Source organism: Lolium perenne, chromosome 5, assembly GCF_019359855.2.
Source record: "Lolium perenne isolate Kyuss_39 chromosome 5, Kyuss_2.0, whole genome shotgun sequence".
Classification (NCBI taxonomy): domain Eukaryota; kingdom Viridiplantae; phylum Streptophyta; class Magnoliopsida; order Poales; family Poaceae; genus Lolium; species Lolium perenne.
In genome coordinates this window covers 209,939,129-210,011,217 of record NC_067248.2, presented here as the reverse complement: position 1 = coordinate 210,011,217, position 72,089 = coordinate 209,939,129, and the positions used below count along the sequence as shown (strand labels likewise).

At 42.9% G+C, this 72,089-nt stretch overlaps 3 protein-coding genes and 2 pseudogenes across 3 annotated transcripts; 4 read left to right on the top strand and 1 right to left on the bottom strand.

Moving 5' to 3' along the window:
* Positions 1–14,647: 14,647 nt before the first annotated feature.
* LOC127304064 (CBL-interacting protein kinase 10-like) lies at positions 14,648–15,708 on the top strand (annotated as a pseudogene).
* A 15,001-nt stretch (positions 15,709–30,709) lies between these two features.
* LOC127304063 (CBL-interacting protein kinase 10-like) lies at positions 30,710–32,009 on the top strand (annotated as a pseudogene).
* Positions 32,010–34,489: 2,480 nt separating this feature from the next.
* On the top strand, positions 34,490–36,811 carry LOC127301811 (uncharacterized). The gene is made up of 4 exons (XM_051332088.2): positions 34,490–34,626; positions 34,707–35,078; positions 35,172–35,937; positions 36,416–36,811. The coding sequence occupies exons 1-4, from the start codon at positions 34,495–34,497 to the stop codon at positions 36,427–36,429; spliced, it is 1,284 nt and encodes a 427-aa protein (XP_051188048.1). The 5' UTR covers positions 34,490–34,494; the 3' UTR covers positions 36,430–36,811.
* A 1,125-nt stretch (positions 36,812–37,936) lies between these two features.
* LOC127301810 (uncharacterized) lies at positions 37,937–42,081 on the top strand. Its single transcript, XM_051332087.2, has 5 exons — positions 37,937–38,425; positions 39,796–39,905; positions 39,987–40,358; positions 40,452–41,205; positions 41,679–42,081. Exons 1-5 carry the CDS (start codon positions 38,194–38,196, stop codon positions 41,690–41,692), a joined length of 1,482 nt encoding a protein of 493 aa, XP_051188047.1. The 5' UTR covers positions 37,937–38,193; the 3' UTR covers positions 41,693–42,081.
* A 343-nt stretch (positions 42,082–42,424) lies between these two features.
* LOC127301809 (RHOMBOID-like protein 10, chloroplastic) lies at positions 42,425–46,677 on the bottom strand. Its single transcript, XM_051332086.2, has 9 exons — positions 46,415–46,677; positions 45,936–46,192; positions 45,779–45,833; positions 45,614–45,694; positions 45,428–45,524; positions 45,239–45,306; positions 43,239–43,337; positions 43,111–43,152; positions 42,425–43,029 (listed from the first exon to the last, which is right to left on the bottom strand). Exons 1-9 carry the CDS (start codon positions 46,607–46,609, stop codon positions 42,886–42,888), a joined length of 1,038 nt encoding a protein of 345 aa, XP_051188046.1. The 5' UTR covers positions 46,610–46,677; the 3' UTR covers positions 42,425–42,885.
* Between the last annotated feature and the right edge of the window lie 25,412 nt (positions 46,678–72,089).

Below are 72,089 nucleotides of genomic sequence, written 5' to 3'. Positions count from 1 at the left end.
TATTTCCTTACTAGGATTTCTGAAACCAAAAACAGCAGAAAACAACAACTGGCTCTTCGGCATCTCGTTAATAGGTTAGTGCCGGAAAATGCATAAATATTTCCGTTCAACACGCGTCCGTTGGGAACCCCAAGAGGAAGGTGTGATGCGTACAACAGTGAGTTTCCCTCAGTAAGAAACCAAGGTTTATCGAACCAGTAGGAGCCAAGAAGCACGTTGAAGGTTGATGGCGGCAGAGTGTAGTGCGGCGCAACACCAGGGATTCCGGCGCCAACGTGGAACCTGCACAACACAACCAAATTACTTTGCCCCAACGTGACAGTGAGGTTATCAATCTCACCAGCTTGCTGTAACAAAGGATTAGATGTATAGTGTGGATGATGATTGTTTGCAGAGAACAGTAGAACAAGTATTGCAGTAGATTATATTCGATGTAAAAGAATGGACCGGGGTCCACAATTCACTAGTGGTGTCTCTCCCATAAGATAAATAGCATGTTGGGTGAAAAAATTACAGTTGGGCAATTGACAAATAAAGAGAGCATAACAATGCACATACATGTTATGATGAGTAGTGTGAGATTTAATTGGGCATTACAACAAAGTACATAGACCGCTATCCAGCATGCATCTATGCCTAAAAAGTCCACCTTCAGGTTATCATCTGAACCCCCTGATACGTCTCCGACGTATCGATAATTTCTTATGTTCCATGCTTGTTTTATGACAATACCTACATGTTTTATACATACTTTATGATGATTTTATGCATTTTCCGGAACTAACCTATTGACGAGATGCCAAAGGGCCAGTTGCTGTTTTCTGCTGTTTTTGGTTTCAGAAATCCTAGTAAGGAAATATTCTCGGAATTGGATGAAATCAACGCCCAGCATCTTAGAATTCCACGAAGCTTCCAGAGCACCCGAGAGCCACCAGAGGAGACCCCTGTGGGCCCCACACATGTAGGCGGCGCGACCCAGGCCCTGGCCGCGCCGCCCTAGTGTGTCATTGCCCCGTCAGCCTTCCGACTCCGCCTCTTCGCCTATTTAAAGGTCCCTGACCTAAATCTTCGATACGGAAAAGCCACGGTACGAGAAACCTTCCAGAGACACCGCCATCGCGAAGCCAAGATCTGGGGGACCGCCGAGACGGGGAAGTGCCCCCGGAAGGCTTCTCCATCGACACCGCTGCCATCTCCGCCGCCATCAACCTTCAACGTGCTTCTTGGCTCCTACTGGTTCGATAAACCTTGGTTTCTTACTGAGGGAAAACTTGTTGCTATACACATCATACCTTCCTCTTGGGGTTCCCAACGGACGAGTGCTTTACCGTCACAAGGAAGCTACTACGCCACATCAATTGTACGCTAGCAGCATATTTTCTGGTGCCGTTGCCGGGGAGGAAAGGTAAAAGGCACTCACACTCCGGATCTCGGCTACTAAGCTATTTTCCAGCGCCGTTGTAAGTGCTCGAAGCTATTTCCTTTAGATCCTGCAATTGCATCTTTTTGTTTCTTGTTTACACTAGTTAGGCATAATGGACAACAATGAGCTTCTTATTCTATTTCCTGATTTAAGACATGGATGTTTTGATGCGGAAATTAAAAAACCCATGGAACATATTAGTATGAACGCTTTGAACACCATTGTTGCTAATGATATGGAAAATTCTAAGCTTGGGGAAGCTGGTTTTGATGAGCATGATCTTTTTAGTCCCCCAAGCATTGAGGAGAAAATTTTCTTTGATGATACTTTGCCTCCTATTTATGATGATTATAATGATAGTAGTATTTTGGTGCCACCTACTATGGAGGATAAATTTGGTTATGATTACAATATGCCTCCTATATTTGATAGCTACTTTGTTGAATTTGCTCCCACTACAATTAATAAGAATGACTATGCTTATGTTGGAGTAGTAATAATTTTATGCATGAGACTCATGATAAGAATGTTTTAAGTGATAGTTATATTGTTGAGTTTGTTCATGATGTTACTAAAAGTTATTATGAGAGAGGAAAATATGGTTGTAGAAATTTTCATGTTACTAAAACACCTCTCTATATGCTGAAAATCTTGAAGCTGGACTTGTTTTATCTTTCTATGCTTGTTGCATTATGCTTCATGAATTTGTTTATTTACAAGATCCCTTTTCATAGGAAGTGGGTTAGACTTAAATGTGTTTTTAATTTGCCTCTTGATGCTCTCTTTTGCTTCAAATACTATTTCTTGCGAGTGCATCATTAAAACTGCTGAGCCCATCTTAATGGCTATAAAGAAAGAACTTCTTGGGAGATAACCAATGTTTTTATTTTACTACAGTACTTTTGTTTTATATTTATGTCTTGGAAGTTGTTACTACTGTAGCAACCTCTCCTTATCTTAGTTTTATTGCATTGTTGTGCCAAGTAAAGTCTTTGATAGTAGAGTTGATACTAGATTTGGATTGCTGCGCAGTAACATATTTCTTGCTGTAACGAATTTGGGTTGAATTCTCTGTAGGTAACTCAGAAAATTATGCCAATTTACGTGAGTGATCCTCAGATATGTACGCAACTTTCATTAGTTTTGAGTTTTCTCATTTGAGCAAGTCTGGTGCCTCTAAAAAATACGTCTTTACGGACTATTCTGTTTTGACAGATTCTGCCTTTTATTTCACATTGCATGTTTTGCTATGTTAGATGGATTTCTTTGTTCCATTAACTTTCAGTAGCTTTGTGCAATGTCCAGAAGTGTTAAGAATGATTGTGTCACCTCTGAACATGTGAATTTTTGATTATGCACTAACCCTCTAATGAGTTTGTTTCGAGTTTGGTGTGGAGGAAGTTTTCAAGGGTCAAGAGAGGAGGATGATACAATATGATCAAGGAGAGTGAAAGCTCTAAGCTTGGGGATGCCCCGGTGGTTCATCCCTGCATATTTCAAGAAGACTCAAGCATCTAAGCTTGGGGATGCCCAAGGCATCCCCTTCTTCATCGACAACATTATCAGGTTCCTCTAGTGAAACTATATTTTTATTCCATCACATCTTATGTGCTTTACTTGGAGCGTCTGTTTGTTTTTGTTTTTGTTTTTGTTTTGTTTGAATAAAGTTGGATCCTAGCATTTATTGTGTGGGAGAGAGACACGCTCCGCTGTTGCATATGGACACATATGTCCTTAGCTTTACTCATAATATTCATGGCGAAGGTTGAACTGCTTCGTTAAATTGTTACACGGTTGGAAACGGAAAATGCTATATGTGGTAATTAGTATAATATCTTGAATAATGTGATACTTGGCAATTGTTGTGCTCATGTTTAAGCTCTTGCATCATATACTTTGCACCTATTAATGAAGAAATACATAGAGTTTACTAAAATTTGGTTTGCATAATTGGTCTCTCTAAGGTCTAGATATTTTCTAGTAAGGGTCGAACAACAAGGAAGACGGTATAGAGTCTTATAATGTTTACAATATGTCTTTTATGTGAGTTTTACTGTACCGGTTCATACTTGTGTTTGCTTCAAACAACCTTGCTAGCCTAAACCTTGTATCGAGAGGGAATACTTCTCATGCATCCAAAATCCTTGAGCCAAACACTATGCCACTTGTGTCCACCATACCTACCTACCACATGGTATTTCTCCGCCATTCCAAAGTAAATTGCTTGAGTGCTACCTTTAAAATTTCTATTCTTTATCTTTGCAATATATAGCTCATGGGACAAATAGCTTAAAAACTATTGTGGTATTGAATATGTACTTATGCATCTTATCTCTTATAAGTTGCTTGTTGAGCGATAACCATGTTCCTGGGGACGCCATCAACTATTTCTTTGTTGAATATCATGTGAGTTGCTATGCATGTTCGTCTTGTCTGAAGTAAGAGTGATTTATCATGATCAAATGGTTTGAGTATGCATATTGTTAGAGAAGAACATTGGGCCGCTAACTAAAGCCATGATCCATGGTGGAAGTTTCAGTTTGGACAACAAACCTCAATCTCTTATGAGAATATTATCTGTTGTTGAATGCTTATGCATTAAAGAGGAGTCCATTATCTGTTGTCTATGTTGTCCCGGTATGGATGTCTAAGTTGAGAATAATCAAAAGCGAGAAATCCAATGCGAGCTTTCTCCTTAGACCTTTGTACAGGCGGCATAGAGGTACCCCAATTTGACACTTGGTTGAAACATATGCTATACTATGATAATCCATGTAAATCCAAGCTAATTAGGACAAGGTGCGGGCACTATTGGTATACTATGCATGAGGCTTGCAACTTGTAGGATATAATTTACATAACTCATATGCTTTATTACTACCGTTGACAAAATTGTTTCTTGTTTTCAAAATAAAAGCTCTAGCACAAATATAGCAATCCATGCTTCCCTCTGTGAAGGGCCTTTCTTTTACTTTAATGTTGAGTCAGTTTACCTATTTCCTTCCATCTTAGAAGCAAACACTTGTGTTAACTGTGCATTGATTCTTACATACTTGCTTATTGCACTTATTATTTTACTTTATGTTGACAATATCCATGAGATATACATGTTGAAGTTGAAAGCAACCGCTGAACTTAATCTTCCTTTGTGTTGCTTCAATGCCTTTACTATGAAACTATTGCTTTATAAGTTAACTCTTATGCAAGACTTATTGATGCTTGTCTTGAAAGTACTATTCATGAAAAGTCTTTGCTATATGATTCATTTGTTTACTCATTACATTTACCATTGTTTCAAATCACTGCATTCATTACATGTGCTTGCAATAGTATGATTAAGATTATGTTGGTAGCATGTCACTTCAGAAATTATCTTTGTTATCGTTTACCTACTCGGGACGAGTAGGAACTAAGCTTGGGGATGCTGATACGTCTCCGACGTATCGATAATTTCTTATGTTCCATGCTTGTTTTATGACAATACCTACATGTTTTATACATACTTTATGATGATTTTATGTGTTTTCCGGAACTAACCTATTGACGAGATGCCAAAGGGCCAGTTGCTATTTTCTGCTGTTTTTGGTTTCAGAAATCCTAGTAAGGAAATATTCTCGGAATTGGACGAAATCAACGCCCAGCATCTTAGAATTCCACGAAGCTTCCAGAGCACCCGAGAGCCACCAGAGGAGACCCCTGTGGGCCCCACACATGTAGGCGGCGCGGCCCAGGCCCTGGCCGCGCCGCCCTAGTGTGTCGTTGCCCCGTCAGCCTTCCGACTCCGCCTCTTCGCCTATTTAAAGGTCCCTGACCTAAATCTTCGATACGGAAAAGCCACGGTACGAGAAACCTTCCAGAGCCGCCGCCATCGCGAAGCCAAGATCTGGGGGACAGGAGTCTCTGTTCCGGCACGCCGCCGGGATGGGGAAGTGCCCCCGGAAGGCTTCTCCATCGACACCGCTGCCATCTCCGCCGCCATCAACCTTCAACGTGCTTCTTGGCTCCTACTGGTTCGATAAACCTTGGTTTCTTACTGAGGGAAAACTTGCTGCTGTACACATCATACCTTCCTCTTGGGGTTCCCAACGGACGAGTGCTTTACCGTCATAAGGAAGCTACTACGCCACATCAACTGTACGCTAGCACCCCCTCCAGTATTAAGTTGCAAACAACAGACAATTGCATTAAGTATGGTGCGTAATGTAATCAACAAATACATCCTTAGATATAGCATTGATGTTTTATCCCTAGTGGCAACAGCACATCCACAACCTTAGAGGTTGCTGTCACTCCCCCAGATTTAATGGAGGCATGAACCCACTATCGAGCATAATTACTCCCTCTTGGAGTTACAAGTAACGACTTGGCCAGAGCCTCTACTAGCAACGGAGAGCATGCTAGATCATAAACAACACATAGATGATAGATTGATAATCAACATAGCATAGTATTCCATATTCATCGGATCCCAACAAACGCAACATGTAGCATTACAGATAGATGATCTTGATCATGTTGGGCAGCTCACAAGATCCAACAATGATAGCACAATTAGGAGAAGACGACCATCTAGCTACTGCTATGGACCCATAGTCCAGGGGTGAACTACTCACACATCAATCCGGAGGCGACCATGGCGGTGAAGAGTCCTCCGGGAGATGATTCCCCTCTCCGGCAGGGTGCCGGAGGCGATCTCCTGAATCCCCCGAGATGGGATTGGCGGCGGCGGCGTCTCTGGAAGGTTTTCCGTATCGTGGCTCTCGGTACTGGAACTATTATCGACGAAGGCTTCTTATAGGCGAAGAGGTAGGTTTAGGGGCGACGCGAGGGGCCCACACAACAGGCCGGCGCGGCCAGGGCCTGGGCCGTGCCGCCCTGGTGTGTCGCCGCCTCGTCACCCCACTTCGTTTCCCTTTCGGACTTCTGGAAGCTTCGTGGAAAAATAAGATCCTGGGCGTTGATTTCGTCCAATTCCGAGAATATTTCCTTACTAGGATTTCTGAAACCAAAAATAGCAGAAAACAACAACTGGCTCTTCGGCATCTCGTTAATAGGTTTGTGCCGGAAAATGCATAATAATGACATATAATGTGTATAAAACATGTGAGTATCATCATAAAAGTAGCATGGAACATAAGAAATTATAGATACGTTTGAGACGTATCAGGCCCTTTTTTCCACGGAGTGTTCCAGAAGACCGAAGAGGAGTCGAGGAAGGGCAGCAGGGGGCCCTCCCCATAGGGCGATGTGGGGGGCCCCACTGCCGCGCCGACATGTGGGGAGGGAGCCCCCTGGATCCCCGACGCTGCCCCTTCGCCTATTTATTCCTTCGTCCCAGAAAACCCTAGTACCGGGAGCCAAAATACCAGAACAGTTCCAGAGACGCCGCCGCCATCAACCCTAACTCGGGGGGTTCAGAAGATCTCCTCCGGCACCCTGCCGGAGAGGGGAATCATCACCGGAGGGCTCTACATCACCATGTCCGCCTCCGGATTGATGCTTGAGTAGTTCATCCTTGGACTATGGGTCCATAGCAGTAGCTAGATGGTTGTCTTCTCCTTTTGTGCCATCATGTTTAGATATTGTGAGCTGCCTATCATGATCAAGATTATCTTATTGTAATGCTACATGTTGTGTTTGTTGGGATCCGAAGAATATGGAATACTATGTCAAGTTGATTATAGATCTATCTTATATGTGTTGTTTGTGATCTTGCATGCTCTCTGTTGCTAGTAGAGGCTTTGGCCAAGTTGATACTTGTGACTCCAAGAGGGAGTATTTATGCTAGATAGTGGGTTCATGTCTCCATTGAATCTGGGGGAGTGACAGCGACCCCTAAGGTTGTGGATGTGCTGTTGTCACTAGGGATAAAACATCAATGGTTTGTCTAAGGATATTTGTATTGTTTACATTACGCACAGTACTTAATGCAATTGTCTGTTGCTTGCAACTTAATACTGGAATGGGTGTGGATGCTAACCCGAAGGTGGACTTTTTAGGCATAGATGCATACTGGATGGCGGTCTATGTTCTTTGTCGTAATGCCCTAAGTAAATCTCACAGTAGTCATCATGATATGTATGCGCATTGTTATGCCCTCTCTATTTGTCAATTGCCCAACTGTAATTTGTTTACCCAACATGTTATTTATCTTATTGGAGAGACACCATTAGTGAACTGTGGACCCCGGTCCATTCTTTTACATCTGAAATACAACCTACTGCAATCATTGTTCTCTTTAGTTTTCTGCAAGCAAACATCATTTTCCACACCATACGTTTAATCCTCTGTTTTCAGCAAGCCGGTGAGATTGACAACCTCACTGTTAAGTTGGGGCAAAGTAGTTTGATTGTGTTGTGCAGATTCCACGTTGGCACCGGAATCCCTGGTGTTGCGCCGCACTACACTCCTTCACCAACAACCTTCACGTGATCTTCATCTCCTACTGGTTCGATAACCTTGGTTTCTTACTGAGGGAAAACTCGCTGATGTACTCATCATACCTTCCTCTTGGGGTTACCAACGGACGTGTGCTTTACCGTCACAAGCACCTACTTTTCTGGCGCCGTTGCCGGGGAGATCAAGACACGCTGCAAGGGGAGTCTCTCACACCCAATCTCTTTACTTTGTTTATTGTCTTGCTTTATTTTGATTTCTGTCTTGTTTGCTTTCTTTATATCAAGAACACAAAAAAATTAGTTACTTGTTTTACTTTATTTAATTCGGTTTTGCTTTATTTATTTTTATTATTGCTAAAATGGGTACTCCTGATAGCACAAATAATAATGATTTCTTATGCACTCCTATTGCTCCACCTGCTTCTACAGCAGAATTTTATGAAATTAAACCTGCTTTATAAAATCTTGTTATGAGAGAGCAATTTTCTGGTGTTAGTACTGATGATGCTGCTGCCCATCTTAATAATTTTGTTGAACTTTGTGAAATGCAAAAGTATAAGGATATAGATGGGGATATTATAAAACTCAAATTGTTTCCTTTCTCCTTGAGAGGAAGAGCTAAAGATTGGTTGCTATCTTTTCCTAAAAATAGTATTAATTCATGGACTAAATGTAAAGATGCTTTCATTGGAAAATATTATCATCCTGCTAAAATTATATCTTTGAGAAGTAGCATTATGAACTTTAAGCAATTGGATAATGAACATGTTGCCCAAGCATGGGAGAGAATAAAATCTTTGGTAAAGAATTGCCCTACCCATGGACTAACTACTTGGATGATCATCCAAACCTTTTATGCAGGATTAAATTTTTCTTCAAGGAACCTATTGGATTCAGCTGTTGGAGGTACTTTTATGTCCATCACTTTGGGTGCTGCAACAAAGCTTCTTGATGATATTATGATCAACTACTCTGAATGGCACACTGAAAGGACTCCTCAAGGTAAGAAGGTAAATTCTGTTGAAGAAACCTCTTCCTTGAGTGATAAGATTGATGTTATTATGTCTATGCTTGTTAATGGTAAATCTCATGTTGATCCTAATAATGTTCCTTTAGCTTCATTGGTTGCTCAAGAAGAGCATGTTGATGTGAACTTCATTAAAAATAATAATTTCAACAACAATGCTTATAGGAATAATTTTGGTAACAACGACTATAGGCCATATCCTTCTAATAGTGGTAGTGGTTATGGTAATTCTTATGGAAGATCTGTTTTACCTAGTGAGGAAAAGATGCTCGAAATTGAAAGAGCTACTAAGAGCTATATGCAATCACAATATGAGAAAAATCAATTGTTTACTAAAACTATGAATGAACAATCTGCCTTGTTGAAAAATATAGGGAATCAACTTGAGAATTTAAATATGGAAATTTCTGGTTTGCAAACTAAGCTTTCAAATGCTGAAAACCGAATTTCATACATGTCTGAGTCACAAGCTTCTTTAATTAATAAAATGGCTGCTAAACCTGAGGATAATGATAACAAAATTCTTGCTACAACAAATGCTATCCAAGTTCGAATTAATGACAATATTAGAATAATGGCTGAATTGCATGCTAGGTGGGAAAGAGAAGAAAAACTTGCTAAAGAGAATAATATAGCTAGAGTTTGGACTATTACCACCACTAGTAATGTTGATGCTTCACATGTTGCTAAACCTCCTACTATCAATGGTAAAATAATTGGTGTTAGCAATGTTTCTACTTCTACTACAAAGCGTGCAAAATTGCCTGAAACTGCTGAAACTGTTTGTGATAAAAGTGCTGAATTTTTTCAAAGTGTTGGGGACAATGGTCCCATTGCTTTAGATCATAATGGTTTTGATTTTGATAATTTTCATATTTCTGAAGTTATTAAGTTCTTGCAAAAACTTGCTAGAAGTCCTAATGCTAGTGCTATAAACTTGGCCTTTACAAAACATATTACAAATGCTCTCATTAGAGCTAGGGAAGAGGAATTAAAACTTGAAGCTTCTATCCCTAGGAAGTTGGAAGATGGTTGGGAGCCCATCATTAAAATGAAGGTCGATGATTTTGATTGTAATGCTTTATGTGATCTTGGTGCAAGTATTTCTGTTATGCCTAAGAAACTCTATGATATGCTTGACTTGCCACCTTTGGAACGTTGTTATTTGGATGTTAATCTTGCTGATAATTCTATAAAGAAACATTTGGGGAGAATTGACAATGTTCACATTACGGTTAACAATAACCTTGTCCCCATTGATTTTGTTGTTTTGGATATTGAATGCAATGCATCTTGTCCTATTGTTTTGGGGAGACCCTTTCTTCGATCCGTTGGTGCTATTATTGATATGAAAGAAGGAAATATTAAATATCAATTCCCTCTTAAGAAAGATATGGAACACTTCCCTAGAAAGAGAATGAAGATGTCTTTTGATTCTATTATTAGAGCAAATTATGATGTTGATGCTTCTTCTCTTGATGTTACTTGATTTTCACTTTCTGCGCCTAGCTGAAAGGCGTTAAAGAAAAGCACTTATGGGAGACAACCCATTATTTTATTTCTGCAATTTTTGTTTTATAATTGAGTCAAGGTGCTTGTTACTACTGTAGCAATACCTCTATATCTTTATTTTCTTTCATTGTTGTGCCAAGTAAAGTCTTTGATAGAAAGTTGTTACTAGATTTGGATTTCTGCGCAGAAACAGATTTTTAGCTGTCACAAATTTGAGTTTTTCTCTCTGCAGAAGAATCTAAAAATTCTGAAAAAATTCATGAGTAATCCTCAGATATGTACAAAACTTTCATTCTACTGGAGCTTTTCCATCTGAGCAAGTTAAGTGCCTCGAAAAAATTCGTCTTTACGGACTGTTCTGTTTTTGACAGATTCTGCCTTTTATTTCGCATTGCCTACTTTACTGTGGTTGAGTGGATTTCTTTGCTCCATTAAATTCTAGTAGCCTTGGGTAATGTCCAGAAGTGTTGGGAATGATTGTGTCCTTGCTTAACATGTGAATTTTTGATTATGCACTAACCCTCCAATGAGATTGCTTTGAGTTTGGTGTGAAGGAAGTTTTCAAGGATCAAGAGAGGAGGATGATATAATATGATCAAGAAGAGTGAAAAGTCTAAGCTTGGGGATGCCCCCGTGGTTCATCCCTGCATATTTCAAGAAGAGTCAAGCGTCTAAGCTTGGGGATGCCCAAGGCATCCCCTTCTTCATCAACAACTTATCAGGTCACCTCTAGTGAAACTATATTTTAATTCAGTCACATCTTATATGCTTTACTTGGAGCGTCCGTGTGCTTTTATTATCGTTTGTTATTTTAGTTTTCTTAATAAACCGGATCCTAACATGCTTGTGTGGGAGAGAGACACGCTCCACTTTTTCATTTGAACACTTGTGTTCTTCGTTTTACTTTTAATGTTTATGGCGAAAGCTGAAAGCCGCAACCCATATTGTTATTTGGTTGGAAACAGAAAATGCTGCATGTGGTAGTTGGTATATTGTCTTGAATAATTTGATACTTGGCAATTGTTTTGAGCTCTCAAGTAGATCATGTTTAAGCTCTTGCATAATGTAGTTTAAACCTATTAGTGGAGAACTACCGTAGAGCTTGTTGAAATTTGGTTTGCCTGATTGGTCTCTCTAAGGTCTAGATATTTTCTGGTTAAAGTGTTTGAGCAACAAGGAAGACAGTGTAGAGTCTTATAATGCTTGCAATATGTTCTTATGTAAGTTTTGCTGTACCGGTTTATACTTGTGTTTGCTTCAAACAACCTTGCTAGCCAAAGCCTTGTACTGAGAGGGAATGCTTCTCGTGCATCCAAAACCTTGAGCCAAAACCTATGTCATTTGTGTCCACCATAACTACCTACTATGTGGTATTTTTTCTGCAATTCCAAGTAAATACTTCATGTGCTACCTTTAAACAATTCAAAACTTTATTACTCCTTATTTGTGTCAATGTTTTATAGCTCATGAGGAAGTATGTGGTGTTTTATCTTTCAATCTTGTTGGGCAGACTTTCACCAATGGACTAGTGGCATATACATCTGCTTATCCTATAATTTTGCAAAAAGAGCTGGCAACGGGGTGCCCAGCCCCAATTAATTAACTTTCATTAATAATTCTCTTCACATGTTTTGCCCTGATTTATCAGTAAGAAACTTAATTTTGCAATAGACACTCCTCCATGGTATGTGAAATGTTGGAAGGCACCCGAGGATTCGGTTAGCCATGGCTTGTGAAAGCAAAAGGTTGGGAGGAGTGTCATCTATAAATAAAACAAAATACATGTGTAAACAAGAGAGAAGAGGGATGATCTACCTTGCTGGTAGAGATAACGTCCTTCATGGGAGCCGCTCTTTGAAAGTCTGTTTGACAAGGGGGTTAGAGTGCCCACTACCATTCGTTGACAACAACAAACACCTCTCAAAACTTTATTTTTATGCTCTCTTTATGATTTCAAAACTTAAAAAGCTCTAGCACATGATTTAATCCCTGCTTCCCTGTGCGAAGGGCCTTTCTTTTACTTTATGTTGAGTCAGTTTACCTACTTCTTTCTATCTTAGAAGCAAACACTTGTGTCAACTGTGTGCATTGATTCTTACATGCTTGCTTATTACACTTATTATATTACTTTGTGTTGACAATTATCCATGAGATATGCATGTTGAAGTTGAAAGCAATTGCTGGAACTTAAATCTTCCTTTGTGTTGCTTCAAAACCTTTCATTAAGAATCTATTGCTTTATGAGTTAACTCTTATGCAAGACTTTTTGATGCTTGTCTTGAAAGTACTATTCATGAAAAGTTTTTGCTATATGATTCAGTTGTTTAGTCATTATCTTTTTGTTAGCAAACTATAGACCATTGCTTTGAGTCACTTCATTCATCTCATATTATTTACAATAGTATTGATCAAGATTATGTTGGTAGCATGTCACTTCAGAAATTATTCTTTTTATCGTTTACCTACTCGAGGGCGAGTAGGAACTAAGCTTGGGGATGCTTGATACGTCTCCAACGTATCTATAATTTCTTATGTTCCATACTAGTTTTATTCACACTTTATAATGTTTCTATGCATTTTCTGGGACTAACCTATTAACAAGATGCCACAGTGCCAGTTCCTGTTTTCTACTGTTTTTGATTTCAGAAAAGTTGTTTTACAAATATTCTCGAAATTGGACGAAACAAAAGCCCACTGCCCTATTTTCCACGGAGTGTTCCAGAAGACCGAAGAGGAGTCGAGGAAGGCCACCAGGGGGCCCTCCCCATAGGGTGGCGCGGGGGGCCCCACTGCCGCGCCGACATGTGGGGAGGGAGCTTCCTGGCTCCCCCGACGCTGCCCCTTCGCCTATTTATTCCTTCGTCCCCGAAAACCCAAGTACCGGGAGCAAAAATACCAGAACAGTTCTAGAGACGCCGCCGCCATCAACCCTAACTCGGGGGTTCAGAAGATCTCCTCCGGCACCCTGTCGGAGAGGGGAATCATCACCGGAGGGCTCTACATCACCATGCCCGCCTCCGGATTGATGCGTGAGTAGTTCATCCTTGGACTATGGGTCCATAGCAGTAGCTAGATGGTTGTATTCTCCTTTTGTGCCATCATGTTTAGATCTTGTGAGCTGCCTATCATGATCAAGATCATCTTATTGTAATGCCACATGTTGTGTTTGTTGGGATCTGATGAATATGGAATACTATGTCAAGTTGATTGTAGATCTATCTTATATGTGTTGTTTATGATCTTGCATGCTCTCCGTAGCTAGTAGAGGCTTTGGCCAAGTTGATACTTGTGACTCCAAGAGGGAGTATTTATGCTAGATAGTGGGTTCATGTCTCCATTGAATCTGGGGGAGTGACAACAACCCCTAAGGTTGTGGATGTGCTGTTGCCACTAGGGATAAAACATCAATGCTTTGTCTAAAGATATTTGTATTGTTTACATTACGCACAGTACTTAATGCAATTGTCTGTTGCTTGCAACTTAATACTGGAAGGGGTGCGGATGCTAACCCGAAGGTGGACTTTTTAGGCATAGATGCATGCTGGATGGCGGTCTATGTTCTTTGTCGTAATGCCCTAAGTAAATCTCACAGTAGTCATCATGATATGTATGCGCATTGTTATGCCCTCTCTATTTGTCAATTGCCCAACTGTAATTTGTTTACCCAACATGTTATTTATCTTATTGGAGAGACACCACTAGTGAACTGTGGACCCCGGTCCATTTTTTTACATCTAAAATACAACCTACTGCAATCATTGTTCTCTTTAGTTTTCTGCAAGCAAACATCATTTTCCACACCATACGTTTAATCCTTTGTTTTCAGCAAGCCGGTGAGATTGACAACCTCACTGTTAAGTTGGGGCAAAGTAGTTTGATTGTGTTGTGCAGGTTCCACGTTGGCACCGGAATCCCTGGTGTTGCGCCGCACTACACTCCTTCACCAAAAATCTTCACGTGATCTTCATCTCCTACTGGTTCGATAACCTTGGTTTCTTACTGAGGGAAAACTCGCTGCTGTACTCATCATACCTTCCTCTTGGGGTTCCCAACGGACGTGTGCTTTACCGTCACAAGCAAGCGCTACCTTCTGTGTTCGTTGCAAAATGAGCGGCAATATGGGAGAATAAAAGGGAAATATTTTGATGCAGAGATATGAGATAGTAAGATTACTTGGTCAAGGGAGCTTTGCTAAAGTTTACTATGGCCGTAATCTCAAGACTTCACAAAGCGTTGCCATTAAGGTGATCGAAAAATAGAAGATCTTCAAGTATGGGCTTATGGATCAAGTAAGGCGGGAGATATCGGTGATGGAGTTGGTAAAACATGCCAACATAGTCCAGTTGTATGAGGTGATGCCCACAAAGACGAAGATATATTTTGTGCTAGAGTATGTTAAGGGGGTGAGCTTATCAACAAGGTTCAGCGTGGAAGGCTGAAAGAAGATGTTGCTCGCAAGTACTTCCAGCAGCTAAATAGTGTAGTTGACTTCTGTCACAGTTGAGGGGTCTATCATCGTGATTTGAAGCCCGAAAATCTTCTTCTTGATGATAATTGCAACTTAAAGATCTCAGACTTTGGTTTGAGTGCACTTGCACAATGCAAGAGACAAGATGGGTTGCTCCACACAAGTTGTGGCACTCCTTCATATGTTGCTCCTGAACTAATTTGTAAAAAGGGTTATGATGGTGCAAAAGCTGACATCTGGGCTTGTGGAGTGATCTTATATGTGTTGTTGGCTGGTTATCTTCCTTTTCAAGACAAGAATTTGAAGGATATGTACCGGAAGATATACAAAGCAGAACTCAAATGGCCAAGTTGGTAATTCTTCGGAAGCCCGGAGGCTTTTGCGTCGCATTCTTGATCCAAACCCTGGTACGCGTATCTCGTTTTCAGATATCTTGGGAAATCCTAGGTTCAAAACAGGTCTGGATTCAGAGCTAACTAATTATAGCATACATACTGAGGATGTTGTTCCTGTTGACATGGATCCAGTTTTTGATCCATTCAGTAGCAGTACAACTGAGGCCACACGAGAGGAAGAGAACCTCACCAATTTGAATGCCTTTGACATCATTTCTCTTTCATCTGGTTGTGATCTCTCTGGTATGTTTGAGGACAACTCCAGCAAAGAGAAAAAAATTAGCACAGATGCAACAATCAACAGAAAGCTTGAGGACATTGCAAAGAGCTTGCGGCTAAAGCTCAGGAAGAAAGATGGTGGATTGTTAAAGATGGAGAGTTTGCAACCGGTTAGGAAAGGTGTAATGTCCATCAATACTGAGATATTTCGGATTACACCGAACTACCATCTGGTGGAAATCAAGAAGACGAATGGTCACTACTAGGAAAAGTCCTATAGCTGCAAAGGTTACCGCTAGCACACTCCATTTTAGGTACGACGGTGCTATTTACCACCGGCGCGCCACTATATAGGGGCACCGGTGATGCTCCCTTACCGCCGGCGCACTACCATATTGCAGTAGATTGTATTCGATGTAAAAGAATGGACCGGGGTCCACAGTTCACTAGAGGTGTCTCTCCCATAAGAAATAGCATATTGGGTAAACAAATTACAGTTGGGCAATTGACAAATAGAGAGGGCATGACAATGCACATACATGACATGATGAGTATTGTGAGATTTAATTGGGCATTACGACAAAGTACATAGACCGCTATCCAGCATGCATCTATGCCTAAAAAGTCCACTTTCAGGTTATCATCCGAACCCCTTCCGGTATTAAGTTGCAAGCAACAGACAATTGCATTAAGTATGGTGTGTAATGTAATCAATAACTATATCCTCGAACATAGCATCAATGTTTTATCCCTAGTGGCAACAGCACATCCATAACCTTAGGGGTTCTTGTCACTCCTCCAGATTCACGGAGACATGAACCCACTATCGAGCATAAGTACTCCCTCTTGGAGTTACAAGCATCAACTTGGCCAAAGCATCTACTAGTAACGGAGAGCATGCAAGATCATAAACAACACATAGATAATAGATTGATAATCAACATAACATAGTATTCTCTATTCATCGGATCCCAACAAACACACATGTAGCATTACAGATAAATGATCTTGATCATGATAGGCAGCTGATGGCGTGTATTTCACACGTTCGTTGGGCAACCCCAAGAGGAAGGTATGATGCACACAGCAGCAAGTTTTCCCTCAGAAAGAAACCAAGGTTTATCGAACCAGGAGGAGCCAAGAAGCACGTTGAAGGTTGATGGCGGCGGGATGTAGTGCGGCGCAACACCAGGGATTCCGGCGCCAACGTGGAACCTGCACAACACAACCAAAGTACTTTGCCCCAACGAAACAGTGAGGTTGTCAATCTCACCGGCTTGCTGTAACAAAGAGTTAACCGTATTGTGTGGAAGATGATTGTTTGCGTAAAAACAAGAGAACAAGTATTGCAGTAGATTGTATTTCAGTAAAGAGAATTGGACCGGGGTCCACAGTTCACTAGAGGTGTCTCTCCCATAAGACGAACAACATGTTGGGTGAACAAATTACAGTTGGGCAATTGACAAATAAAGAGGGCATGACCATGCACATACATATCATGATGAGTATAGTGAGATTTAATTGGGCATTACGACAAAGTACATAGACCGTCATCCAACTGCATCTATGCCTAAAAAGTCCACCTTCAGGTTATCATCCGAACCCCCTCCAGTATTAAGTTGCAAACAACAGACAATTGCATTAAGTATGGTGCGTAATGTAACTACTCACTACATCCTAGAACATAGCACCAATGTTTTATCCCTAGTGGCAACAGCACAACACAACCTTAGAACTTTCTCACATCGTCCCTGTGTCAATGCGAGCATGAACCCACTATCGAGCATAAGTACTCCCTCTTGGAGTTACAAGCATCTACTTGGCCAGAGCATCTACTAGTAACGGAGAGCATGCAAGATCATAAACAACACATAGCATAACTTTGATAATCAACATAACAAGTATTCTCTATTCATCGGATCCCAACAAACGCAACATATAGAATTACAGATAGATGATCTTGATCATGTTAGGCAGCTCACAAGATCCGTCAATGATAGCACAATGGGGAGAAGACAACCATCTAGCTACTGCTATGGACCCATAGTCCAGGGGTAGACTACTCACACATCACACCGGAGGCGACCATGGCGGCGTAGAGTCCTCCGGGAGATGATTCCCCTCTCCGGCAGGGTGCCGGAGGCGATCTCCTGGATCCCCCGAGATGGGATCGGCGGCGGCGGCGTCTCCGGGAAGGTTTTCCGTATCGTGGTTCTCGGTGCATGGGGGTTTCGTCACGGAGACTTTTTATAGGCGGAAGGGCAGGTCAAGAGGCGGCACGGGGCCCCACACCACAGGCCGGCGCGGCCAAGGGGGGCCGCGCCGCCCTATGGTGTGGCCCCTCCGTGGCCCCTCTTCGTCTCTCCTTCGGACTTCCGGAAGCTTCGTGAGAAAATAGGCCCCGGGCTTTGATTTCGTCCAATTCCGAGAATATTTCCTTACTAGGATTTCTGAAACCAAAAACAGCAGAAAACAAAGAATCGGCACTTCGACATCTTGTTAATAGGTTAGTTCCGTAAAATGCACGAATATGACATAAAGTGTGCATAAAACATGTAGATAACATCAATAATCTGGCCTGGAGCACAAGACATTATCGAGACGGCGGAGACGTATCAGCCTCCCCCAGCTTAGTTCGGCTCGTCCCGAGCAGGTAAAACGATACCACACATAATTTCTGGAGTGACATGCCATCATAATCTTGATCATACTATTTGTAAAGCATATGTAGTGAATGCAGCGATCAAAACAATGTATATGACATGAGTAAACAAGTGAATCATATAGCAAAGACTTTTCATGAATAGCACTTCAAGACAAGCATCAATAAGTCTTGCATAAGAGTTAACTCATAAAGCAATAATTCAAAGTAAAGGCATTGAAGCAACACAAAAGAAGATTAAGTTTCAGCGGTTGCTTTCAACTTGTAACATGTATATCTCATGGATATTGTCAACATAGAGTAATATAATAGATGCAATAAGCAAGTATGTAGGAATCAATGCACAGTTCACACAAGTGTTTGCTTCTTGAGGTGGAGAGAAATAGGTGAACTGACTCAACATTGAAAGTAAAAGAATGGTCCTCCATAGAGGAAAAGCATCGATTGCTATATTTGTGCTAGAGCTTTGATTTTGAAAACATGAAACAATTTTGTCAACGGTAGTAATAAAGCATATGCATCATGTAAATTATATCTTATAAGTTGCAAGCCTCGTGCATAGTGTACTAATAGTGCCCGCACCTTGTCCTAATTAGCTTGGACTACCGGATCATCACAATGCATTGTTTTTACCAAGTGTCACAAAGGGGTACCTCTATGCCGCCTGTACAAAGGTCTAAGGAGAAAGCTCGCATTGGATTTCTCGCTATTGATTATTCTTCAACTTAGACATCCATACCGGGACAACATAGACAACATATAATGGACTCCTCTTTTATGCATAAGCATATAACAATAATTAATAATTTTCTCATTTGAGATTTGAGGATTGTTGTCCAAAACTGAAACTTCCACCATGGATCATGGCTTTAGTTAGCGGCCCAATGTTCTTCTCTAACATATGCATGCTTAACCATATGGTGGTAGATCTCTCTTACTTCAGACAAGACGGACATGCATAGCAACTCACATGAAATTCAACAATGAAAAGTTGATGGCGTCCCCAGTGAACATGGTTATCGCACAACAAGCAACTTACTAAGAGATAAAGTGCATAATTACATATTCAATACCACAATAGTTTTTAAGCTATTTGTCCCATGAGCTATATATTGCAAAGGTGAATGATGGAATTTTAAAGGTAGCACTCAAGCAATTTACTTTGGAATGGCGGAAAATACCATGTAGTATAGGTAGGTATGGTGGACACAAATGGCATAGTGGTTGGCTCAAGTATTTTGGATGCATGAGAAGTATTCCCTCTCGATACAAGGTTTAGGCTAGCAAGGCTTATTTGAAACAAACACAAGGATGAACCGGTGCAGCAAAACTCACATAAAAGACATATTGAAAACATTATAAGACTCTACACCGTCTTCCTTGTTGTTCAAACTCAATACTAGAAATTATCTAGACCTTAGAGAACCCAAATATGCAAACCAAATTTTAGCATGCTCTATGTATTTCTTCATTAATGGGTGCAAAGCATATGATGCAAGAGCTTAAACATGAGCACAACAATTGCCAAGTATCACATTACCCAAAACATTTATAGCAATTACTACATGTATCATTTTCCAATTTCAACCATATAACAATTTAACGAAGGAGAAACTTCGCCATGAATACTATGAGTAGAAACCAAGGACATACTTGTCCATATGCTACAGCGGAGCGTGTCTCTCTCCCATAAAGTGAATGCTAGGATCCATTTTATTCAAACAAAACAAAAAACAAAAACAAACCGACGCTCCAAGCAAAAGCACATAAGATGTGATGGAATAAAAATATAGTTTCAGGGGAGGAACCTGATAATGTTGTCGATGAAGAAGGGGATGCCTTGGGCATCCCCAAGCTTAGACGCTTGAGTCTTCTTGATATATGCAGGGGTGAACCACCGGGTGCATCCCCAAGCTTAGAGCTTTCACTCTCCTTGATCATGTTGCATCATACTCCTCTCTTGATCCTTGAAAACTTCCTCCACACCAAACTCGAAACAACTCATTAGAGGGTTAGTGCGCAATATAAATTGACATATTCAGAGGTGACACAATCATTCTTAACACTTCTGGACATTGCATAATGCTACTGGACATTAATGGATCAAAGAAATTCATCCAACATAGCGAAAGAGGCAATGCGAAATAAAAGGCAGAATCTGTCAAAACAGAATAGTTCGTATTGACGAATTTTAAAATGGCACCAGACTTGCTCAAATGAAAATGCTCAAATTTAATGAAAGTTGCGTACATATCTGAGGATCATGCACGTAAATTGGCTTAATTTTCTGAGCTACCTACAGGGAGGTGGACTCAGATTCGTGACAGCAAAGAAATCTGGAACTGTGCAGTAATCCAAATCTAGTACTTACTTTTCTATCAACGGCTTAACTTGGCACAACAAAACACAAAACTAAGATAAGTAGAGGTTGCTACAGTAGTAAACAACTTCCAAGACACAAAATAAAAACAAAGTACTGTAGGTAAAAACATGGGTTGTCTCCCATAAGCGCTTTTCTTTAACGCCTTTCAGCTAGGCGCAGAAAGTGTGTATCAAGTATTATCAAGAGACGAAGTGTCAACATTACCTTGGGCTTTACCCTTACCTTTCTTATTGTTTTTCTTTCCCTTTGGTTTAGGAAATGTATGAGTTTCCCCCGGTATAGAGGTGAATTTCAGAGTGCCTTCTCCAACATCAATGACTGCTCCCAATAGTTTCAGCAGGGATCTTCCGAGTGTGAGTTTTCCTGTTTCAACAATAAGATAATCAATGGATATTGTTCTTCCAAGAATGGTTGTATGCACACCTACGGCTATTCCTTTAGGAATTATAGTAGAGTTATCAATGAGAGTTATTTCTTCTCCTCCTTCCTCGACTTCCCAAAGTTTCAAATATTTATAAATACTTTCAGGCATAAGGCAAAATTCATACATAATATCACAGTAGGCGTGGAGAGTTCGATCACCGATGACAATTTTAACAGCAGGATCCCACATTGAGAGTTTAGAGTTCACTAAGACTTGTTCAAGACGATTATGAACGTGGCAATAATTATCATTCAAGCGAGATGTACTTATCTCGAGATTATTTAATCTACTATAAATGCTAGTGAGGACTGAATCAAAGTTATTAGCTGAATCATGTGATGCAACCAACTTCTTTATGGCATTAAAAGCTTGATCCCCGTTGCAATGAAGGAAATCTCCTCCCACTAAAGTATCCAAAGCATATCTATAGCGAACCATAAGACCAAAATAAAAATTACTGAGGAGCAAACTTAGAGTCATTTGAGGTTCAGTTTTACGATAAGAAGTAAAAATTCTAGACCAAGCATCCTTAAAACTCTCCTCATCCCCTTGTTTAAAAGTGAAGACTAATTCTTCAGGCGAAGAAGTAACAGGTTCAGAGCTAGACATGGTAACAAAAGTAACTAATTTTTTTTGTATTTTAATATAGAGTGCAAGACAATAAAGCAAACTAGATAAAGTAAATGCAAGTAAACTAATTTTTTTGTGTTTTAGATATAGCAAACAAGATAGCAAATAAAGTAAAACTAGCAACTAATTTTTTTGTATTTTGATTTAGTGCAGCAAACAAAGTAGTAAATAAAACTAAGCAAGACAAAAACAAAGTAAAGAGATTGAGAAGTGGAGACTCCCCTTGCAGCGTGTCTTGATCTCCCCGGCAACGGCGCCAGAAATTTAGCTTGATGGCGTGTATTTCACACGTTCGTTGGGCAACCCCAAGAGGAAGGTATGATGCGCACAGCAGCAAGTTTTCCCTCAGAAAGAAACCAAGCTTTATCGAACCAGGAGGAGCCAAGAAGCACGTTGAAGGTTGATGGCGGCGGGATGTAGTGCGGCGCAACACCAGGGATTCCGGCGCCAACGTGGAACCCTGCACAACACAACCAAAGTACTTTGCCCCAACGAAACAGTGAGGTTGTCAATCTCACCGGCTTGCTGTAACAAAGAGTTAACCGTATTGTGTGGAAGATGATTGTTTGCAGAAAACAGTAGAACAAGTATTGCAGTAGATTGTATTTCAGTAAAGAGAATTGGACCGGGGTCCACAGTTCACTAGAGGTGTCTCTCCCATAAGACGAACAGCATGTTGGGTGAACAAATTACAGTTGGGCAATTGACAAATAAAGAGGGCATGACCATGCACATACATATCATGATGAGTATAGTGAGATTTAATTGGGCATTACGACAAAGTACATAGACCGTCATCCAACTGCATCTATGCCTAAAAAGTCCACCTTCAGGTTATCATCCGAACCCCCTCCAGTATTAAGTTGCAAACAACAGGCAATTGCATTAAGTATGGTGCGTAATGTAACTAGTGACTACATCCTTGAACATAGCACTAATGTTTTATCCCTAGTGGCAACAGCACAACACAACCTTAGAACTTTCTCACACGTCCCTGTGTCAATGCAGGCATGAACCCACTATCGAGCATAAGTACTCCCTCTTGGAGTTACAAGCATCTACTTGGCCAGAGCATCTACTAGTAACGGAGAGCATGCAAGATCATAAACAACACATAGCATAAATTTGATAATCAACATAACAAGTATTCTCTATTCATCGGATCCCAACAAACGCAACATATAGAATTACAGATAGATGATCTTGATCATGTTAGGCAGCTCACAAGATCCGTCAATGATAGCACAATGGGGAGAAGACAACCATCTAGCTACTGCTATGGACCCATAGTCCAGGGGTAGACTACTCACACATCACACCGGAGGCGACCATGGCGGCGTAGAGTCCTCCTGAGATGATTCCCCCCACCCGCAGGGTGCCGGAGGCGATCTCCGGACTCCCCCGAGATGGGATCGGCGGCGGCGGCGTCTCTGGAAGGTTTTCCGTATCGTGGTTCTCGTGCGGGGGTTTCGTCACGGAGACTTTTTATAGGCGGAAGGGCAGGTCAAGAGGCGGCACGGGGGCCCCACACCACAGGCCGGCGCGGCCAAGGGGGGGGCCGCGCCGCCCTATGGTGTGGCCCCTCCGTGGCCCCTCTTCGTCTCTCCTTCGGACTTCTGGAAGCTTCGTGAGAAAATAGGCCCCTGGGCTTTGATTTCGTCCAATTCCGAGAATATTTCCTTACTAGGATTTCTGAAACCAAAAACAGCAGAAAACAAGAATGTGCACTTCGGCATCTTGTTAATAGGTTAGTTCCAGAAAATGCACGAATATGACATAAAGTGTGCATAAAACATGTAGATAACATCAATAATGTGGCATGGAACATAAGAAATTATCGATACGTCGGAGACGTATCAGCAGCTCACAAGATCAGACAATGAAGCACATGAGGAGAAGACAACCATCTAGCTACTGCTATGGACCCATAGTCCAGGGGTGAACTACTCACACATCAATCCGGAGGCGACCATGGCGGTGTAGAGTCCTCCGGGAGATGATTCCCCTCTCCGGCAGGGTGCCGGAGGTGATCTCCAGAATCCCCCGAGATGGGATTGGCGGCGGCAGCGTCTCAGTATGTTTTCTCGTATCGTGGCTCTCGGTACTGGGGGTTTCTCGATGAAGGCTTTAAGTAGGCGGAAGGGCAACGCGGGGGGCCACACGAGGGCCCCACACGCCAGGGCCGCGCGGCCTAGGGCTTGGCCGCGCCGCCCTGTTGTGGCGGCGCCTCGTGGCCCCACTTCCTTTCCCCTTCGGTCTTCTAGAAGCTTCGTGCAAAAATAGGACCCTGGGCTTTGATTTCGTCCAATTCCGAGAATATTTCCTTACTAGGATTTCTGAAACCAAAAACAGCAGAAAACAGCAACTGGCTCTTCGGCATCTCGTTAATAGGTTAGTGCCGGAAAATGCATAATAATGACATATAATGTGTATAAAACATGTGAGTATCATCATAAAAGTAGCATGGAACATAAGAAATTATAGATACGTTTGAGACGTATCAAGCATCCCCAAGCTTAGTTCCTACTCGTCCCGAGTAGGTAAACGATAACAAAGATAATTTCTTAAGTGACAATGCTACCAACATAATCTTGATCATACTATTGTAAGCACATGTAATGAATGCAGCGATCAAAACAATGGTAAATGACATGAGTAAACAACTGAATCATAAAGCAAAGACTTTTCATGAATAGTACTTAAAGACAAGCATCAATAAGTCTTGCATAAGAGTTAACTCATAAAGCAATAATTCAAAGTAGAAAGCATTGAAGCAACACAAAGGAAGATTAAGTTTTAGCAGTTGCTTTCAACTTGTAACATGTATATCTCATGGATACTGTCAATGTAAAGTAATATAACAAGTGCAATATGCAAGTATGTAGGAATCAATGCACAGTTCACACAAGTGTTTGCTTCTTGAGGTAGAGAGAAATAGGTGAACTGACTCAACATAAAAGTAAAAGAAAGGTCCTTCAAAGAGGAAAGCATCGATTGCTATATTTGTGCTAGAGCTTTTATTTTGAAAACAAGAAACAATTTTGTCAACGGTAGTAATAAAGCATATGAGTTATTTAAATTATATCCTACAAGTTGCAAGCCTCATGCATAGTATACTAATAGTGCCCGCACCTTGTCCTAATTAGCTTGGATTACCGGGATTATCTTTGCAATACACATGTTTTAACCAAGTGTCACAAATGGGTACCTCTATGCCGCCTGTACAAAGGTCTAAGGAGAAAACTCGCATTGGATTTCTCGCTTTTGATTATTCTCAACTTAGACATCCATACCGGGACAACATAGACAACAGACAATGGACTCCTCTTTTATGCATAAGCATGTAACAACAATTAATGTTCTCATATGAGATTGAGGATATATGTCCAAAACTAAAACTTCCACCATGGATCATGGCTTTAGTTAGCGGCCCAATGTTCTTCTCTAACAATATGCATGCTCTAACCATTAAATGAGTGGTAAATCGCCCTTACTTCAGACAAGACGGACATGCATAGCAACTCACATGATATTCAACAAAGAAATAGTTGATGGCGTCCCCAGAAACATGGTTATCGCACAACAAGCAACTTAATAAGAGATAAAGTGCATAAGTACATATTCAATATCACGATAGTTTTTAAGCTATTTGTCCCATGAGCTATATATTGTAAAGGTAAAGAATGGAAATTTTAAAGGTAGCACTCAAGCAATATACTTTGGAATGGCGGAGAAATACCATGTGGTAGGTAGGTATGGTGGACACAAATGGCATAGTGGTTGGCTCAAGGATTTTGGATGCATGAGAAGTATTCCCTCTCGATACAAGGTTTAGGCTAGCAAGGTTTATTTGAAACAAACACAAGGATGAACCGGTACAGCAAAACTCACATAAAAGACATATTGTAAACATTATAAGACTCTATACCGTCTTCCTTGTTGTTCAAACTCAATACTAGAAATTATCTAGACCTTAGAGAAACCAAACATGCAAATCAGATTTTAGCATGCTCTATGTATTTCTTCATTAATAGGTGCAAAGTATATGATGCAAGAGCTTAAACATGAGCACAACAATTGCCAAGTATCACATTATCAAAGATGTTATACCAATTACCACATATATCATTTTCCAATTCCAACCATATAACAATTTAACGAAGAAGAAACTTTCGCCATGAATACTATGAGTAAAGCTAAGGACATATTTGTCCATATGCAACAGCGGAGCGTGTCTCTCTCCCATACAATGAATGCTAGGATCCATCTTTATTCAAACAAAACAAAAACAAAAACAAACACAAACAGACGCTCCAAGCAAAGTACATAAGATGTGATGGAATAAAAATATAGTTTCAGGGGAGGAACCTGATAATGTTGTCGATGAAGAAGGGGATGCCTTGGGCATCCCCAAGCTTAGACGCTTGAGTCTTCTTGATATATGCTGGGGTGAACCACCGGGGCATCCCCAAGCTTAGAGCTTTCACTCTCCTTGATCATAGTGTATATCATCCTCCTCTCTTGATCCTTGAAAACTTCCTCCACACCAAACTCAAAGCAACTCATTAGAGGGTTAGTGCACAATTAAAATTCACATATTCAGAGGTGACACAATCATTCTTTATACTTCTGGACATTGCACAAAGCTACTGAAAGTCAATGGAACAAAGAAATCCATCAAGCATGACAAAATAGGCAATGCAAAATAAAAGACAGAATCTGTCAAAACAGAACAGTTCGTAAAGACGAATTTTTAACATGCACCAGACTTGCTCAGATGAGAAAACTTAAAACTAATGAAAGTTGCGTACATATCTGAGGATCACTCACGTAAATTGGCATAATTTTCTGAGTTACCTACAGAGAATTAGACCCAGATTCGTGACAGCAAAGAAAACTGTTTCTGCGCAGTAATCCAAATCTAGTATCATACTTCTATTAGAGACTTTACTTGGCACAACAATGCAATAAAACTAAGATAAGGAGAGGTTGCTACAGTAGTAAACAACTTCCAAGACTCAAATATAAAACAAAATTACTGTAGTAAAAACATGGGTTGTCTCCCATAAGCGCTTTTCTTTAACGCCTTTCAGCTAGGCGCAGAAAGTGTGTATCAAGTATTATCGAGAGATGAAGCATCAACATCATAATTTGTTCTAATAATAGAATCAAAAGGTAACTTCATTCTCTTTCCAGGGAAGTGTTCCATACCTTTCTTGAGAGGAAATTGATATTTAATATTATCTTCCTTCATATCAATGGTAGCACCAACAGTTCGAAGAAAAGGTCTTCCCAATATAATGGGACAAGATGCATTGCATTCAATATCAAAGACAACAAAATCAACGGGGACAAGATTATTGTTAACGGTAATGCGAACATTATCAACTCTCCCCAAAGGTTTCTTTGTAGAGTTATCAGCAAGATTAACATCCAAATAACAATTTTTCAATGGTGGCAAGTCAAGCATATCATAAATTTTCTTAGGCATAACAGAAATACTTGCACCAAGATCACATAAAGCATTACAACCAAAGTCATTGACCTTCATCTTAATGATGGGCTCCCAACCATCATCTAGCTTCCTAGGAATAGAAGTTTCGCGTTCTAGTTTCTCTTCTCTAGCTTTTATGAGAGCATTTGTAATATGTTTCGTGAAAGCCAAGTTTATAGCACTAGCATTAGGACTCTTAGCAAGTTTTTGTAAGAACTTTATAACTTCAGAGATATGAAAATCATCAAAATCCAAACCATTATGATCTAAAGCAATGGGATCATTGTCCCCAATGTTGGAAAAAATTTCAGCAGTTTTATCATCGGCAGTTTCAGCAGTTTTAGCAGTTTCAGGCAGTTTTTCGCGCTTTGCATTAGAAGTGGAACCATTGCTAACACCAATTCTTTTACCATTATTAGTAGGAGGTGCAGCAACATGTGTAGCATTAGCATTGCTAGTGGTAGTAATAGTCCAAACTTTAGCTATATTATTCTCTTTAGCTAGTTTTTCATTTTCTTCTCTTTCCCACCTAGCATGCAGTTCAGCCATTAATCTTATATTCTCATTAATTCTAACTTGGATGGCATTTTCTGTAGTAACAATTTTATTTTCATTATCCCTATTAGGCATAACTTTCAAATTCAAAAGATCAACATCAGCAGCAAGACTATCAACCTTAGAAGCAAGTATATCAATTTTCCCAAGCTTTTCTTCAACAGATTTATTAAAAGCAGTTTGTGTACTAATAAATTCTTTAAGCATGGCTTCAAGACCAGAGGGTGTATTCCTATTATTGTTGTAAGAATTCCCATAAGAATTACCATAGCTGTTGCCATTATTATAAGGATATGGCCTATAGTTGTTACTAGAATTGTTCCGGTAAGCATTGTTGTTGAAATTATTATTTTTAATGTAGTTTACATCAACATGTTCTTCTTGTGCAACCAATGAAGCTAATGGAACATTATTAGGATCAATATTAGTCCTACCACTCACAAGCATAGACATAATAGCATCAATCTTATCACTCAAGGAAGAGGTTTCTTCGACAGAATTTACCTTCTTACCTTGTGGAGCTCTTTCCGTGTGCCATTCAGAGTAATTAATCATCATATTATCAAGAAGCTTTGTTGCTTAACCAAGAGTGATGGACATAAAGGTACCTCCAGCAGCTGAATCCAATAGGTTCCGTGAAGAAAAATTCAGTCCTGCATAAAAGGTTTGGATGATCATCCAAGTAGTCAGTCCATGGGTTGGGCAATTTTTAACCAAAGATTTCATTCTTTCCCATGCTTGTGCAACATGCTCAGTATCCAATTGTTTAAAATTCATTATGCTACTCCTCAAAGAGATAATTTTAGCAGGGGGATAATATCTACAATAAAAGCATCCTTGCATTTAGTCCATGAATCAATACTATTCTTAGGCAGAGATAGCAACCAATCTTTAGCTCTTCCTCTTAGTGAGAAAGGGAACAATTTTAATTTTATTATGTCACCATCTACATCTTTATACTTTTGCATTTCACAAAGTTCAACAAAATTATTGAGATGGGCAGCAGCATCATCAGAACTAACACCAGAAAATTGCTCTCGCATAACAAGATTTAGTAAAGCAGGTTTAATTTCAAAGAATTCTGCTGTAGTAGCAGGTGGAGCAATAGGTGTGCATAAGAAATCATTATTATTTGTGGTTGTGAAGTCACACAACTTAGTATTTTCAGGAGTACCCATTTTAGCAACAGCAAATAAAACAAACTAGATAAAGTAAATGCAAGTAACTAATTTTTTTGTATTTTTGATATAGCAAACAAGATAGTAACTAAAGTAAAACTAGCAACTAATTTTTTTGTGTTTTGATTTAGTGCAGCAAACAAAGTAGTAAATAAAATAAAGCAAGACAAAAACAAAGTAAAGAGATTGCGATGTGAAGACTCCCCTTGCAGCGTGTCTTGATCTCCCCGGCAACGGCGCCAGAAATTTAGCTTGATACGCGTACAGCACGCGTCCATTGGGAACCCCAAGTGGAAGGTGTGATGCGTACAGCAGTAAGTTTCCCTCAGTAAGAAACCAAGGTTTATCGAACCAGTAGGAGCCAAGAAGCACGTTGAAGGTTGATGGCGGCGAGATGTAGTGCGGCGCAACACCAGGGATTCCGGCGCCAACGTGGAACCTGCACAACACAACCAAAGTACTTTGCCCCAACGAAACTGTGAGGTTGTCAATCTCACCGGCTTGCTGTAACAAAGGATTAGATGTATAGTGTGGATGATGATTGTTTGCAGAGAACAGTAGAAACAAAGATTGCAAGAGATTGTATTCGATGTAAAAGAATGGACCGGGGTCCACAGTTCACTAGAGGTGTCTCTCCCATAAGAAATAGCATATTGGGTAAACAAATTACAGTTGGGCAATTGACAAATAGAGAGGGCATGACAATGCACATACATGACATGATGAGTATTGTGAGATTTAATTGGGCATTACGACAAAGTACATAGACCGCTATCCAGCATGCATCTATGCCTAAAAAGTCCACTTTCAGGTTATCATCCGAACCCCTTCCGGTATTAAGTTGCAAGCAACAGACAATTGCATTAAGTATGGTGCGTAATGTAATCAATAACTATATCCTCGAACATAGCATCAATGTTTTATCCCTAGTGGCAACAGCACATCCATAACCTTAGGGGTTCTTGTCACTCCCCCAGATTCACGGAGACATGAACCCACTATCGAGCATAAGTACTCCCTCTTGGAGTTACAAGCATCAACTTGGCCAAAGCATCTACTAGTAACGGAGAGCATGCAAGATCATAAACAACACATAGATAATAGATTGATAATCAACATAACATAGTATTCTCTATTCATCGGATCCCAACAAACACACATGTAGCATTACAGATAGATGATCTTGATCATGATAGGCAGCTCACAAGATCAGACAATGAAGCACATGAGGAGAAGACAACCATCTAGCTACTGCTATGGACCCATAGTCCAGGGGTGAACTACTCACACATCAATCCGGAGGCGACCATGGCGGTGTAGAGTCCTCCGGGAGATGATTCCCCTCTCCGGCAGGGTGCCGGAGGTGATCTCCAGAATCCCCCGAGATGGGATTGGCGGCGGCGGCGTCTCAATATGTTTTCTCGTATCGTGGCTCTCGGTACTGGGGGTTTCTCGACGAAGGCTTTAAGTAGGCGGAAGGGCAACGCGGGGGGCCACACGAGGGCCCCACACGCCAGGGCTGCGCGGCCTAGGGCTTGGCCGCGCCGCCCTGTTGTGGCGGCGCCTCGTGGCCCCACTTCCTTTCCCCTTCGGTCTTCTAGAAGCTTCGTGCAAAAATAGGACCCTGGGCTTTGATTTCGTCCAATTCCGAGAATATTTCCTTACTAGGATTTCTGAAACCAAAAACAGCAGAAAACAGCAACTGGCTCTTCGGCATCTCGTTAATAGGTTAGTGCCGGAAAATGCATAATAATGACATATAATGTGTATAAAACATGTGAGTATCATCATAAAAGTAGCATGGAACATAAGAAATTATAGATACGTTTGAGACGTATCATGGTGGCAGTTCAACCGTGTACCATCTTGGTGGACATGGTTGAAACAATCTGTCACATGCATGTAGGCTCCCTTCATAGCGTTGAGTCTTCTGGGTCAGTAATCACCGTCTCAAGTTGCAGCAGCGCTACCTTATGTGTTCGTTGCAAATTAAGCGGCAATATGGGAGAACAGAAGGGAAATATTTTGATGCAGAGATATGAGATAGGAAGATTACTTGGTCAAGGGAGCTTTGCTAAAGTTTACTATGGCCGTAATCTCAAGACTTCGCAGAGCGTTGCCATTAAGGTGATCGACAAAGAGAAGATCTTCAAGTGTGGGCTTATGGATCAAGTAAGACGGGAGATATCGGTGATGAAGTTGGTAAAACATCCCAACATAGTCCAATTGTATGAGGTGATGGCCACAAAGAAGAAGATATAATTTGTGCTAGAGTATGTGAAGGGGGTGAGCTGTTCAACAAGGTTCAGCGTGGAAGGCTGAAAGAAGATGTTGCTCGCAAGTACTTCCACCAGCTAAACAGTGCAGTTGACTTCTGTCATAGTAGAGGGGTCTATCACCGTGATTTGAAGCCTGAAAATCTTCTTCTTGCTGATAATCACAACTTAAAGATCTCATACTTTGGTTTGAGTGCACTTGCAGAATGCAAGAGACAAGATGGGTTGCTCCACACAACTTATGGCACTCCTGCATATGTTTCTCCTGAACTAATTTGTAAAAAGGGTTATGATGGTGCAAAAGCTGACATCTGGGCTTGTGGAGTGATCTTATATGTGTTGTTGGCTGGTTATCTTCCTTTTCAAGACAAGAATTTGATGATGGATATGTACCAGAAGATATACAAAGCAGAACTCAAATGGCCAAGTTGGTTTTCTTCGGAAGCCTGGAGGATTTTGCGTCGCATTCTTGATCCAAAACCTGCTACGCGTATGTCGTTTTCAGAGATCTTGGAAAATCCTTGGTTGAAAACAGGTCTAGATTTAGAGCTAATTAATTATAGCATGCAGACTGAGGATGTTGTTCCTGTTGACATGGATCCAGTTTTTGATCCATTCAGTAGAAGTACAACTGAGGCCACACGAGCGGAAGATAACCTCACTAATTTTAATGCCTTTGACATCATTTCTCTTTCATCTGGTTTTGATCTCTCTGGTATGTTTGAGGACAACTCCATCAAAGAGTCAAAATTTACATCTACCAGCACAGCTGCAACAATCATCACAAAGCTCGAGGACATTGCAAAGAGCTTGGGCTAAAGCTCATGAAGAAAGATGGTGGATTGTTAAAGGTGGAGAGTTTGCAACCGGGTAGGAAATGTGTAATGTCCATCAATACTGAGATACTTCGGATTACACCAAACTACCATCTGGTGGAAATCAAGAAGACCAATGGTCACTACTAGGAAAAGGCCTATAGCTGCAAAGGTTACCGCCGGCGCACTCCATTTTAGGTACGCCGGTGCTATTTACCACCGGCGCGCCACTATATAGGGCGCCGCTGATGCTCCCTTACCGCCGGCGCACAACCATATTTGGTGCCCCCGGAGTAATTTGCGGCCAGGTTCGGGCCACAAAAAATGGGCAGCTTCTCCTACTGTTGGCGCACCACCATATTGGTGCACCGGGGGTAATCAAATTACCCCTGACGCACCAATATGGTGGTGCCTAGGAGGAGCTGCCATTTTTCCTCCACACCCCCATGGACCGCCTTTTCAGTTTTCGAAAAAATAAAATAAAATGATAGAAAATTCAAAAAATAAAATCATTTGAAATGCCCATGTATTATGTCATCTAGTTTTATTGAAAAAATTTGAAAATAGGAATTTTGATATATTTTGCAAAATGGCATCGTTTTTCGGTAAAACGGAATTTCAGGTTGCATACGACCTCCGATGAAGACCTTTTTTTTTATCAAAATGTATCTACGCGAAATTTCCTATCCGAATTCAACGACCTATGTTGTTTCGACAAAAATGGAATAGTCAAATTCAAAACAGAATCATGACTCTTTTAAACTTTTAGATTCTGGTAAAAAAATAAAAAATTACCCCCAACGCACCGCCGTATTAGGTGCGCCGGTGGTAACCTTAGGTATATAAGTTAAAAGGAAGAAACAAGCCTAACCCGTTAGCTGGATGTGCTTGACCATTCTAGAGTGTAGGACCCATAATTAACATCGTTCACATCAATGGACGAAGCAATAATTATTTCTTCCTTTTTTGAGAGGGCGCATTATAAAGTGCCACTCTTGTATGCCACTTACAACAGCACCATTATGTGTCAGTATGGACTAGACTAGAGTACGATGTATAATTGTCCGCATCCTTTGCTACTCTGTTAAACATCGATATGCCAGGCAAAAAAATGTAGACAATTTGGGAGCCCCATCTAATTAAAAATCTATCAAGGTATGCCATAGGTTCTTATAGTGACTCGGCGCGAAGAAGCGGTGTAATTGTTGCACTTGCATATGATTTTGGAGTAGGCTTTGTAGGAGCCACCTGAGTCTGGACCGACGCCAAATACTCCATTTGTTGTCGGAAACCACACACCTTGTCGGAGATGGATATGATGTTGGTGGTTACCCATGCGAACCCAGTTAGGAGTTTTGCCAAGGTTTTCTAAATGGTATCCACTCTTCTCCCAAACAAGATTTCCCAGCGCGCGCTAATGGCTTAGCTCTTCCTGGATGGTGCCATCGCTTGCTCTTCTCTAGATCTACCCCAACCTAGCTAAAGATTCCACGTTGCATCACCGATGTGGCCTGACACCTTTGCCTATGAGCCGTGGATTCGATTACCAGGATTTGAGCACTAGTAAAATATCCAGGAATCTGATAGCAAATTGTGGTGTCCCAATCTACGATTGAATTTTGCACCACAAATTCAACAACAAGCACAGAGACGGGATGCATAATTGGAGACGGAATAGAAGCAACAGGTGAGCTGCACATGTGTGCGAAGATAATCTTAGAGTGCAGTCACAACACATGATCTCTGAGAGCCAATGTTCCTTGCCGCTCACCGTGTTTCTTATACCTCTGACGTGTGGGTCCCTTGTTCACTCGTCGGTCCATGCACTGAATTCTCGGGACCGGCGACTCGTTGTCCACGGATCCGAGGTGGAGGCGTGACACATTCCACCAGGTAATAGTTTCTCCACGGGATACATAATTAAGGTACTCTGTCTAATACCTGATACATAATATTTATAAGTGGCAGTGCTCTCTGTAAAACCTGCATCATTTGCTCCTGCTGTATGTATATTTTATCTTCCCTATTGAGATCAATTTTCTGTGCTAGTGTACCAGAGTTATTCTATGTTCGACGCCTTCCCAATGCTACCGATAAAGGTGGTTGCGTTAACTAGGGATCCAGTCCATCGCTTCTGTTGGCACAGTTAAGTCGGTGCATTCGACTCAAGGATTATGAGTCGATGAGTCGAATTGAAGTCTCTAAGGTCCCAATGTTTTTGGTTGGAACACAAGTAGTCTCATAGACTCGTCGAGCGACTCTTAATCCTTTATTTGACTCGTAGTAACTCAGTGGTTCTTCGTTGAATGCTCATTATCTCAACCCATTTCTCTTTACCATTACCAGATAAATGCTCATGAGTTGCTATGGAAAAGTTATTTTTGTTATGTTGCATCAGTTTTTTCATATGCTTGTGTCATACACTAATAATCCTATTCTGCTGCTGGGTTGTTTATTTATGTTCCACTTAACAGTGCCAATGCTCAACAGAGCTAAGCCACATTGTTTCATTCTTTTTTCTTCTAAGTTGGCGATCGTTTTTCTGTAGCTGTTTGTTTGCACAAATGTCAATTGTATTTCCTACATGGAATTATATTTTAATGATGCGAAATAATGGATTTGAGTATTGATTAAAATGACTGTTTTCTCTGTTTCAGCTCAAATCAAGGTTGGTTTCACGTTGGAGAAGCCTGCGTCATTCCTCACTGCTCACATGGACAGAATAGGGAGTGACATATTTGAAGAGATTGGTGTACCTAATAGTAAGGTGGGCAATATTTTTACATTTATTATCCCTTCTATTCTTCTGTCTTCACAATTGGTTAACTCAAATATTTTGTTTAACAGGTTTCTATTGTTTCGATGAACTCATTAACTTCTAAATACTCCACACATGTGGTTTTTGGTGTTCTTCCTTACCCAAAAGATGCTTCAATAAGTTTGCCGGCCCTTAGTGTACTGAGATCATCCTTAGTTGGGATGATGCTGCAGCAGCTGAACCTGTCCTTGACACCATCACTCTTTGGGCATCCATCTTCCATTGAGCTCTTAAGATTCCCTGGAGGAATTACTGTTGTTCCTGTGCAGTCTGGTTCTGTATGGACGAGCACAGTCCCACTATTCAACTTTGTGTTGAACAACTCCGTTTATCAGATCTTGGGTAATCTTACAGAGCTAAAGGATCAGTTAGAACTTGGATTGAACTTGAACTCAAACGAGGTATTACCTATTAAACCACTTTCCACAATCTATCATCAATTGAACCGGCTTTGTTTTTATAATTTAAGCTCACTGCCTATTATGTATGTGCAGAGAATATATTTGCAGGTCAGGAATGAGATTGGTTCTTCAGTTGAAGCCCCAGCAATCATTGAGGCATCGGTGTTAGATGGGACTCTCTTGCCATATAGATTGAAGCAGTTAGCTCAGCTAATCAAAGAACCTGACGTGGGAAACCTTGGGCTTAATCACTCTGTATTTGGTAAAGTAAAAGGAGTCCAGTTGTCATCGTACCTACAACACTCGATATCAGATTTGTCCCCTAGTCCATCTCCTTCACCATCTCCATCTCCATCCCCATCTCCATCCCCCTCTCCATCACCTTCTGTAAGTGTGCCAGTATCTTTGCCTCCATCTGGGAGTATCCCCTATCCTGGACCCCCAACTTTTAGTCTGCCTCCTCGTGCTTCTCCCCCTTTACCGAACACCCCCCCTTGTTTTCCATGTACTCACTGTAACCCCTTTCCTCCAGCTGGTAGGCCAAAGTTAAAACCACCCTGCATTGGTAGAGACCCTAAGCCGCCTCCATTTGTGCACTCACCACAGCCATCTGTTGTTCCACCCCCTTCAGTTCATAAACCATACCTTCCTCCAGCGTCTCCACCAATTCCTGGCCATGTAGATCCTCCCCGTCCCTTACCATCTCCTGATCATGTGCCAAATGCAGTCCCTGGACCAGCTTACCAAATGATGCCAATACATTCACCCCAAGTGCCTAATTTTCGACATTCTATGCCTCCACGGAAGAAACGAAGTAGCAGAACAACCAAATCTCCTCCGGTTGCTCCATCTCCATATTGTAAGTATCTCGTTGCTTCATCTCTCTACCATGTAGGTTATAATTCTTATTTAATGATTAATATTTGATTAGTTGATTCGAAGTGTTTTGATTGTAGCAGTACAGTGCTTGCTATTCATATCAAACTAGTAGATAAACTATTGGCAATAGTTTATTCCTTAAGTGGTCATGCTGAGATAAATGTGTTGTTTTGAATTAACCTACGAATATTTTGCGTTTCATTGGGTGCTTCTTTACAACCATGCTACTGTTTTCACCACCACCCTATGTATCAATATGCGATCATGTCTAGTGGGAACTTAGTTCCAGTATGTATGCAGTTTATTACATGTCATTGCACCAATTGAATTCTGATTTTTCCAAACCCACAGTACTAGCAGTTGCAGTCTGCTTCGTTTACATCGGTGTTGCTTCACTTTGCTGTCAGTCCACCATCATTATGTAATGGAAAATAAATCTTCATGTGTTAAACTTGCAGCTCTCCATTCCTGAAGTGATGCTCGGATTTCTTCAAATGTTTGTTCTGCACTGTCTACAAAGCTGTCCTTACTATGAGGTCGCTGTGGTTGCAGTTTTGCTGCTTGGAACTTCCTGAACCATGAATGGGAGTGTGATACTGCAAAGGCGGGTTTTGTTTTTCAGTAACTTTTAACTGCATGATGAATTCCGAACCATCTGAGGCGGAATGTAACTGTAGATATAGGTCTATATGATGCTAATTTACAGGGTTTTATGTCACGAAGGTGGCTGCCCTACGCCTTTACCAAATTGTAAGGTCTCACCGAAGGTTGAGGGCTTATGGTAGAGAAGAATGTATTACACTGTTGACTGTAACATATTGAGCATAATACTACGGACATGGTGTTTTGGCTCATAGGTGCAAATACACCTATCATGAAAATTGCATTTTAAATATATTAAAAAATTCTGAAAAAAAATCCTGGGTGTACATCCGGATATATTATGTTTGTGCACAAAGTTTTGTTGGGAGAAGATATTTTTTATGGGCTGTGTTAAAATGACAAATAAATGTCTCGCAAGAAGCCATTTTTGAGTACCGAAAATGTCTTTTTTATACAAGTCACAAAAAATGTCATTATTTCGCGAAAATTTGTGTACGGACATAGAATGTGCAGGTGTACAGCTATATATATTTTTAACTTTTTTTTTTTACATTCTAAAATAGGTTTTCTGAGTAATGGGTGTATCTACACCTGAGAGCCAAAATGCATTTCCCATAATACAACGCACATCTTTGATGTGGGATTTCTTGCTGTTCGCGTGCACACTGAGAGCTGATGTAGCGTGTGTACTGTGGCTTACTCAGCTACTATGTTTTTTGAAATACGAAAGTTTGGTCACAAAAGCTTCAGTGAGGGAACTAGTCTTTTGGGTAAAATTGCCAAAATTTGACATCCAATCAAGCATTATTAGTGTACCTTTACAGAGAGCAAATGATGCAGGCTTACCCTTTATAGTACTTCTTGCACCATACTCCGTGTTCCAAAACAGAACTATTGTTTACGAAGTATAAGTCCCATATCATGCAATGAGGCCACATCGCACAACACGTGTAAAACAAAACAAGCTCACTAGGACATTTCTCGTGCCCTCTTCCTCCCATCACACTCAAACTCAACTGATTGGGCCAGCCAAAGCCAATCTATCTAGGCCACCTAATGACACCCAACATACAACACACATCAGCCAGTAAAGAAAAAAAGCAGAACTAGGCGCACAAGTGCATTATCATGCCCCAGTTGGCAAGTGACATGTGATGAAGGTGATTTTTTTAGAACACACAGGCTGAAAAAAGAACTGCAACTGAGCTAGGTCGCCACATGTCCTCACATGCCCGGTTGGTCTGCAAAGGAAGGTGGGATTTCGCCTCGCAGGTGGTTAGAACGAGCAGCGTCGCTGACGGCGATGCCCAAACGGAATTATAGCAGCAGTAACTCGAATACTAATATCTTTGCAGAAATAGCACTAGTACTAGCGATTAGCAAAGCGGAAAAGTCAGTGTCACCGCATACTTGGCACCCACCTCAGGCACAAAACAAGGGGATAAATCCAAAGAGGGGGAACGAGGTGGAGGCGAGCGAGAGAGAGAACCCTACTTAGCCGACAGTCTCGCCGGCGGGAGGTGGTAGCAGCAGCAAGCGCGCGCGCGCGTCGCCCGGCCGTAGCCGCCTCGCGCGCTCGCGGCGGCGGGCTGGGGAGCTGGGGATCGCGGGGGCCAAGTCAGATGCGCTCGGAATGGGGAAGCCCCTCGATGTCGAGCAGGGCGGCGCGGGAGGCGCCGCGGTCGCCGCGGGAGGCGGAGGAGGAGGAGGGGTGCGGGCCGTCGCCGGCGCGATCGGCCGGTCCGTCTCGTTCCGGTGCGTGTTCGTGCTCGCGCTCGCTGTCGGGGTCCTCGTCCCGGCGCTGTCCCTCCTCCTGCCGTCTCGCCCCAAGGGGTTCATCTCCGACGACCCCGATGTTCTCGCCGGTGAGCCCTTCGCCTTCCACCGGTCTTCGTGATGCATGAGTTTTAGTACTTTAGTTGCGGTAGCTTGGCAATTGGGCGTTCGCTTGAGCCTGGTGGGGACTCCGGAGGCGGATCGACGCGATGGGAGTTCGTGATGTCGGGCCGGTGTTCCCTACTTCGAACCCGTCTCCCTGGATCTACGATTTTTGCGCGATTTTACTATACTCAGTTCTGCCGTTTGGTGATGTGGGATGTTCAACTGTCTGGTTGGTGAATGGTTAGTTAGCTGATGTAACTAATTTCAAAAATTGGATTCAACTAATACCCTAGTTATATAGTTTTGTATTTTATTACTATATAGTATTGATATGATTTTTATCTGCTGGGGAAGTAAAAGCTGAGTTATACAAAGTTCTATTCATGTTATGATGTTATGTTATGAAGTTTTCATTGTTATGATGCTGACATACCGTGCCTATGTGTGCCTATCTATCAAGTATTCACTTGTTCAATGAAGGATTGGGCCGAATGGAAGGGGAGTTGGGGAGGGTGTAGTTTTGGGAGAAACATGTAAATAAAATACCAGTGAGCCTGGTAGCATTTTTTTAAAATTCTAAATTCCATGTATTTTAGTAGAATCTAAGACCCTCAATATAGGTGTTTCAAATGTTTGCAGGACAATCTATTCTTACCATGTAATTAAGGTACTCTGTCTAATACCTGATACATAATATTTATAAGTGGCAGTGCTCTCTGTAAAACCTGCATCATTTGCTCCTGCTGTATGTATATTTTATCTTCCCCATTGAGATCAATTTTCCGTGCTAGTGTACCAGAGTTATTCTATGTTGCCGCCTTCCCAATGTTACCGATAATGGTGGTTGCGTTCCTGTCCATCGCTTCTGTTGGCACAGTTAAGTCGGTGCATTCGACTCAAGGATTATGAGTCGACGAGTCGAATTGAGTCTCTAAGGTCCCAATGTTTTTGGTTGGAACACAAGTACAGTCTCAAAGACTCGTCGAGCGACTCTTAATCCTTTATTTGACTCGTAGTAACTCACTGGTTCTTTGTTGAATGCTCATTATCTCAACCCATTTCTCTTTATCATTACCAGATAAATGCTTTTGCGTTACTATGGAAGTTACTTTTGTTATGCTGCATCAGTTTGTTCTGCTGCTGGGTTGTTTATGTACGTTCTACTTAATAGTGCCAATGCTCAACAGAGCTAAGCCACATTGTTTCATTCATTTTTTTTCTAACTTGGCGATCATTTTTCTATAACTGTTTGTTTGCACAAATGTCATTTGTATTTCCTACATGGGATTATATTTTAATGATGCGAAATTATGGATTTGAGTATTGATTAAAATGACTGTTTTCTCTGTTTCAGCTCAAATCAAGGTTGGTTTCACGTTGGAGAAGCCTGTGTCATTCCTCACTGCTCACATGGACAGAATAGGGAGTGACATATTTGAAGAGATTGGTGTACCTAATAGCAAGGTGGGCAATATTTTTACATTTATTACCCCTTCTATTTCTTCTGCCTTCACCATTGGTTAACTCAAATATTTTGTTTAACAGGTTTCTGTTGTTTCGATGCAATCATTAACTTCTAAATACTCCACACATGTGGTTTTTGGTGTTCTTCCTTATCCAAAAGATGCTTCAATAAGTTTGCCGGCCCTTAGTGTACTGAGATCATCCTTAGTTGGGATGATGCTGCAGCAGCTGAACCTGTCCTTGACACCATCACTCTTTGGGCATCCATCTTCCATTGAGCTCTTGAGATTCCCTGGAGGAATCACTGTTGTTCCTGTGCAGTCTGGTTCTGTATGGTCGAGCACAGTCCCACTATTCAACTTTGTGCTGAACAACTCCGTTTATCAGATCTTGGGTAATCTTACAGAGCTAAAGGATCAGTTAGAACTTGGATTGAACTTGAACACAAACGAGGTATTACCTATTAAACCACTTCCCACAATCTATTATCAATTCAACCGGCTTTATTTTTATAATTTAAGCTCACTGCCTGTTATATATGTGCAGAGAATATATTTGCAGGTCAGGAATGAGATTGGTTCTTCAGTTGAAGCCCCAGCAATCATTGAGGCATCGGTGTTAGATGGGACTCTCTTGCCATATAGATTGAAACAGCTAGCTCAGCTAATCAAAGAACCCAACGCGGGAAACCTTGGGCTTAATCACTCTGTATTTGGTAAAGTAAAAGGAGTCCAGCTGTCATCGTACCTACAACACTCGATCTCAGATTTGTCCCCTAGTCCATCTCCTTCGCCATCTCCATCTCCATCCCCCTCTCCATCACCTTCTGTAAGTGTGCCAGTATCTTTGCCTCCATCTGGGAGTGTCCCCTATCCTGGACCCCCAACTTTTAGTCTGCCTCCTCGGTCTTCTCCCCCTTTACCGAACAACCCCCCTTGTTTTCCATGTACTCACTGTAACCCCTTTCCTCCAGCTGGCAGGCCAAAGTTAAAACCACCCTGCATTGGTAGAGACCCAAAACCACCTCCATTTGTGCACTCACCACAGCCATCTGTTGTTCCACCCCCTTCAGTTCATAAACCATACCTTCCTCCAGCGTCTCCACCAATTCCTGGCCATGTAGATCCTCCCCGTCCCTTACCATCTCCTGATCATGTGCCAAATGCAGTCCCTGGACCAGCTTACCAAATGATGCCAATACATTCACCCCAAGTGCCTAATTTTCGACATTCTATGCCTCCACGGAAGAAACGAAGTAGCAGAACAACCAAATCTCCTCCGGTTGCTCCATCTCCATATTGTAAGTATCTGGCTGCTTTATCTCTCTACCATGTAGGTTAAATTCTTATTTAATGATTAATATTTGATTAGTTGATTTGAAGTATTTTGATTGTAGCAGTACAGTGCTTGCTATTCATATCAAACTAGTAGATAAACTATTGGGTTTATTCCTTAAGTGGTCATGCTGAGATAAATGTGTTGTTTTGAATTAACCTACGAATATTTTGCGTTTCATTGGGTGCTTCTTTACAACCGTGCTACTGTTTCACCACCACCCTATGTATCAATATGCGATCATGTCTAGTGGAAACTTAGTTCCAGTATGTATGCGGTTTATTACATGTCACTGCACCAAATGAATTCTGATTTTTCCAAACCCACAAGTACTAGCAGTTGCAGTCTGCTTCGTTTACATCGGTGCTGCTTCACTTTGCTTTTCAGTCCACCATCATTATGTAATGGAAAATAAATCTTCATGTGTTAAACTTGCAGATCTCCATTCCTGAAGTGATGCTCGGATTTCTTCAAATGTTTGTTCTGCATTGTCTACAAAGCTGCCCTTACTATGAGGCCGCTGTGATTGCAGTTTTGCTGCTTGGAACTTCCTGAACCAGGAATGGGTGTGTGATACTGCAAAGGCGGGTTTTGTTTTTCAGTAACTTTTAACTGCATGATGAATTCCGAGCCATCTGAGGCGGAATGTAACTGTAGATATAGGTCTATATGATGCTAATTTACAGGGTTTTATGTCACGAAGGTGGCTGCCCTACGCCTTTACCAAATTGTAAGGTCTCACCGAAGGTTGAGGGCTTATGGTAGAGAAGAATGTATTACACTGTTGCCTGTAACGTATTGAGCATAATACAACGCACATCTTTGATGTGGGATTTCTTGCTGTCCGCGTGCACACTGAGAGCTGATGTAGCGTGTGTGCTATGGCTTACTCGGCTACTATGTTTTTGAAATACCAAAGTGGTCACAAAAGGTTCAGTGAGGGAACTAGTCTTTTGGGTAAAATTGCCAAAATTTGATATCCAAACCATATGTTCAGCTTAACCAAGCTAAAGCAAATTTATAAATAGCTGCACAAGTCAGGAACAAAATGAATTCAACACAAAGTAGTGAATTTTGTTGGTGCCAAGTATATGTTGCAATACCATGTGTAACCTTTGCACTGAAGCATAATCAGTATAAACTCATGTGGTCAGCTCTTTCCAGTGCAAGCGGAAAGGAAACAGTGATACAACATACAAGAATGATCAATTATCAGGGCCGCATTTGCTTTGGCCCAGATACACGTATCAATCATGAATTCATTTACACAAAATTCATGCCAATCAGGCACTAGTAATTCCTGATAAAACATGTTAAAAAAATACAATTGCTGGTGACTATTATCAACTGACCGTAAATATGTCACAGTTTTAACATAGCTTGCAAGTGATCCAAAAACAACAATTAGCTCCAAGTGAAGTCAGAGGCACCGAAGCCTCCAAAAACAAGAACCAGTAATCTCCTCAAGTTAGCTCAGAAGCAGGCCATATATGATTGACAATTTCTTCCAAGCTGGATATCAGTCATGGTTTGCAGCCACGGCTTCGGCTTGCTACATCTTTCTTACTTTCCCTGAGGTTTTCTCTCCTCCATTTTCAGCTATTTATACACAGGAAAATAGGAACACCTTTTTATTTACATGCTGCTACTGGGATCTTTTACTGTTCAACAGCTGGGGAATGGGTGCCCTGTCTTTGAATACCACTCTTCCATCCTTTGCTACGTACTGATATTGCCAATCTGGACCAAGAAACCATGCCGTGGCTACTCCCCCAAGCAAGCCTCCCAACTGTCGTTATTCAAGTGAGCTCGTCAGCTAAGCATCTCATTACAGGGTGGAATGAACTATGTAGAAGTTCAGGAGACTTACATGACCCCAGTTGTCGATGCCCCTTGAAAGGAGACCCATACCCTACCAAATCGAACATATGAGGATGCAATAAAGAAAATAGCAATAACAGAGACAACGATGAAATGAGTGGAAAGATAAACGAATACCATATTTAAGACAACCACACGTGCTATTTGCTCTAAACTTTCCTTCCCATGCCCCAAAAGCTTTCTGTGCCTCCACGTATAAACAGCATAGGCACCAACCTGATAATACATATAAGTTGATGAAATGAAACAGTAAGACCATTTATCAAGGAGTTCTTAACTAAATGAGACTAGGCCTGATGTTCTTCAGGTTAGCAAACAACAATGGTGGTAGTGACAAGTAGGATTTTTAATGCAGAAGTATAACAATGAAATGAATTAGTACATTAAAGGCCAGCTGACAACCTGAAAAAAAGAAACATGGACAAACCTGAGGAATGCATTTTCTGTACTGAAAATAAGACAATTTCACACCTTATTCATGAATCTGTAGTTGCTAAAGAACTTTGGAAAATTGTTTCCTCTTTCTTCTACACACCCCTAGGCTTAAATTTAGAATCTTTGAGCAGATTCTGGCTCTCTCAGAAGAGAAACTCTGCTCTAAACTCTATCTGTGTATGTGTTCTATGGTGCATTTGGAAAACTAGGAACACTGGGATTTTGTTTCGAAGGAATTGTGTAGGATTTGGATCCATAGGATTTTTTTCCTACAAACATTGTTTGATTCATAGGATTGCAATCCTTTGAAATTCCTACAAAGGATTCATTTGCACTATGTTTTGGGGGGAAATTTCCCTTCACTCCAACCTCTTTTTACAATTCCTTTGGTTTTCGGATTGGAGAGGACATGCCATTCCAATCTGTGTTTTTCCTATTCCTGCGTTCTGAAAATCCTGCTAATCAAACGAGCCCTATGTTTTTTTTTACAATCTCCCTTGGTCTGATTTATACAAGGCATGGTGGCTGATTCTCAAAACACTATTCAAGGGTCCAGCACTCCAGCGTTGGACAAAGTGACTGGTTCTACCAGATGGTTTTGACTCTGGTGACATCTCCTTATCAGCTGGAGTGGTAGTGATAGCCGAGCATGATGCTGCAGTAGCCTCTCCTGCTCTGAACATGAAGTCATTGTTCGAAGTACTGGGTGATGGTGCCCAGTACCCAGCCCATGATGGGTTTAGACCTCCACCCAGATCATCTGCTCCAACTGACAAGAAGCTTCAAAACCTCAGCCCGGTCACACCTCTGGTCATGCCAACATCCCCAGAACCATCTCCTTTGAAGAAAACGAAGCTGGCTGGGACTGGTTCACCGTTCCCAGATGCTGTTATCGCTGAGTGATGGTTTTCTTGTCAGGAAAAATTATAGAGAGTAGTATTCTTTCCCCTGTGTGGGTGGCTTTATTTCTGTCGGCTTGAGCCTAAATCTAGCTTTCTTCGTTTTAGATTACATTTGGATACCTGCAGTGGCGGAACCACGCATTGGCTGTGTAGTCATTGACTAACACAGTTTTTTGCCAATACAAGTTTAAAGTGTGTAAAAATAATTAAAATTTTGTATAAATATATATATTTGACTACACAAGTTTAACATGACTACACAGGGTTAATGTTCTGGCTCCGCCACTGGATACCTGTGACTTGAGAACTCGTTTGTGGTGGTGGCATCTGGTTTCGTTTATGATATAAAATAAAATGGAACCAGGGGACTTCAGTCCCTTGTTCAACTAAAAAAAATTAAAGGCCAGTTCAGTCAAGATGTGCAATTAAAGATGTACCAGTGTAGTAGTACATATGACCGGTCATAAAAAAAATTCCAACTTTGAGATCTTAGAAGGAAAGTTCGTCTAAAAAAAAATCAAAGGCCAGTTCAGTCAAGATGTGCAATTAAAGATATACCAATGTAGTACATATGACCGGTCATAACAAAAATTCCAACTTTGAGATCTTAGAATAGAAGGAATTGATGGAAGAAAGTCATGAAACCATCCGAACAATTTACAACATATGATATATGTTCTGATCTATCGGTGAAATTTCGTAATTTCATATTCCTAAGGAATGACTTTGACATAACACAAAATAAATCTTTAACTGTATTTAGCAATTAACTTGACATACCAATCCAAAAATGGCCCCTGACGCACCAACAGAAGGTGATTGGCAATAAAAGTAGCTCATTAGTGAACCTGTTACAATTTCAAACATGAAGAAATGATTATGGACCAAGAATTAACAGAAGACCAAGAAAACGATCACCACCACATGGATTTCCACACACAAAAAAAGGTCACAAGGATAAACAAACACCTGCCACCGCGGAAGTGAAATAAACAGCAAGAAATCTTCTAGGGCCAGTAACGAGTTCCACCGCAGGGCCAATGGAATTCAAAGAAAAACAGTTGAACTGCATCATTATAATGATAGGAAGGAAAGTCAGCAATGGTTATTGTGTAGAGTACAATTATAATCCTCAATAGAAAAAGGAACACATACAGCAAGATGAGTAAGGTTTCCATGAAGAAGAGCTGATGTACCCAACCGCCAGAATTCCCCTCTATTAATCAGGCTGTTGACCTTCCATCGTAAATATTGTTGCACCCACGTCAGATCAGAAATAAGCAGAATATAGGTGAACTGGAAATTTTAACACGTACCAACCTTTGCTCCCCACATAAGAAGCTTCCCTTGTGATGCTATCTGAGCGATATAAGCCCTTTGGAGAATGTAAACACAGTGTTAATCACAAATGGGGAAAGAAACCACCGTGGAATGGTAGGTAATCATTACCGGTGTATCTCATACAATGTGGACTTACATAATATTAACAGCAAGAAGAACATTGGTCCACAGCCTCTTCTTTGAATTGATTCCACGAGGCCGTCTCGGCTGCAGATTTCCGTTACCGATGTATCTCCCTCCTGATCTGCTCCCACCAAAGAAAACAGAACTGCCGATAAACGAAGCGGATAACACGTTTCCCAGCGCCCCAAGAACTTGCTGTGTGTCCAGTGGCTGTGATCCCCCAAACCAAATGTCGCCTATTCTCGGCAAGACCTCAAGATGTCGCACCTCCTACGGATTGCACAATTCAGTGCAGATTTAGTTATGCACCGGGCGCAGAACTTCTTAGGTCAATTCCTATCATGATAATAACTAGCATCTGTATACCTAAAAACCGAAGGATATCACAGTTCACAAGTCATAAGAAGTAAACTGACGTCTACAGTAGGAATACGGCAGTTCGCGTCACAATATATGAGAGTGGAATGAAGGCGAAGCAAGACTACTCAGTACCGGAGAGCGGAGGAGGAGGCCGGCGAGGCGACGGCGGAGGGAGCGGCCGAGGTGGACGCCGGCGACGGCTGCGACGACGTTCGGCTTCCAATCTCCGCCATCACCGCCGCCGCCTCCGCCGCCGCGGCCGGAGGAGGAGCCTGGAGGGGGAGGGGGAGGCCATGGGAAGGAGGGGAGCAGCAGCCACGGCGCCATGGGAGCACGTGGACCCCGTTGAGCCCTTTCGATTTCAGAGCTTTCCTTTCGCTTTGCTTGGGGAAGCGGCGTCGGACCCAGGAGCTCCTACAAGACGCCCGTAGCGTCAGCTACGGGGTCGACGCTTGCGAGCAGGGTGGGCCGGCCCAGTAACTTCGCGCTCTGCTCGCTCTCTTACGCCTTTTTCTGCCCGACTTTTTTTTTCTGCAGCTTGTACGCCCAGGAAAAAAACAATCTGTTTTTCTAATCATCTTGGAAACGATTGCTGAAATTGTTCATGGATTCCAAAAAATGGTTCCTAAATTTTTAAAATACTCGTGACGTTTTGAGCCTGATGAGACCCTTCCTTCGTTTATTTTACTATGTATGACAGGGGGTAGTGTGGCCCTTTAATTTTTCTTCTTCTTCTAGACACAGATGTATCAATAGCTAAAACATGTCTATGTATTTTCGTATTTAGATAAAGTTGAGCAAGTTATTTTAGAATGGAGCAAAGTATATATATTCTTGGCTGGCCAGAGCATGTGCAAGGATGGGTGGGCGCCTCCGGGGATCAAATGGTCCATGCACAGACATCATGTTTGGTTGGGGGGATTAGATAGAGGGAATGGGACTTGAGAGCGCACGGGATTAAAAGTCCCTTGTTTGATTAGAAGAAATGGGAATTTACTTGGGAAGTGGATTGGAAGTTCACGCCTCTAATTCCTAACGATTTCATCCTAAGGGGATCTCCAGTGGCGCGACGGAGCGTCCTTTTTCGTCCGCCGTGACCGGAAATGCGTCTCGGGCCTGTTCCAGCGGGGCGACGCAAAGTGACTGGGCCGTCCGCGGAGACGCAAACCTGGCCCATGGGCCAGGTTTGCGTCTCGGCGGACGCGCAAAGTGTCCGCTCGCTTTTCCACCGGGCCCGCCTGGCAGCGAGTCTGCATCGAGGGCATCGATTCAGGCGGTCAGCGCTTCCGCGTCTGCGCCGCAGCCTTCGTCATCAATGGCGCGGCTGCCTGTTCTGCGCGCGCACTGGCGGGCGGCGGCTGGGCTTCTGCGGCGCCTTCAATGGCATCGTATCCCCCGCGCGCCCGCCCATAAAAGTCCACCGGCCGCGTCGCTCCTTCGCCCACACCTCCACAACCACCACCACCGCCGCAGCGCCATGGGGAAGAAGAATGACTTCGAGGCCTCCGGCAGCGGCAGCAAGAAGATCACGCTCCCCGTCTCGGTGGGGAGGCTCATGCACGGCAAATGGATGCCGTGCGACGACGCTGGTCCGGCGTGCGCCTGGTGGTGGCGGCTCGCCCGCCGCCGGTGCCTATCCCTCCGCACTGCGCGCGAGCCTGATCGGACCGCGGAGATCCGGCGCAGGAGGCGGTATCTGCCGGCGGACCTCCGCGACGATCCGGCGTACGCCATCGACTCGGAGCTTTGGCGTACGTACCTATCCACGGAGACGGACAGGAGACGAAGGGTAGGCTTCATGGGCAACAGGGATTACCCCTTCGGCCCTGCACCGCCGGCTCGTCGTCAGTAGGCGCCGACGCATCGTGAGCAGGCGCCGACGCGTCGTGAGCAGGCGCGGACGCGACGTCAGCAGACGCAGCACAACGACGCCGACGACGACGACGAAGCCTACGCTGTGTACGACGACGACGACGACGACTACGTCGAGGCGCTCGCGTACCATAGCGAGGAGGCGAAGGACTACAGCGACGACTACGTCGCTGTCGTCTTCCACGAATGGCAGCAGGCCTTGGCGGAGGGCCGGAACTTCGAGTTCCCGGAGAACATGACGGACGACGAGATGGCGAAGGTCGCCGTCCTCGTCTCCGAGCACGACGCGCCTGTGCAGCCGCCGCTGCCCCGCTACGCCACCGGCGTCATGCCGCCGGGCCTGTCGGCGGATGAAGCACTTCGACAAGCGCTCCTGGAGTCGGCGGCGCCTCCGCCACCGCCGCCACAGCCGCAGTACTGGGCGCCTCCACCGCAGCCACAGCCGCAGGCCTGGGCGCCTCAACCGCCGCCACAGCCGCAGGCCTGGGCGCTTCAATCGCCGCCACAGCCGCAGGCCTGGGCGCCTCCACCGCAGCCACAGCCGCAGTACTGGGCGCCTCCACCGCTGATGCGTGTGGTTGACACGTCCGTTGGGAACCCCAAGAGGAAGGTGTGATGCGCACAGCGGCAAGTTTCCCTCAGTAAAAACCAAGGTTTAATCGAACCAGTAGGAGTCAAGAAGCACGTTGAAGGTTGATGGCGGCGGGATGTAGTGCGGCGCAACACCAGGGATTCCGGTGCCAACGTGGAACCTGCACAACACAACCAAAGTACTTTGCCCCAACGAAACAGTGAGGTTGTCAATCTCACCGGCTTGCTGTAACAAAGGATTAACCGTATTGTGTGGAAGATGATTGTTTGCAGAAAACAGTAGAACAAGTATTGCAGTAGATTGTATTTCAGTATAGAGAATTGGACCGGGGTCCACAGTTCACTAGAGGTGTCTCTCCCATAAGATAAACAGCATGTTGGGTGAACAAATTACAGTTGGGCAATTGACAAATAAAGAGGGCATGACCATGCACATACATATTATGATGAGTATAGTGAGATTTAATTGGGCATTACGACAAAGTACATAGACCGCTATCCAAAGATGCATCTATGCCTAAAAAGTCCACCTTCAAAGTTATCATCCGAACCCCTCCGATTAAGTTGCTAACAACGAGACAATTGCATTAAGTATTGCGCGTAATGTAATCAGTGACTACGTCCTTGAACATAGCACCAATGTTTTATCCCTAGTGGCAACAGCACATCCATAATCTTAGAGATTTCACACTTCCCAGTATCACGGAGACATGAACCCACTATCGAGCATACATTCTCCCTCTTTGAGTTACAAGCATCTACTTGGCCAGATCATCTACTAGTAACGGAGAGCATGCAAGATCATAAACAATACATAGACATAACTTTGATAATCAACATAACAAGTATTCTCTATTCATCGGATCCCAACAAACGCAACATATAGAATTACAGATAGATGATCTTGATCATGTTAGGCAGCTCACAAGATCCGACAATGAAGCACAATGGGGAGAAGACAACCATCTAGCTACTGCTATGGACCCATAGTCCAGGGGTAGACTACTCACACATCACTCCGGAGGCGACCATGGCGGCGTAGAGTCCTCCGGGAGATGATTCCCCTCTCCGGCAGGGTGCCGGAGGCGATCTCCCGAATCCCGAGATGGGATTGGCGGCGGCGGCGTCTCGGGAAGGTTTTCCGTATCGTGGCTCTCGCATCTGGGGGTTTCGCGACGGAGGCTTTAAGTAGGCGGAAGGGCAGGTCAGGAGGCGGCACGAGGGGCCCACACCACAAGGCCGCGCGGCCAAGGGGGGCCGCGCCGCCCTAGGGTGTGGCCACCTCGTGGCCCCACTTCGTCTCCTCTTCGGTCTTCTGGAAGCTTCGTGGCAAAATAGGACCCTGGGCGTTGATTTCGTCCAATTCCGAGAATATTTTGTTACTAGGATTTCTGAAACCAAAAACAGCAGAAAACAAGAATCGGCACTTCGGCATCTTGTTAATAGGTTAGTTCCAGAAAATGCACGAATATGACATAAAGTGTGCATAAAACATGTAGATAACATCAATAATGTGGCATGGAACATAAGAAATTATCGATACGTTGGAGACGTATCAGCATCCCCAAGCTTAGTTCTGCTCGTCCACGAGGTAAAACGATAACAAAGATAATTTCTGGTGTGACATGCCATCATAACCTTGATCATACTATTTGTAAAGCATATGTAGTGAATGCAGCGATCAAAACAATGTATATGACATGAGTAAACAAGTGAATCATATAGCAAAGACTTTTCATGAATAGTACTTCAAGACAAGCATCAATAAGTCTTGCATAAGAGTTAACTCATAAAGCAATAATTCAAAGTAAAAGCATTGAAGCAACACAAAGGAAGATTAAGTTTCAGTGGTTGCTTTCAACTTGTAACATGTATATCTCATGGATATTGTCAACATAGAGTAATATAATAAGTGCAATATGCAAGTATGTAGGAATCAATGCACAGTTCACACAAGTGTTTGCTTCTTGAGGTGGAGAGAAATAGGTGAACTGACTCAACAATGAAAGTAAAAGAATGGTCCTCCATAGAGGAAAAGCATCGATTGCTATATTTGTGCTAGAGCTTTGATTTTGAAAACATGAAACAATTTTGTCAACGGTAGTAATAAAGCATATGTATCATGTAAATTATATCTTACAAGTTGCAAGCCTCATGCATAGTATACTAATAGTGCCCGCACCTTGTCCTAATTAGCTTGGACTACCGGATCATCACAATGCACATGTTTTAACCAAGTGTCACAAAGGGGTACCTCTATGCCGCCTGTACAAAGGTCTAAGGAGAAAGCTCGCATTGGATTTCTCGCTATTGATTATTCTCAACTTAGACATCCATACCGGGACAACATAGACAACAGATAATGGACTCCTCTTTTATGCATAAGCATGTGGCAACAATTAATAATTTTCTCATATGAGATTGAGGATATATGTCCAAAACTGAAACTTCCATCATGGATCATGGCTTTAGTTAGCGGCCCAATGTTCTTCTCTAACAATATGCATGCTTAACCATAAGGTGGTAGATCTCTCTTACTTCAGACAAGACGAATATGCATAGCAACTCACATGAAATTCAACAAAGAGTAGTTGATGGCGTCCCCAGTGAACATGGTTATCGCACAACAAGCAACTTAATAAGAGATAAAGTGCATAAGTACATATTCAATACCACAATAGTTTTTAAGCTATTTGTCCCATGAGCTATATATTGCAAAGGTGAATGATGGAATTTTAAAGGTAGCACTCAAGCAATTTACTTTGGAATGGCGGAGAAATACCATGTAGTAGGTAGGTATGGTGGACACAAATGGTATAGTGGTTGGCTCAAGTATTTTGGATGCATGAGAGGTATTCCCTCTCGATACAAGGTTTAGGCTAGCAAGGCTATTTGAAACAAACATAAGGATGAACCGGTGCAGCAAAACTCACATAAAAGACATATCGTAAACATTATAAGACTCTACACCGTCTTCCTTGTTATTCAAACTCAATACTAGAAATTATCTAGACCTTAGAGAGACCAAATATGCAAACCAAATTTTAGCATGCTCTATGTATTTCTTCATTAATGGGTGCAAAGTATATGATGCAAGAGCTTAAACATGAGCACAACAATTGCCAAGTATCACATTACCCAAGACATTTATAGCAATTACTACATGTATCATTTTCCAATTCCAACCATATAACAATTTAACGAAGAAGAAACTTCACCATGAATACTATGAGTAGAGCCTAAGGACATACTTGTCCATATGCTACAGCGGAGCGTGTCTCTCTCCCACAAGGTGAATGCTAGGATCCATTTTATTCAAACAAAACAAAAACAAAAACAAACCGACGCTCCAAGAAAAGCACATAAGATGTGATGGAATAAAAATATAGTTTCAGGGGAGGAACCTGATAATGTTGTCGATGAAGAAGGGGATGCCTTGGGCATCCCCAAGCTTAGACGCTTGAGTCTTCTTAGAATATGCAGGGGTGAACCACCGGGGCATCCCCAAGCTTAGAGCTTTCACTCTCCTTGATCATGTTGCATCATACTCCTCTCTTGATCCTTGAAAACTTCCTCCACACCAAACTTAGAACAACTCATTAGAGGGTTAGTGGACAATAAAAATTAACATGTTCAGAGGTGACATAATCATTCTTAACACTTCTGGACATTGCATAAAGCTACTGGACATTCATGGATCAAAGAAATTCATCCAAAATAGCAAAAGAGGCAATGCGAAATAAAAGGCAGAATCTGTCAAAACAGAACAGTTCGTATTGACGAATTTTATCGAGGCACCAGACTTGCTCAAATGAAAATGCTCAAATTGAATGAAAGTTGCGTACATATCTGAGGATTACTCACGTAAATTGGCATAATTTTCTGAGTTACCTACAGAGAAAACAGCCCAGATTCGTGACAGCAAAGAAATCTGTTTCTGCGCAGTAATCCAAATCTAGTATGAACCTTACTATCAATGACTTTACTTGGCACAACAAAACACTAAACTAAGATAAGGAGAGGTTGCTACAGTAGTAAACAACTTCCAAGACACAAAATAAAAACAAAGTACTGTACTAAAAACCATGGGTTGTCTCCCATAAGCGCTTTTCTTTAACGCCTTTCAGCTAGGCGCAGAAAGTGTGTATCAAGTATTATCAAGAGACGAAGTGTCAACATCATAATTTGTTCTAATAATAGAATCAAAAGGTAACTTCATTCTCTTTCTAGGGAAGTGTTCCATACCTTTCTTGAGAGGAAATTGATATTTTATATTACCTTCCTTCATATCAATGATAGCACCAACAGTTCGAAGAAAAGGTCTTCCCAATATAATGGGACAAGATGCATTGCATTCAATATCCAAGACAACAAAATCAACGGGGACAAGGTTATTGTTAACGGTAATGCGAACATTATCAACTTTCCCCAAAGGTTTCTTTGTAGAATGATCAGCAAGATTAACATCCAAATAACAATTTTTCAGCGGTGGCAAGTCAAGCATATTATAAATTTTCTTAGGCATAACGGAAATACTTGCACCAAGATCACATAAAGCATTACAATCAAAATCTTTAACCTTCATCTTAATGATGGGCTCCCAACCATCCTCTAGCTTTCTAGGAATAGAGGCTTCGCGCTCTAGTTTCTCTTCTCTAGCTTTTATGAGAGCATTTGTAATATGTTGCGTGAAAGCCAAATTTATAGCACTAGCATTAGGACTTTTAGCAAGTTTTTGCGAGAACTTTATAACTTCAGAGATGTGGCAATCATCAAAATTCAAACCATTATAATCTAAAGCAATGGGATCATCATCCCCAATGTTGGAAAAAATTTCAGCAGTTTTATCACAGGCAGTTTCAGCAGTTTTAGCAGTTTCGGGCAGTTTCTCGCGCTTTGCATTAGAAGTGGAAACATTGCTAACACCAATTCTTTTATTATTAATAGTAGGAGGTGCAGAAACATGTGTAGCATTAGCATTACTAGTGGTGGTAATAGTCCAAACTTTAGCTACATTCTTCTCTTTAGCTATTTTTCATTTTCTTCTATATCCCACCTAGCACGTAGTTCAGCCATCAATCTTATATTCTCATTAATTCTAACTTGGATGGCATTTGCTGTAGTAATAATTTTATTTTCAATATCCCTACTAGGCATAACTTTCGATTTCAAAAGATCAACATCAGAGGCAAGACTATCGACTTTAGAAGCAAGTATATCAATTTTTCCAAGCTTTTCTTCAACAGATTTGTTAAAAGCAGTTTGTGTACTAATAAATTCTTTAAGCATGGCTTCAAGTCCAGGGGGTGTGTTCCTATTATTGTTGTAAGAATTCCCATAAGAACTACCATAGCCGTTGCCATTATTATAAGGATATGGCCTATAGTTGTTACTAGAATTGTTCCGGTAAGCATTGTTGTTGAAATTATTATTTTTAATGAAGTTTACATCAACATGTTCTTCTTGTGCAACCAATGAAGCTAATGGAACATTATTAGGATCAATATTAGTCCTATCATTCACAAGCATAGACATAATAGCATCAATCTTATCACTCAAGGAAGAGGTTTCTTCGACAGAATTTACCTTCTTACCTTGTGGAGCTCTTTCCGTGTGCCATTCAGAGTAGTTGATCATCATATTATCAAGAAGCTTTGTTGCTTCACCAAGAGTGATGGACATAAAGGTACCTCCAGCAGCTGAATCCAATAAATTCCGCGAAGAAAAATTTAGTCCTGCATAGAAGGTTTGGATGATCATCCAAGTAGTCAGTCCATGGGTTGGGCAATTTTTAACTAGAGATTTCATTCTTTCCCATGCTTGTGCAACATGCTCAGTATCTAATTGTTTAAAATTCATTATGCTACTCCTCAAAGATATAATTTTAGCAGGGGGATAATATCTACCAATAAAAGCATCCTTGCATTTAGTCCATGAATCAATACTATTCTTAGGCAGAGATAGCAACCAATCTTTAGCTCTTCCTCTTAATGAGAAAGGGAACAATTTTAATTTTATAATGTCACCATCTACATCTTTATATTTTTACATTTCACATAGTTCAACAAAGTTATTAAGATGGGCAGCAGCATCATCAGAACTAACACCAGAAAATTGCTCTCGCATAACAAGATTTAGTAAAGCAGGTTTAATTTCAAAGAATTCTGCTGTAGTAGCAGGTGGAGCAATAGGTGTGCATAAGAAATCATTATTATTTGTGGTTGTGAAGTCACACAACTTAGTATTTTCAGGGGTAGCCATTTTAGCAATAGTAAATAAAGCAAACTAGATAAAGTAAATGCAAGTAACTAATTTTTTTGTGTTTTTGATATAGCAAACAAGATAGCAAATAAAGTAAAACTAGCAACTAATTTTTTTGTATTTTGATTTAGTGCAGCAAACAAAGTAGTAAATAAAACTAAGCAAGACAAAAACAAAGTAAAGAGATTGGGAAGTGGAGACTCCCCTCGCAGCGTGTCTTGATCTCCCCGGCAACGGCGCCAGAAATTTGCTTGATGCGTGTGGTTGACACGTCCGTTGGGAACCCCAAGAGGAAGGTGTGATGCGCACAGCGGCAAGTTTCCCTCAGTAAGAAACCAAGGTTTAATCGAACCAGTAGGAGTCAAGAAGCACGTTGAAGGTTGATGGCGACGGGATGTAGTGCGGCGCAACACCAGGGATTCCGGCGCCAACGTGGAACCTGCACAACACAACCAAAGTACTTTGCCCCAACGAAACAGTGAGGTTGTCAATCTCACCGGCTTGCTGTAACAAAGGATTAACCGTATTGTGTGGAAGATGATTGTTTGCAGAAACAAGAGAACAAGTATTGCAAGAGATTGTATTTCAAGATAGAGAATTGGACCGGGGTCCACAGTTCACTAGAGGTGTCTCTCCCATAAGATAAACAGCATGTTGGGTGAACAAATTACAGTTGGGCAATTGACAAATAAAGAGGGCATGACCATGCACATACATATTATGATGAGTATAGTGAGATTTAATTGGGCATTACGACAAAGTACATAGACCGCTATCCAGCATGCATCTATGCCTAAAAAGTCCACCTTCAGGTTATCATCCGAACCCCCTCCAGTATTAAGTTGCTAACAACAGACAATTGCATTAAGTATTGCGCGTAATGTAATCAGTGACTACGTCCTTGAACATAGCACCAATGTTTTATCCCTAGTGGCAACAGCACATCCATAATCTTAGAGATTTCTGTCACTTCCCCAGATTCACGGAGACATGAACCCACTATCGAGCATAAATACTCCCTCTTGGAGTTACAAGCATCTACTTGGCCAGAGCATCTACTAGTAACGGAGAGCATGCAAGATCATAAACAACACATAGACATAACTTTGATAATCAACATAACAAGTATTCTCTATTCATCGGATCCCAACAAACGCAACATATAGAATTACAGATAGATGATCTTGATCATGTTAGGCAGCTCACAAGATCCGACAATGAAGCACAATGGGGAGAAGACAACCATCTAGCTACTGCTATGGACCCATAGTCCAGGGGTAGACTACTCACACATCACTCCGGAGGCGACCATGGCGGCGTAGAGTCCTCCGGGAGATGATTCCCCTCTCCGGCAGCAGGGTGCCGAAGGCGATCTCCTGAATCCCCCGAGATGGGATTGGCGGCGGCGGCGTCTCTGGAAGGTTTTCCGTATCGTGGCTCTCGGTACTGGGGGTTTCGCGACGGAGGCTTTAAGTAGGCGGAAGGGCAGGTCAGGAGGCGGCACGAGGGGCCCACACCACAGGGCCGCGCGGCCAGGGGGGGCCGCGCCCCCTAGGGTGTGGTCACCTCGTGGCCCCACTTCGTCTCCTCTTCGGTCTTCTGGAAGCTTCGTGGCAAAATAGGACCCTGGGCGTTGATTTCGTCCAATTCCGAGAATATTTCGTTACTAGGATTTCTGAAACCAAAAACAGCAGAAACAAAGAATCGGCACTTCGGCATCTTGTTAATAGGTTAGTTCCAGAAAATGCACGAATATGACATAAAGTGTGCATAAAACATGTAGATAACATCAATAATGTGGCATGGAACATAAGAAATTATCGATACGTTGGAGACGTATCAACCGCCGCCACAGCCGCAGTACTGGGCCCCTCCACCGCCGCCACAGCCGCAGCCTCCTCAACCTCGAGCACCGGCAGCGCGCCCGGCGTACGCTCCCCCGGATGCCAACTGGCCTTGGATCGTACCGGACCTCATCGTGCTCGACAGCGACGAGAAGCAGCACAGCGGCGAGGAGCAGTAGGCGTTTTAGGTTTATTTTTTAAGTATGTAAACTATGTTTCATGTTAAAAAAAAAGGATTCGTCCTAAAAAATGCGTCGTGCCGCTGGAGCCACCCCCGACGCAAACGGACGCGCGGTCGATTTCGACCAAAAAGATCGACGCAAACGGACGCGCGGTCGATTTCGACCAAAAAGATCGACACAAACGGACGCGCGCGGACGCTAAAATGCGTCGCGCCGCTGAAGATGCCCTAAGAGGGGCGAAGTAATTGGCGAGACGAGAGAAAACGCTCCTGTACCATGGCCCACGTCCTTAGCTGTCCAACTAGGATTGGATAAAACTTTTGACATATGCATGCCATGTTATGGTCCCATTAATATATCTTTCTCTCAAAAGCTGATTTGGTTTTTCTCTTTCTCTCTCACATTTTCCACTTTATGGCTGAAGAGGTTGCCTCCTGATGAAGAGGCTGCCTCCTCATCCGAACCTAATTTGGACCACCCGAACCAAGATAAAGCTGCGAGGCAACACCCCTAGGGCTGTGCATTGGCCATGCCCTTACTAGCTTCCACAAGACATGGATCCGTGTACTGACGTACCAATTAAGCTCATACTCTCGTCATGCGTCTACCACTGGATTGACCGAGATTTTTCCTAGTTTTGGGTCGATCGATGCCATCTACAATTCAGTCATGCGCGACTTAGACTTATTGATGTCGCTCATCCTATCTCGTCAGGACGTAACGGCTTGTCGCATCGCTAGTTAGACCATCTCCACTCGCGTCCTCCAAATTATTCCCAAAGAGCGCCGGATCGAGCGTTTAGGGGACGTGTTTTGTTCGTGGCGCGTTTGGGGATGTCGCTCCCCAGACGCGTCCCCAAACGTCGCCCTCAATCAGAAATTCAAATAGTTTGCATTCAAAAAAGATCGTTCCTGCCGAATCGTCGCGTTCAGAGTAGCGGCGATCAAAGTACTGAGCGCGCGATCATATTACTCACCGGTGGTGCATGCTAAATTAGAAGAAGGGTTGGCCGACGGCGACGTATCCTAAGTCGACGTAGGCCCGTCGATCACGATCACCTCGTCGCGATCTGCCCGGTGCTGTGCATGCTCCATCTGCTCCATCGCCGACGCAGAGGCAGAGGCCGACACAGGTGTAGCAGTAGAAGACGCGTCTGCCGGCTCTTGCTCCGCGGTTGCTGCCGCTGCCTGGGCCGCCGCCATTTTGGCTTCGATATCGTCGAGGATCTGGCCTTTGAAGAAGTTGTGCGCCGTCCGCGTCCGGGGTGACATTCCCTATGTCGACGCTTTCAGCAGGGACATGTCGTCCCTGCGTTTCTTGAGCTCCAACTTCTCCTCTTGCTTCTTGAGCAGCTCCGCCCACCTTTCATCGGCCTTTTTGTCGCGGGAGAGAAAGGTCGAGGAGACGTTGGCGAGGCATTTCGTGATCGACGTCTGCGTCTTCTCAGACATCACAGCGTCGGCCAAGGCGGCCTTGGCAGCCTTGTTGCCAGTAGGACGCCCTGCCGACGTTGCCAGCGGCGCGTCCAAATCAATGGCGTCCTTCCCCTTGGACAACGACATGCACGTCAACTGCCATTTGTGGTTCGTTTTGAGCTTGCTATAGCAATGCGTCAGCACGAACGACTTATGCCCATCCGAGTTCCTCCGGTAAACCTCCATGGCCCTATCAAACTAACCAAAAGAAGCGGAATCATTTCATCGAACACAATGTAGGCGCTACAAATTATGTAAGAAAGAGTCGTACCAGTTGCAAGACGTTGGCGCCGCTGTCGCCTCTGGTCACTAAGTCGTGATGGTACCCATGGGAAGGAGTTCATCGACTCCTGGATGATGGCCCATCGTGTCGACATTGCCTTTTGGCTCCTCTTCATTGTCACTTTGTTGTAGTCGATGTTGATGAGCTTGTGCTCATCGAACTCGGCCTTGATCCTCGCCCAATACTTCCCGTATTTTTGGTCGGCGCCGATGATGGAGTCATGGCTCACCTGCGCTCACGACTCGCACGGACATAGATCCTCCAAAACCGTCCACTTGGGGCCTCGTGTGCCCGACACCATCTTCTTCTTCTTCTTCCTAGGCCTCACGCCATCCGCGTCTACCTCCACGAGATCATCGTCACCGACACCCTCTTCGTCCTCTTCCCCGCCGCCCTCTTCGTCCTCGTCGTTGTCCTCCACCCCCTCCTCGTCCTCACCCCTGTCCTCCTCCTCCTCAGCACCGGCGCCGTCGAATTCGAGCGGCCCCCTGCGGCCAGCGAATGGGGCGCCGTCCGGACCGGGTACTGGCTCGCGCTGAGACGCTTGCTCGTACGCCGGGGAGTAGATGTAATATCTCAGGTTTAAAGATGATCGAGGGGTAGAATTTAGAAAGGGATGTGCATTGCATCGTAAAATCTAGGGAAATTTCGCGCTTTTAAAGAAAAACTACATCGAAGGGGGACAAGTTTCTCTCTCGACACCATATAGGGTTAGGGTTTCGAGAGTGAGATAAACTTGGACCTCAATTAACTCAATTAGGGTTTTCGAGAAGAGAGTAGAACAAATTCCATTTCAACTTAAGTTGTATGATTGAATTGTAACATGTTGTGTTTGAATTTCAAAATTCAAACATTAAACAAGAATATTATAATCCAAATTTGGATAATGCAATAAACAATTGAATAAATAAGAATTTGAAACAATAGAAATTGCAAATAAAGCTCATTGGAGAAAACTTTGAGCTTTATTGATTACCACACAATATACATTGTCATTTACAATATTCCAATTGGATTATGAATATTACAATACATTACAGAAATTGAATAAATGGAAAATTAGAAAAGGAAAATTACAAAGAATAAAAACTTGCTTCACTACACTAAATCTTAATCTTGTAGTTCTTGATCAATCTCTTGAAGGAGAGATTCTTGATCATCTCATCTATCCCTGGAAAGAAAAACAACAAAGATAAATAAGAGTTAGGCCAAGTGGCAAAGCCACTTGGCAGGTTAGTGTAGAAATGAGAAAATGAGAGGATAATCTCAACTCTGCCGAGCTGAGCATGCCAAAGCCCAAGTTCCAAGTCACACACACACATGCAACTCACAAGGTCAGCTGCATGTCTCACATCACACTCAGTTCAGGGGAGAGGAACCCAGGAAGAGCACTGCTGTCGACCAAGGAAGTGATGAGGGAGATAGTATAAAATCTTTTCACCAGCAAACCCTGGATTCTCATTGACAGGATCATCACCAGGGTAAGAACACAAGAACAGGAAGAACACATAGCCAGCAAAACCATCCATAAACAGTTCCACCAAGAACTGCTGCCTGTTGAGCAACAAATCATGGAGTAGATCAAGCACCAGCTAGCCCGGAGGAGCAGGGCAAGCACATAAACCATCCAGAAGCAAAACCTCTACACCAACACCATTTTCTAGGAGCTAGAGTGAGGTATACCATTATCATGAACAAACCAGATGGTTTTGTTCACTATTTGCACAACCATGAATACACAGACGCACAAAAGGGTGGAATAAACCAGTATTGATCATCACTTGGTCATAGACCAAGAGTAACCTGGTGGAAATGGCAAAGATCAGGGATCAATCAAAGCCTATGACCATGGTTATGCCAACCAGACAAGTGGTAGCATATTTCCAAATGGAAATAGAAAGAAAACCATCCCAGACTTTTACCTAGATACACCCAGACTACTCTAGTCCATTTAAAACCATCAGTTATGCAGAGATATATGTTTTCTGCAAGTATTTTCAACATCAAAAGCTTCTGGTGATCAAATAGGATCACCATCAAGCATTCACCAGGCCACAACAAGCCACAGAGAGGGGAGCTACCCTAGAATAGCAAGTAACTACTGCTAGGGCCACCCCAACCACAAAACCATCAAGCCAAATAGCATATCATTACCCAGAAGGGTTCAAAGGGAGCTAGGGTCCCCAACAAATGGTTGGCATCCCTCTAGCTCAATACAATCAAATAAAAGAATCATCAATGTATCACAGTTCATCCCATTTATCCACTTGATCAAGCCAAACTAGACAGATAATTGAAATACACAAGCAACCAGTGGTATAGACACTTGCAAATGATCGAGAGGATCACTACAAGCATCAGCAGATACTTGATCAAGCAAAAGCATGCACCAGCACAAGATATGGTGCTACACAGTCACAAGGATAAGCACCAGACAGGCACAAACAGTAGGTTAGCAAGCAACCAACAAGCAACCGACAAGCAGCTGATGATCACATGACCATCAGAGCTTTCAATGCATGGACCAGTTAATGAAATAGCCACAGTTAAGCAACAATTGCATCACAGAAAATCATATAAACAATCTTATAATTGTATCCAGAAGCACATCAGGAAGGAAATGATATAGCCAGATACCAGTCAAGCCTAGTAGAGCTTTACCATGAACTAGAGCTCAATGAGCATCACACAAGTGGCACTGGCCCTTGCATAAGCAAGGATTACTTCAAGTAATCAAGCCAGGGACAAGAATGGAGAATACACAGGACCATCCAGTAGCAGCAACAGCTGCTGGAGTAACATGGCAAGCCATGAGCATCACAACATGCTCATGAGCAAAGGCATGAGTGCCACAACAGTAATAACAGCATGAACACAAGCATATGATTAGCTGCAGACAAGATATACAAGCATAAGCAAGCCAGTAGCATCTAGGAATTGCACAGAACCATGCACAACAAGAAGGGTGTAGTAGCACAGGCTAGGGCATGGAGAGAGCATCAGCATAAGCAGAGCGACAGCACATGCATGGTCACAGGAGCAATAGCAGCGCACAGTAGCAGCAGCAACACTCAACAACAACATAGCACCATGGATGCCAAGGCATCCAGTGATGGGGGAGGAGGAAGAACAGACGAGAGAGAGAGAGAGAGAGAGAGAGAGAGAGAGAGAGAGGGTGGAGCACATACCTAGGCGAGCAGACAGCCGTCGCGGCCATGGCGGCCACGGCGGCACACGCCGGGCGCACGATGGCGCCAGGCCAGGCCAAGCCACGCCATGGCAACGCTGCAATGCCCAACACCACCACGGAGAGGCCACGACAAGCTCCACAATGACCAGGGGTGCCGGTGAGCAACGGATCAACGGCGGATCTGTGTGGGCCGTGTAGCAGAGAGGTTGGGGGCGAGCGGTGGCGACGACGAACCCCAGATCGACTCGGATCATCAGATGCGCCATCGTGAGGCGGTCAGTTTGCGACCGATCTCATCTCCAGGGATGGCCGGAGTCGGCCGGAACAATTCAACGACGGCGGCGGCGACAGAAGGTAGCCAGAGAGCGTAGGGTTAGGGTTCGAGATGACGCGGGGGAGAGGAAGTGGAGTGAGCGACTGCACGGGTCGGTTGGACCCGAGTGGGTCTAGCCCAACCCGTTGGGCTGCACTGATAGGTGGGCCCAGGGGCAAAACTGTCATTTCACAATTTTGTGAAAAATAGAAACTTTGAATAAAGATAGAAAATGGATAAGAACTCTAAAAAAATGTAAACCACTCAGAATAAAATTCTCTATCATAATAAAATATGAACATGATTTTTTGGGACAATTAAAGATGAGTCATATTTAAATGCAAGAAATTAATATTTTACTCATAAAAATTAACCCTTATATTTTTAATGATAAAAATAAGTCCATGACACCTTTTGGACTTTAAAAACACCTTGGCAACATTTCAAGGTAGTATTTTACCTTACGCAGAGTATCCCTAAATTATTCTTAGTAAACACCTCTTACATGAAATAATAAAGCATCGGGAAGGGGGGAACAAACCCTAAAAGCTGAATCATGCATAAATGCTTCTTTAACCATTGCCCTTATCGGACAATGATGCTATCTTTCAGGAACAGAGGACAAGGGTCAGTCCACACCATCGAACTGCAACACTTTGCAGTCTTCAGGCAAGTTCATCGCTTGCTCATATCATTTGAGTATTTTTACCAAATTACTTGCAAAGTACTATACTTACCATCCTTGCATGAAAAGCAAAATTACTATTTTCATAACTATGAATATGACTATGTGGTTGGCAATGGAACCATGGAATGTGTTGACATGGTGGAGGTTCCATTGCAATGGGTTTATATTCATCTAGGATTAAACAACAAATGTCGTCCTGTGATTCTTGTGCCGTAAAACTCGTGTTAACCATAAGATCTGGAGTGGGACGGAGTAGTCAGTTGTACTTCCACCTCTTGTACATCAACGTATGCGCTTACCGTAGTCACTTGATCCAGTTAAGGACAAGCGGAGTGGTTGGGGAGCCCTAAGTCCCCACGGTAATGTGGTCTATGATGGGTTGCATCTACCGACGAAGGAATTTATGGTAGATATCCCTAAATTGTCGTCGTGGTCGGGGGCTTTCCTTTATTGGTATAAATGCACCGGCGTGGACCCAGGGTCGGGGAATGCAACAAAGGGTAGGTGTGCGAGGTAGCGGAGGAGTATAATTGGCTAAGACCTTATACCGGGCCTCACACCAAAGGAAGTGTGGACGGGAAAGCTGCCCGGTTGGCACCATGGTTAAGATCTCTTATGGGTAAAGCAACACACCTCTGCAGAGTGTAATTAATCGTGACCTATCACTCCCTGTTCTGGGTTTTGGAACTGCGAACGCTGCCGGAAAGGAACTCCATGAAGTTCTAGTAAACCGGTGAAGGCTGACGGACATAGTTCTTCTTAGTAAAAGCAATATTTTGAAGAAATGGTTATTAAAACATGCATTGGTATTAGACTTTCTGGTCTAGTATCATAGCTAGTGCATTAAACACCTCTTTCCTAATATGAACTTGTTGAGTACGCTCGTACTCATACCACACTTAAATCCCCTGCTTAGATTGCCTGAATCGTCTTGAGAAGGACACCGACGACTGATGGTGCATGATGCACACGTCCGTTGGGAACCCCAAGAGGAAGGTGTGATGCACACAGCAGTAAGTTTTCCCTCAGAGAGAAACCAAGGTTATCGAACCAGTAGGAGATGAAGGCCACGTGAAGGTTGTTGGTGGAGGAGTGTAGTGCGGCGCAACACCAGGGATTCCGGCGCCAACGTGGAACCTGCACAACACAATCAAAATACTTTGCCCCAACTTAACAGTGAGGTTGTCAATCTCACCGGCTTGCTGTAAACAAAGGATTAAACGTATGGTGTGGAGAATGATGTTTGTTTGCAAAGAACAGTAGAGAATAATGATTGCAGTAGGTTGTATTTCAGATGTAAAAGAATGGATCGGGGTCCACAATTCACTAGTGGTGTCTCTCCAATAAGATAAATAGCATGTTGGGTGAACAAATTACAGTTGGGCAATTGACAAATAGCGAGGGCATAACAATGCACATACATATCATGATGACTAATATGAGATTTACTTAGGGCATTACGACAAAGAACATAGACCGCTATCCAGCATGCATCTATGCCTAAAAAGTCCACCTTCGGGTTAGCATCCGCACCCCTTCCAGTATTAAGTTGCAAACAATAGACAATTGCATTAAGTACTGTGCGTAATATAAACAATACAAATATCCTTAGACAAAGCATCGTTGTTTTATCCCTAGTGGCAACAACACATCCATAACCTTAGAATTTTCTGTCACTGTCCCAGATTCAATGGAGGCATGAACCCACTATCGAGCATAAATACTCCCTCTTGGAGTTACAATTATCAACTTGGCCAGAGCCTCTACTAGCAACGGAAAGCATGCAAGATCATAAACAACACATATATGATAGATCAATAATCAACTTGACATAGTATTCCATATTCATCGGATCCCAACAAACACAACATGTAGCATTACAAATAGATGATCTTGATCATGATAGGCAGCTCACAAGATCTAAACATGATAGCACAAGAGGAGAAGACAACCATCTAGATACTGCTATGGACCCATAGTCCAAGGATGAACTACTCATGCATCAGTCCGGAGGCGATCATGGTGATGTAGAGTCCTCCGGGTGATGATTCCCCTCTCCGACAGGGTGCCGGAGGCGATCTCCTGAATCCCCCGAGATGGGATTGGCGGAGGCGGCGTCTCTGGAACTTTTCTCGTATCGTGGCTCTCGGTTATAGGGTTTTCGCGACGGAGAGATTATATAGGCGAAGGGGCAGAGTCGGGAGGCGCTCGAGGGGCCAAACCCATAGGGCGGCGCGCCACCCCTCTTGGCCGCGCCGCCAGGTGGTGTGGGGCCACCTCGGCTCCTCTTCGTCTCCTCTTCGGACTTCTGGAAGGCTCCGTGGAAAATAAGACCGTGGGCTTTTGTTTCGTCCAATTCCGAGAATATTTCCTGTGTAGGATTTCTGAAACCAAAAACAGTAGAAAACAGGAACTGGCGCTTCGGCTTCTTGTTAATAGGTTAGTGCCAGAAAATGCATAATAATGATATAAAGTGTATATAAAACATGTAGGTATTGTCATAAAACTAGCATGGAACATAAGATATTATAGTTACGTTTGAGACGTATCAACGACCAAGAAGGAGGAGATGGAATCTGCTATGAAGAGCCAGATCTCCCCGGAGGTATAGAAGGAGTAGACTATCTTATAGTCTACGGAGTCGGGAACGGTTCCGAAGGAGAACAAGTCTAGGATCGTGGAGACGTAGTAGTAACCGAGCAGTGTGAACACTCCAATACTTCGCTGCTCGAGTAGAATAAATGTATGACCTGCTAAGACTATTATATTGTAAGCTAAGTCGGGTTCACCTGGAACCCATGAGTATTCCACTCTGGACCCAGGAGGAACTCCGTGATGATATGTACATATGGTTTGTAATAATAAATGAATGAGTTATGGATCAGCTATGTTCTGTTGTACTACTCTGAGGGATGTAATATTTGCGGATTGGTACTTCGTGAATGCTATATCAACGACTGGCATACTACAACATGCAGTGGTATGTAAGGTCACCACAGTAGAGGTTGTTGGGGTTGAAGCCGTCATGCGGCAGCGCATCCTAGTAGTGGGGCGACAAGTTAGGCATCACGCACCCGGGAGTGACGGAGGGGCCATCGTTGTAGAAGGCGGATGTCGACGGAGAGATCACTCCCGGAACGTACACCGACCCGGACGTACTACATGGGCTCGCGTTGGTGGCGGCGATACACCCGGTCATTATGTGCTGGTGCTGGCGCGCCGCCAGATCCTTCTTCTCCTGCTCCGCCGCCCTCCGACCTTTCCGCTCCGCCGTCGCCATCTTCCGGCGCAGACAATCTTGCTGCCATCGATCATCGGTCCATCCTTCCGGCTTCTTCTTCGGCCCGCCTTCCGCGGCTTTACGAACGGCGCTTTCGCCCCTTTCGTCCCATTGCCCGGCGGGTTCTTCGCCGCTTTCTTGGCCATCTCTTTGGGGGCTGTCGGCGGCGCCATGGAATGGGTGCGGCGGCGGGTGGACGGCGGGAGCGAGAAACAAATCGGCGGGATAGAAGAAATGAATCGGCGGCGGGATATATGTTGGGAGGTCAGAAATGCGCGGCGGGATAGGCGCGATGTGGCGGGAGGGGCGGGATTTGGCGGGAGTGGGAGATGAATTTTCCCTGTGCAGCTGACGCGTCGGGCCTGCGCCGCTTTTCCTCGCGTTTCGTTGTGTCCGGCGTGCCCGGTGCGTCCCCTGTGGGACGGGGACGGGCTCGGGGCGCCGGACACCGTATCGGGCCACGTCAGACAAAATTCGGCTTTGGGGGACGCGGCTGGAATGGTTTTTTTGTCCGGCGCGCCCCAAATAGCTTTGGAGGACGGTTTAGGGAACGCGACTGGAGATGCTCTTAGCCAAGACCCGATCCCCATTGCTAGCTTCTAGTGTTCTTTTTGTGTGTTTTTCCATGCGTGACTATAAAGCCCAACAACAAGATTAACCCAGCTATTATTTACCATGGAAAAATCAAGTAAAAAAAGATCATATATAAAATGAAAATTGGGCACACATATGTAACTACATTTAGATGTGCAATTGCACACACACAGATATGTAATTGCACATATATGCATAATTGTGTAGGTGAAAGGACACTGGTGCCGCCTAGGGGATTGAATAGGCGGTTTATAACGTTTACGATTATGGCTTAAAAATGCGGAGTAAAACTAGCGTTTAATTTGTCAAGCACAAAACCTATATAACTAGGGTTCACCTATGTGCACCAACAATTTATGCTAAGAAAGAAAAGCAACTATGTGATAGCAATATATATAAATTCAAACACGAATGCTATCATAAACTAAAGTGCATAAGTAAATAGCTCGGGTATAGGAATAACCGAGGAGACGCGGAGACGACGATGTATCCCGAAGTTCACACTCTTGCGAGTGCTAGTCTCCGTTGGAGCGGTGTGGAGGATAAATCACTCCAAACGCCACGAAGGCCTCACCTATTCTCCTCGACCCTTCCCACCAAAGGGGAAGATCTCGATCCACTATGGAATCTTAGGGTGGCCACCGAACCCACATAAAGATTGGGGCTATCTCCATAACTTAATTGGAGGCTCCAAATAAATTACCACAAAGGCCTTGCCCTTGAAGAATCTCCACAACTTAATTAGAGTCCCCCAAGAACACCACAAAGACCACTAAGTCATCTAGGATGCAAAGACCCAAGAGGAACAAGCTCCCAACATAATATAATCACGAACTTTCACCTTCACCTATCACGCGAAGAAGTCAAATCGTTGCACCAAATGCAATGAGAAGAACAACACAAAGATGACCAAATCCTTCACTCTCAAATTCCAACAAAGCTTCTAAAACAAAACAAGAAGAGGAACACCAAATTTCTCTCCAAGATCTAGATCTAGTGATTCCCTCACAAAGAGGGGGATTTGTTTGGTGCAAATATAGATCTGGATATCCTCTCTCTTTTTCTCAAATATGATCAAAAATCATGGAGGGATTGAGTGAGGGGAAGCTCTCAAATATTCAACAATGGAGGAGAGCTAAATGGAGAAGAAGTAGTGCCAGAGAAAAAAAAGAGAATGGGCAAAAAGGGGAGGGTAGAATTTTTGCCCTTTGGGGCTGGCAGATCGGGCATGGACCGGTAGTACCGGCCTGGGGGCGCGATACTACTTCCTAGCCTCGCGACTAGTAGCATGAGGCGGCGCAGCGAACGACCAGCTCAGGAGGCGCGCGCGAGAGGGAGGGTGCATCGAACAACCAGTGGCTTGCAGCGCGGGCGCGCTGGGACGGAGGCGAGCGACACGAGCAGGAGCAAGAGTGAGATGCGTCCTCTAGCGGATGTGGGAGATGGGCCAGCGGTGGTATATGGTGGCTGGTACCATCGGGCCTGGTACCGGTTTTGGTACGTTAAAATACACAGTGGCTAGTGGGAGCAAAGCTGGCGTGCGGTAGCGGCCCTGGTAGCGCGGGCGACTGAACCGGCCGGAAAAAAAACTGTTCCTTTTTTCTTTTTAAACCCAAACTTGAAATGCAAATAAATTGAGATTGGAAAATCCAAATGAGACGAAACCAATTTCGTTGAAAAGAGAGCGACAAGAGCTACCCCCACAAAAAAGTGAGGGGGGTATTTTCTATGATTTTTAGAGGGAAGCCTCTAAACACGGAGAACCGAGAAAAACTCCAATATCAAAAACGCAATAAGTGATATATGCGGAATCCGTTTTCGATGAACTGGTGTTTGTCATGAAAATAACCAAAATCTCTAAAACACCACATGGGTAATATCCAAATAATAACCAATAAAGATGATGGAAGGATGCAAAGGTTTGACCGCACTCCGAATGATACGACTGAGTTACTCATTCGAGAGCCTCTTGATCGTACGACGTCTAGCCTATGAACCGGTCTCCCAACTAAACCACGAGACCGGTAAGAAAGACCTATCAAGAGTAAATCTTAACCTTGTGCATTCCACTTGAGCTAGATGAAGACGATCTTGACCGCAGATGTAACGCTTTCTTGGTTGTGCTTGCTTGATGAAGTCTTGCGGATTGCTCCCTGATGCGTGTGGTTGGCACGTCCGTTGGGAACCCCAAGAGGAAGGTGTGATGCGCACAGCGGCAAGTTTCCCTCAGTAAGAAACCAAGGTTTAATCGGACCAGTAGGAGTCAAGAAGCACGTTGAAGGTTGATGGCGGCGAGATGTAGTGCGGCGCAACACCAGTGATTCCGGCGCCAACGTGGAACCTGCACAACACAACCAAAGTACTTTGCCCCAACGAAACAGTGAGGTTGTCAATCTCACCGGCTTGCTGTAACAAAGAGTTAACCGTATTGTGTGGAAGATGATTGTTTGCAGAAAACAGTAGAACAAGTATTGCAGTAGATTGTATTTCAGTAAAGAGAATTGGACCGGGGTCCACAGTTCACTAGAGGTGTCTCTCCCATAAGACGAACAGCATGTTGGGTGAACAAATTACAGTTGGGCAATTGACAAATAAAGAGAGCATGACCATGCACATACATATCATGATGAGTATAGTGAGATTTAATTGGGCATTACGACAAAGTACATAGACCATCATCCAACTGCATCTATGCCTAAAAAGTCCACCTTCAGGTTATCATCCGAACCCCTTCCAGTATTAAGTTGCTAACAACAGACAATTGCATTAAGTATGGTGCGTAATGTAACTAGTGACTACATCCTTGAACATAGCACTAATGTTTTATCCCTAGTGGCAACAGCACAACACAACCTTAGAACTTTCTGTCACTGTCCCAGGTGTCAATGCAGGCATGAACCCACTATCGAGCATAAGTACTCCCTCTTGGAGTTACAAGCATCTACTTGGCCAGAGCATCTACTAGTAACGGAAAGCATGCAAGATCATAAACAACACATAGATATAACTTTGATAATCAACATAACAAGTATTCTCTATTCATCGGATCCCAACAAACGCAACATATAGAATTACAGATAGATGATCTTGATCATGTTAGGCAGCTCACAAGATCCGACAATGATAGCACAATGGGGAGAAGACAACCATCTAGCTACTGCTATGGACCCATAGTCCAGGGGTAGACTACTCACACATCACACCGGAGGCGACCATGGCGGCGTAGAGTCCTCCGGGAGATGATTCCCCTCTCCGGCAGGGTGCCGGAGGCGATCTCCTGGATCCCCCGAGATGGGATCGGCGGCGGCGGCGTCTCTGGAAGGTTTTCCGTATCGTGGCTCTCGGTACTGGGGGTTTCGTCACGGAGACTTTTTATAGGCGGAAGGGCAGGTCAAGAGGCGGCACGGGGGCCCCACACCACAGGGCCGCGCGGCCAAGGGGGGGGCCGCGCCGCCCTAGGGTGTGGCCCCTCCGTGGCCCCTCTTCGTCTCTCCTTCGGACTTCTGGAAGCTTCGTGAGAAAATAGGCCCCTGGGCTTTGATTTCGTCCAATTCCGAGAATATTTCCTTACTAGGATTTCTGAAACCAAAAATAGCAGAAAACAAGAATCGGCACTTCGGCATCTTGTTAATAGGTTAGTTCCAGAAAATGCACGAATATGACATAAAGTGTGCATAAAACATGTAGATAACATCAATAATGTGGCATGGAACATAAGAAATTATCGATACGTCGGAGACGTATCAGCATCCCCAAGCTTAGTTCTGCTCGTCCCGAGCAGGTAAAACGATAACACAGATAATTTCTGGAGTGACATGCCATCATAATCTTGATCATACTATTTGTAAAGCATATGTAGTGAATGCAGCGATCGAAACAATGTATATGACATGAGTAAACAAGTGAATCATATAGCAAAGACTTTTCATGAATAGCACTTCAAGACAAGCATCAATAAGTCTTGCATAAGAGTTAACTCATAAAGCAATAATTCAAAGTAAAGATATTGAAGCAACACAAAAGAAGATTAAGTTTCAGCGGTTGCTTTCAACTTGTAACATGTATATCTCATGGATATTGTCAACATAGAGTAATATAATAGATGCAATAAGCAAGTATGTAGGAATCAATGCACAGTTCACACAAGTGTTTGCTTCTTGAGGTGGAGAGAGATAGGTGAACTGACACAACACTGAAAGTAAAAGAATGGTCCTCCATAGAGGAAAAGCATCGATTGCTATATTTGTGCTAGAGCTTTGATTTTGAAAACATGAAACAATTTTGTCAACGGTAGTAATAAAGCATATGCATCATGTAAATTATATCTTATAAGTTGCAAGCCTCATGCATAGTGTACTAATAGTGCCCGCACCTTGTCCTAATTAGCTTGGACTACCGGATCATCACAATGCATTGTTTTTACCAAGTGTCACAAAGGGGTACCTCTATGCCGCCTGTACAAAGGTCTAAGGAGAAAGCTCGCATTGGATTTCTCGCTATTGATTATTCTTCAACTTAGACATCCATACCGGGACAACATAGACAACAGATAATGGACTCCTCTTTTATGCATAAGCATATACCAACAATTAATAATTTTCTCATTTGAGATTTGAGGATTGTTGTCCAAAACTGAAACTTCCACCATGGAGCATGGCTTTAGTTAGCGGCCCGATGTTCTTCTCTAACATATGCATGCTTAACCATATGGTGGTAGATCTCTCTTACTTCAGACAAGACGGACATGCATAGCAACTCACATAAAATTCAACAACGAAAAGTTGATGGCGTCCCCAGTGAACATGGTTATCGCACAACAAGCAACTTAATAAGAGATAAAGTGCATAATTACATATTCAATACCACAATAGTTTTTAAGCTATTTGTCCCATGAGCTATATATTGCAAAGGTGAATGATGGAATTTTAAAGGTAGCACTCAAGCAATTTAGTTTGGAATGGCGGAAAATACCATGTAGTATAGGTAGGTATGGTGGACACAAATGGCATAGTGGTTGGCTCAAGTATTTTGGATGCATGAGAAGTATTCCCTCTCGATACAAGGTTTAGGCTAGCAAGGCTTATTTGAAACAAACACAAGGATGAACCGGTGCAGCAAAACTCACATAAAAGACATATTGAAAACATTATAAGACTCTACACCATCTTCCTTGTTGTTCAAACTCAAAACTAGAAATTATCTAGACCTTAGAGAAACCAAATATGCAAACCAAA

What these genes read in the sequence shown, in the direction of transcription:
- LOC127301811 (XM_051332088.2), top strand. Translation starts at nt 34,495, where the DNA reads ATGACTGTTTTCTCTGTTTCAGCTCAAATCAAGGTTGGTTTCACGTTG. An exon ending in TTGGTGTACCTAATAGTAAG is followed by an intron (nt 34,627 to 34,706) that starts GTGGGCAATATT and finishes TTTGTTTAACAG; the next exon opens with GTTTCTATTGTTTCGATGAA. An exon ending in TGAACTTGAACTCAAACGAG is followed by an intron (nt 35,079 to 35,171) that starts GTATTACCTATT and finishes ATGTATGTGCAG; the next exon opens with AGAATATATTTGCAGGTCAG.
- LOC127301810 (XM_051332087.2), top strand. Translation starts at nt 38,194, where the DNA reads ATGGGGAAGCCCCTCGATGTCGAGCAGGGCGGCGCGGGAGGCGCCGCG. An exon ending in CGACCCCGATGTTCTCGCCG is followed by an intron (nt 38,426 to 39,795) that starts GTGAGCCCTTCG and finishes TCTCTGTTTCAG; the next exon opens with CTCAAATCAAGGTTGGTTTC. An exon ending in TTGGTGTACCTAATAGCAAG is followed by an intron (nt 39,906 to 39,986) that starts GTGGGCAATATT and finishes TTTGTTTAACAG; the next exon opens with GTTTCTGTTGTTTCGATGCA.
- LOC127301809 (XM_051332086.2), bottom strand. Translation starts at nt 46,609, where the DNA reads ATGGCGCCGTGGCTGCTGCTCCCCTCCTTCCCATGGCCTCCCCCTCCC. An exon ending in CTTCTTGCTGTTAATATTAT is followed by an intron (nt 45,834 to 45,935) that starts GTAAGTCCACAT and finishes CATTCTCCAAAG; the next exon opens with GGCTTATATCGCTCAGATAG. An exon ending in TTTCACTTCCGCGGTGGCAG is followed by an intron (nt 45,307 to 45,427) that starts GTGTTTGTTTAT and finishes AAATTGTAACAG; the next exon opens with GTTCACTAATGAGCTACTTT.